Genomic DNA, 72089 nt, shown 5'->3' with positions numbered 1-72089 from the left:
TAGTGTTGTTAGTTGGAAATTACACATGCAGTCGGTGGTAGCCTTGTCTACCATGAAGGCTGAATATATAGCCATGGCTGATGTGATGACCCAAAAATATATATATATATATATATATATATATATATATGATTAAAGTACAATAATAATAAAATAATAAAAATAGTCATTAAGTTAATACAGAAGTGTTTTTCTGTAGGATCCTTGATTCCATATTTGATGCCTAAGAAAGACCTTATCTTAGCGAGTGCTCAGAGACCATTGCGGTTCAGTCGCTCCCTAAAGGTCAGCCTAGTCAAAATGGAATTTCATAGGATAAACAGGATAGACACTGTTTGTACACGTAAATAAGTATATATACATAAAATATTGTTTTGACAGACATAATTTGTAGAAATACATAATAAGATGATAATAATATAGGTATCATATGTGCGGCCCACAAGACTATGTGGGGTCCACATGAGTCCCGGAGCCACAAGACGCTGTTTATATACTTAAATAAGTACATAAAATAATGTTTTAACTGATATAATTTGAAAAAATATATGATAAAATAATAATAATATAGGTATCCTATGCGGGGCCCACAAGACTGTGTGGGGCCCACATGAGTCCCGAAGCCGTATGGAGGTTTACACAAGTCTCAAAGCTATGTAGGATGCATAAAATCGTATAAGAGTTATTCGAGTTACGTAGGATCCATTCGGGTCTCGAAGTTGTGTGGGGCCCACATGAGTTTTCAAAATTTAAATTTAATTCTTGTTCAAAAATAAATTGTAAAATAAATAAATACTAAAAGTAGTTTAAAATTAATAACAATGATAATAATAATGATAACAATGATTGGAAAAAAAAATAAAAAAATAATAAAATAATTAATTAAGTAATTGATTAATTAATTAGGTAAGTAATTAATTAAAAAATTATTTAGTGGGAATGGTGGCAAGCACTCCCACATGGCCTCCATCCCTATCCCATACACAACCCATACCTTGCCCATTCTTTAATTTTTAAAAATTATAATTTCACCCATCTCCCCACACTTTTATAAATTTCATTTTTTCCCCAAAATTTTCCTATAAATAGGAAGCTCTCAACCTTCATTTTTCACAACAATTTTCCAAGGAAGAGAAGAATTAGTGAGTGAAAGAAATTGTGGTAGAGAAAGAATTTTTAAGTAAGTTCTCAATCACCCACTCTTTCCGATCTCATTTCTTAGAGATAGTTACAGTGTTCGTAAGGAAGAAGGTAAGTAAATTTTGATTATGTTAGTCTTTTTTTATTTAAAATTCATACCCGAGTTTATTTTATAAGTAAATTTCAATTATGTTAATTAGTTTCACAAAATTTCCATGAGTTTATTTTTACGCGTATTTAATTATACCAGTTCTATCTTTAATATACTTGCATCTATTTTTAGGTTAAGAAATGTTGTAATCCCCTCAGGTAAATTTTCAGCATTTATTTCTATTCAAAAATAAAATTATATATATTTTTAACACAAAAATTGTGTTTCATGAGTTTATTTCTACGTTACATTTTTTTTTTTTTTGAAAATATGAGTAAAGATGAGATTTTCACGATATTATTTTAAATTGCATAAATTATAATAAGATGATTTTAAAACCCCTTATGGCAACGAAAGTTCAAAGTTACAGATGCTCGGTACCGCAGCTTAAAATTTATACGGATCAGAGTGCATCCACACTGTTTACAGAGTGGTTATTTATGTTAGTGGATTTCTCCTGAGTGCACACCTGGTTTCGGATCAGGACTTAATAAGGAAAATCTCACTTAAAGTTTACGTACGTTGATTTAGTTTGGTCGGCCAACCAGCTAAGTCTAGTCTTCGGACCGCACAACCCAGTCATGGGGGTAAACATGACTTACGGCAAATGGGCCTAAGGGTGATTTTTATATAATATATGTTTATACATATTTAATTACGTGTACAAAGTTAATGATGATTTGAAGGAAAAGTGTAAGTTTACGTAAAAATGATCATTTTGGTGCTTAAATGACGATCTAATGAAAACGTATAAGGAAAAGTATACGTATGTTTATCATTAATTTTTTTTTACAGTTTTAAAGTTAAAAGTTTAATTTAGCAGTTATAGTATATAATTGTAAAAATTTACTGTTGAAATTGATGACAAAAGTTTTATGCAGAAAATTTTAAATTTATATTTATTCTAAAAGCAGTCTTGAAGTTATAGTATTAAATATTGTTTTACGAAATTCTTTAAAAGCTCATTTTGGCCATACACTAATAATAATCTTATTTACTTACTGAGCGTCGTCTCACCCCAATCATATTTTATTTCAGATAACTCTGAAGGACATGTCGGAAATCAGGCTTAGCAAGCATGCGGGTAGGGATTAGAAAAATAAAGATTGATTAGAAATATTAGTATGGTTTCAGATATTTATGTTTGTGTAATTTTTCTTCTTTTGAAATAAATGAGTGTAATATGGATAATTAGCGCTCTGGTTTAATAATAATTGAGTTTATTTTGCTTCTGTTGTAAATGAGTAGTAAAAAGTTAATATCCCAGACCCCTCGGGGTCGGGGTGTTACAGCTGAAGCCTTTAACGAGGCTATATGGATAAAAGGATTGTGTCTAGAATTAGGAATGTATAGTGGTGCCGTCATAGTTTATTGTGACAATCAAAACACCATTCATTTGGCTAAGAATCATGTTTATCATAATAGGTCCAAGCATATAGATGTTAGGCTGCATTTTGTAAGGGATATTATTTCTAGTGGAGAAATAGAAGTAAAGAAAATTCCAAAAGAGGATAATCCTTCTGATATGATAACTAAAGCAGTACCAAAATCCAAGTTTGAACATTGTTCAAACTTGATTAACTTAGGAAGTTGCTAGTGTTTGTTTTCCAGGAACAGTGTAACGCCCCGACCCCCTACGTAGGCCCGGAGTGCTACTAATCCATTTATTTACATGATAATCCACATACTAGTATCATGTACTCGGCGGAAAACATAAATATAATCTCCCAAAAAAATATAATACCAAAATTTACTATTTCTATCTATAATCCATATTAACTATACATCCACCTATAATCACACATATACATGTCTTCAAAACATAATCCCCAAATACTAGTATTCTCAACCATCCATGTGACGACCTGTTTAATTTCCATATTTTTTTCCATAATATAATAAAATCAATATCACAGAACCCAGCAGATCATAATCCACCTAGACTCGTGGGTACCAGGGATACATCAAGACATATAACGGAAGTCTAAGCAGCAGGAAACATACAATGATATACATCTCATTATACCATACATCACAATACCAGAGTTACTACAATCATTGTATTTATATACACACAGTACACAATCCAAAAGATATATTAGGCTCATCCCAAAAAATACATCCGACCCTAACAAAACACTTATCTTTCTAGAAGGGCAGATCAACCGTAGTAGATCAGCGGGGCTTTACCCGCTCTCTTAGGCTCCTGAAATGTTTATAAAATTCGGGGCGAGACACCTCTCAGTAAGGGAAATAAACTAATACTAGTGTGAGATAACATGAGTATTCCGTGTTATACATATATCATATAGAAACATATTTAGTAAACTGTCATGTCATATATGGGAAAACGTATATATCATCATAGCATGCCAGAACATACTGCATTTTCATAATCATATTTCATCTCATAAAATATAATACAAAAATATCCCAGGTAGGTTAGTTGGTTGTTGTCATGTATTACCCCCACATGACTGGATTGTGTGGCCCGAAGGCGGGATCCGACAATGGTTGGCCGACCATTGTCAAGTCAAAAGTACAGTCTATAAGTCTGATAGGTCTGCTAGACCTAGTCCATACACTAGGGGCGCTCACCCACTTCTTAAAAACCACATCGACCATCCAATCTCACACCACTCCATACAGTGGCGTTAACACAACTATCATGATCACGATGACCATGGACACATAGCAACGGCACCGTGCAAGTGTTAGCCTAGACCAAGTCAACTAGGTTATGATATCATATAACATATACTGAAACTGTGATACATGGATATTTCGTATCATTAATTATCAAATCAATCATATCATTTTTCATATATACTTATATCATGAAAATCATCGGCTCGTATGCCAGTATTTCACATTTTACCATAGCTCAGCCCGTACGCCGGCAAATCATATCCATAACACAGCTCGTATGCTGGCAAATCATTTCCATAGCTCGGCCCATATGCCGGCAAATCATACACATAGCACAACTCGTGCACTGAAAAATCATTTCCATAGCTTGGCCCATACGCCGGCAAATCATACACATAGCTCAGCCCGTACGCCGGCAAACATATATAAAAATCTCGGCACGTACACTAGTTTTTCATTATAAAAATCTGTATCATTAACACATTCCCAAAAAACAGTATTTCATAACAATTTCTACTCATGTCACACTAAACAGGTTTTTCATATATTTCACATTCCAACATTTTCAGCAGTATTTTTCAAATATAAATCATATATAAATATATTTATTTTCTTGAAATCAAATGTTGTAACAATATATGTATTTTTCATAAAATTACTAACTTAGTTTATCCCCTTACTTGAGTCCTGAAAAGCCCCGGAGAGAAATACTCCTACAACCACAGGGTTCTCCGCTCAACACCCTGAAAACAACATTCCCCATAACTAAAGTTCAGTATTTCTACGCATACTACACTTTCTACAACTGTCAAATAACCAAATACTAAGTAGGAATCCTTACCTTGGATTTGGGATGGTTTCCAACTCAGCCCCATCGATGATCCACTCCTGGTAGACTTGCAAAGAACTTTCCCAGGAGCGTCGTAGTGGCTTCAAATCGTCGAACCGGAAGAAAATCGACCCGAGATCTTAAAGGAAAGGAGGAGAAACCGAAGGATGAGAGAGAGAGATATTCTGCGCAAAAAATTTCGGCAAAAAATGGATTTTAGGCCTATTTAGACTGTGTCCTTCGTCGACGAGCCACATCATCTCATCGATGAGGTCATGAAGAAGACTCATCAATGAAATCTCTCCTCGTCGACGAAATTCAGAATCCCTCAAACCCTTGCTCGGTATTTTCTCGTCGACGAATTCTGTCCTTGTTGATGAGCTCCTTTTATACCCTCGTCAACGAATCCACTGTGTTCGTCAACGAGGCCTGGAGAATTTCTTGGGGTTATCCCATCCAAAATGCCATGTCATTGATGAACACGAAGCGTTCGTCGACGAAATCAGCTGCCTCCTTCTGTTCCTGTTTCCATTTTATTTTTTATTATTATTTAAATACTATTATTCTTCGGGTCGTTACAATCCATATCTCAAAAACCCTAAAACATAGAACATAAGACATAAATTTATACATCTCAAAATTAATATAAAAATATACCATTTTCTTTTTCTATTTCCCAAAAATGTTATAAAACCTCGAGCTCTCTAAGTTTGATCTCGAGGAAATCCTAAAAAAGATGCATTTATATTCGAGTGAGATACATCTCAGTAAGGGAAGAAATAATATATTAAAACAACGTGTAACTAACATAAGTTTATATAACAACATGATATTTAACATTTGAAAATCGTTAACATAATTTTTGAAATCATTTTCTGAACCTAATCAATCACATGCAAAAGATTTAACCCACGAGATTACCTAAGGACAGGGATGATTACCCGCCCATACAAGTAGCAAGCCTTTGCTCTGATACATTTGGCAACTCGAAGGTCACTACTGAAGCATATCAAGGCACTCACCTTACTCAGTAAGCCCTCGAGTATTAGATTAATCTCGTACTCACACAGTTCAAACAAAGATTTACCAACAAAGGCCCCAAGGATAGGAAAATTTACCTGCCCATCCAAGTATGTTCCTTTGCCCTAGTACGCTATGTAGTTATTGTCACATCTGAAGTTACTAACACACTTGCCTTTCTCAGCAAGCCTTCAGGAGAAGAGTACGCCCCACCCAATCGTAACATGTTCTATAAGCATAGATACTTCTTGTAAAAATTCCAAAAAGAGATATAAAAGATTAGTGGAATGATTTCTAAAAAAAAAATAATAATAATAATAAATAAATAAATAAAAGTAATTAATTAATTAATCGGATTTATAAAAAAATAATTAAAATTTATTTTTATTTTTATTAAAAAAATATATTATTATTAATATTAAATAAATATATTATTATTATTATTATTATTAACCTACCTGAAGCTAGTAGCTTCAGGTAGGATCCAAAAATTTGATGGAGCCCCCCCCCTTTCCTATCTTCTTCTTCTTCTTTCTTTCTTTTCTTTTTTTTATTTATTCTCCTGCAACCTGTAATCTCTCTCTCTCTCTCTCCTCACGTTCTCTCTCCTCAATTTCGTGATGGATTTTTGCCCGATTGAAAATTCGAAGATATCACTAAACTCCATTCACTGCTGCCGTCATTTCTACCGGAGCGGATCAGTGGTAGGAGCGGCATAGGCGTATTCCCTAGGGTAAGTTATTTTCTCCTTTTTCTTTAATTTCTTGCAAAATATAAGCCCAATTGATGAACGGACACCACCATGAGAATTTAGGGATGATTCTCTACAAGTCTAGAGGGACGGAATTCTCGTGGGGGTGTCGGGCCAAAACCCCAAATTTGGGGTACAAGGGTTATTAAGGGGCTTATTTTTAATTAATTAGCATTAATTTAGAAATGCTAAAATATTAAGCATCTGGGATTGAAGTAGGATTTCTGGAATTTAGGGCTAGGGTGAGCGCCGTTGGTGTAATTTTGGGACTTGTAGGCAAAATTTGAAAAATTAAGTGGGGATATTAAATTTGAGGTATATAGAGCCTAGGGAAGTCTAGATGAGTATTATTTTGGAGAAATAGATTAATTACTATGGGAAAAATGAAAATTTCAAGAGTTGAATTTCGGGCGTCAAGGGCGTAGGATTTGGGTCCTAACAAATTTCTCAGTAGCCAGGTAAGGGAATAAACTAAAGCAGTTATTTTCCATGCAAATTATTATTAATTATGAGTAAATTTATTTTCAGAAAAGCATATGCTATATTGTTTATTATGAATGAAATGTGCGATTTGGAAAATACTGCTATGATGATTAAAATATATACGCATGTATGAGATGCCGGAAAATCATGATTTTAGAATATGAAGTATGACTTTTAACAGCGTATGTGTGACATGAATATTATTTTATGTGAAATGTATTATGATGTAAAAGATTTTATGAACAAAGCATGGTTTCAGGTATTATGAAAAGATGAGTTATGTTGTGATGATTTTGACGATTATATAGTATATGATTTATTTTCAGAATATATATATACCTGAAACGATTTTTACGCGAGGCCATGTATTCATGTTATCGGCACGAGACTGTATTTATGTTATCAGCACGAGGTCGTATTTATGTTATCGGCATGAGGCCGTATTTATGCATGATTTTCACACAAGGCCGTAATTACTATATTTTCGGCACGAGGCCGTAATGATGTTATATATATGATCATGTATTATATGTTCTCACAACCAGGATGTTAGTTTAGTTCAGTTTAGGGGCTCGGTACCATAGTTATATGTAGATCAGATATCTACGCTTAGATTAGTGTTAACTATTCCACGAGGGGATGGGAGATGGATAGTCGATGTGGCTTTTAGTAGAGTGTGGACGTCCACCTGGCAGTCCGGACCAGGGCGTGGCGGGCTCATTGTACTTACAGACATATTTGACTCGGCAGTGGTCGGCCAGCCATTGTTGGGTCCCGCCTTCGGGCTGCACAACCCGTCATGGGGGGTAATACATGACACCAGCTAGCTATTCATCTTGGGTTTGTTTTCAGTATTACCAGTATAACAGATGTTTTATGTATGATATGACTTACCAGAATATATGAAAGCATGAGATTAATCCAGTATGATATGATGAACGTTTACGAAATCTAAAATGTACTGTATACGTATAATTGCATTAAATATTCATATTGCCACACAGCTGTATTTAGTTTATTTTCCCTTACTGAGAAGTGTCTCACCCTAAAACTTAATTTTTTCAGGAGCCCTTGAGAGACCGGCAGGTTAGGGCCGCCATTGAGCTAGTGAGATTACCCTGTGAAAAGGGTAAGATTTTGTAGTAGGGTCAGAGTTATTTTGTATTTGACTCTAGAGATATTTTGATGTATATGAGGATGTATAGAAGTACAATTTTATAATGTTATAGAAAGCTTTGGTATTATGTTTTATGATTTGATGTTTGAGATTTTATGTTTACCGCTGCTAGGTTTTTCGCTGTGCTTGACAGGTGTCCCCGCTACCCACGGGTTCAGGTTGACCATTTGATCTATTATGTGACATTTTATATTAAGAAATTGAGGGACGTTACACTTCTAATATCATAATACATTATTCTTGCTGTCATTATTCAACCATTCACCTATGTTTATGTTCATAACTTTAACATTTCATTTCATCTCACTTTAAGTGACTCTTTCCCATTTTACATTGTTCACATTTCACACTTCATTTTTGTTTCATTCATTTCCATTTTCATTTCATTTCATTACATACCCAACATCTTTCAGCTATTTTACGCAACATCTTTCAACTATTTTACCCAGCATCTTTCAGTTGTTTTACCCAACATTTTTCAACTATTTTACCCAATATTTTTCAGCTGTCATACATTTACATGGTTGCATTAACATACATAAGCAGCGTGGTTCATATCATATTTCATTCTTAATATTTTACTTACTTAGTCTGCATCTCATACATTTAACATATATTTGTACAAAATTTATATTTACTCATGTCACACAATTTAGCAATAAAATTCATACATTGCCTGTAAAATAAGTCAACTAATATTTAACGTTTATATACTGAAAATACCTTTCATTTCTTACATAATTATCTTGAAAATATTTTTCACTTTCATCAGTTCATTTTCACATATACGTATCTAATAAACAACCCTAAACTCGAAAAAACATAATTTAAATGGTTGACATTTTAAACCCATGTCGAAACATATACACGTATATATAACACAATTTATTTTTCATTAAATTCATAAAAATTTTGATTTGATATATATTTTTTTCCCTTACCTGGTTTCTTGAATTACGCCAATAAGGACCCTGAAAATACTTGCGATGCTCACCTAGATCTTGAATCAAAAATCCTAATTTCATTAAATCAATCATAAATAAAATACTATTTTAACATTTCCTCAGCCCATAAATTATAAATAAATAATTATATCCTCAAATATAACCAATTTACCTAATTTTCTAAATCTCACTCTCACTTTAAAGTGTAGCCTAAAAAACCCAAATTGGAAATTTACTCAGGCCAAAATGACGACGATCACGACTAGGACCCCGTGGTGGTGTCTAATCGTCGATTTAACCGCAGATTTAAAAAGAAATTAAGGATTTAGAGGAAATATATTTTTCCCCAGTAGTGGTGATTACGCCGCTCCCACGACAAATCCGCTTTAGTTGAAATGTCGGTGGCAGAGTTAGGAACCCAACGGTACCTTCTGTTTCTCGATCGGCCCAATATTCGCCGAAAAATGAGGAAAGAGAGGGATGAAGACGGAGGAGTGAAATGAAAAACTGAGAGAGATGCAAAGAGAGCTTTCTAGGAGAGGCACTGAGAATCCAATTGAAATTGGATTCTAATGGCTTCATAAAGAAGCTTTACCCATATGTATATATATATATATATATATATATTCCAATTAGTTTTTTTTTCTTTGCATACTATTCCTTTTTATTTGTTTATTTAATAAATTAATTTAATAATGTTTAATTAATTTATTAATTAACTAATGCATTAATTTAATAATATTTAACTATTTAATTGATTAATAATTTTAATTAATTAATTTTTAAAATTTTTTTCCCGAGTTATTACATTCTTCCCTTCTTTAAAAAATTTCGTTCTCGAAATTTTTACCAACTAATCAATCATTTCCTCATTTCAGGAATTCATAACTCAACACATCTTACATGTCCCAATATCTATCCAATGAATTCCTACATTATCCACAATGAAATAAAATCATCATATAAACTTCTCGATCATCCATAGTCAAATTAAATCATTATTATCTTAATCATAAACCTATACCTACGCCCCTGACATTATCTGGCTCAGTCAGGATCAACGAGTACACTCGTGCTAGTCCACCTCTACCTAGAAGTATTTGCTAGTTTCTCCCGACACCATAACCTCTGAAATCAACTAGTTAACATCATACCACGCATTTCCATATACTCCAATTTAAATATCAAACACCCAACTTGACCACAAACCATTTAATCACATCACTTGAATTATTCTCCTTTAAAGATTTTTCTCCCCAAATCAACCAACCTAACCTCTGAATTTAGATTCCAAGTTCTAATTTCTCTGCTCGGAAACATTACCATCGATGAATTTACCATGATTTTCTGAAACTAGTTACTTTTTCAGAAAAACATAGAAGACCATCAAGGGATTTTTGCCCCCAAGCTTACAAAACACAACTTAGAATTCCTAACAGTATCTTAATCTACTCATCCTTATCCTTATCGCAACTCAATCCTATACTCTGGTATAAATCATCCCTAACCTAATACTATAATATTTCCATATCCAGGTGATGTGAATCTAATCACACTTCTTGTTGGACATTGCTTTGATACCATTTATAACGCTCTGACCCTCTACGTGGGCCCGGAGTGCTACTAATCCATTCATTTACCTGATAATCCACATACTAATATCATGTACGCGACGAAAAATATAAATATAGTATCCACAAATATAATACTAGAGTTTACTATTCCTATCCATAATCCAAATTAACTATTCACCACCTATAATCACATACATACATGTCTCCAAAACATAATCCCCAAATACTAGTATTCTCAATCATCCATATCTCAAAAAACTAAAACATAGAACATAAAACATAAATTAATACATCTCAAAATTGACATAAAAATATACCTTTTTTTTTTTTTTTTGTATTTCCCAAAAATGCTATAAAACCTCAAGCTCTCTAAGCTCGATCTTGTGAAGGTCTTGAAAAAGATACATTTATATTCGGGTGAGACACATCTCAGTAATGAAAGAAACAATATATTAAAACAGCGTGTGACTAACATGAGGTTTATAAATATCATTTTAATAACATTTGTAAAACGTTATAATAAACACTAAAATCATTTTCTAAACCTAACCAAACACATGCAAAAAATTTAACCCACGAGATTACCTGAGGATAGGGGTGATTACCCGCCCATACAAGTAGCACCCCTTTACTCTGATACTTAGGCAACCCTAGGGTCGTTGCTGAAACATACCAAGACACTCACCTTACTCAGTAAGCCCTTAAGTATTAGATTGATCTCGTACTTACACAGTTCAAACAAAGATTTACCAGCGAAGACCCCAAGGATAAAGAAATCTACCCACCTATACAAGTAGGTTCCCTTTACCCTAGCGCATTATGCAGCTACTGCTACATCTGATACAACTAGTGCACTCGCCTTCCTCAGTAAGCCCTCGAGCGAAGAGTTTGCCCTGCCCAACCGTAACATGTTCTACTAATATAAATACTGATAATATCATAATACATTATTTTATCTATCTTTATTCAACCACTCACATATGTTCATGTTCATAGCTTTAACATTGCATTGCATTTCACTTTAAGTGACTCTTTCCCATTTACATCGTTCACATTTCACATTTTATTCCATTGTCATTTCATTCCATTTTCATTTCATTCATTCGTACTACAACCACTTTTTAGCCTTCATCAGTTAGTCCACATAGAAATGTGCTAGAATCTACTAATACGACTTTCGACTATCATACATTTACATGGTTGCATTAACATACACAAGCAGCATAGTTCATTTTATATTTTATTCTCAATGCATTACTTACTTAACCTACATCCCATACATATAACACACATTTGCATAGAACTTACATTTACTCATACCACACAATTTAACAATAAAATTAATACATATTTCTTATAAAACAAGCCAACCCACATTTACCATTTAAATACTGAAAATATAATTTTCATTTCTTACATAATTTCTCATAAAATACCTTTCACTTTCATCAGTTCATTTTTACATATACATAGCTAAATAAATGGTCTTAAGTTTAGAAAACATAATTTACATGATTGACATTTTTAAACTCATACCAACACATATACATAAGTATAGCATAATTTATTACCTTTAATTTCATAAAACTTGATTTAATATACAATTTCCTCTTACTCAATTTCTTGAACTACACCAACAGGGACCCCGAAAAATACCTGCGATACTCACCCGGACCCCGAATCAAAAATATTAATTCCATTAAATCAATCTTAAATAAAATACTATTTTAACATTTCCTAATCCCATAAATTCTAAATAAATAATTATACCCTCAAATATAACCAATTTACCTAATTTCCCAAATCCCACTCTCGCTTTGTAGTGATGCCTAGAAAACCCCAATTGAAAATTTACCCACATCAAAATGATGACGATCACGACTAGAACCCCATGGTAGTGTCTGATCGTCAATTTAATGACAAATTTAAGGAAAAATTAAGGATTTAGAGGAAATATACCTTTCCCCATAAGTGGTGCTTACACCGCTCCCACAAAAAATTCGCTCCAGTAGAAATGTGGGTGGCGGACTTAGGAACCCAATGTACCTTCCGTTTCCCGATCGGCCAAATATTCGCCAAAAAATGAGGAAAAAGAGGGACGGAAACGGATGAGTGAAATAAGAAACTGAAAGAGATGCAGAGAGAGCTTTTTGGGAAAGGTGCTGATTCTAATGGCTTCCTAAAGAAGCTTTACCTATATGTATGTATATATATATATATACATTTATTCCAATTAGTTTTTTTTTTCTTTTCATACTATTTATTTTTATTTGTTTATTTAATTAATTAATTTAATAATATTTATTTAATTAATTAATACATTAATTTAATAATATTTAGCTAATTAATTAATTAATAATTTTAATTATTTTTTTTTAACAAAAATTTTTCGAGTTATTATCGTAAGTGTGCGACTTGCAAAATGATTGCCTAAGATTTCTACTAGAAGGTTGGGCAATAAAATATATCATTGCATTTTGAATACCTCAATACCTTTTAAATCAAAGAAGTTCTTCAATCTAGTACAATATTTCTTGAATATAGTAAAATATCAGCCACTTTATGTTGCCTTCAAATTAAAATAAATCATATTTCATTTGGATTGTTTTCTTTTAATCAATAGTTAGGAGATATAATTGTTGAGAAATCCTCTTTTGAGTTTGTCTCACATTGGAAAAAGTGAGTAGATGATGGGTGTTTATATACATAGTTGGACCCAAGATCCAATAGACTTAAGCTTTTGGGTCAAGTTAGTGCTCACCTATGTGTATCAATCATACCTATGGACTCTTTCGGTTATGACAAGTGGTATCAAAGCCAACAATTCATAACTCTGGGTGTGAGAGTGTGTGACCGAGACTAAAGAAATATCATCTAAGCTACCAAAATGGATCCAAATAGGGTTAAGACGTGGGAGGTAGGATTGGTTTGGAGATCTCACTTGGAATACAATTCGAGACACGTAATGTGACAACCCAAATAATAATGGGATTTAAACAATAAATAGGAAGGGAAATGGAAACAGTAACAGAAGGAGGAAGTCGACTTCGTCTACGAAAGCGAACTTTTGTAGTATTAATCGAGGGAAATCATCAGGTCCTTGTCGACGAACACAGGGGATTCGTCGACGAGGGTATAAGAGGGCCTCGTCGACGAAGCCAAGTTTCGTCGATGAGAAGAATCCGAGAGAGGGTTTTGGGGGAGTCTGAAGTTCGTCGACGAAGGTGCAGGTTTGTCGAAGAACTTTCTTCAGGACTCGTAGACGAGGTGACGTGTCTCGTCAACAAATCTAACCCTATAAATAGTAGAAATCCGGATTTAAACGTAAAAATTAAGAAATCTCTCACTCTCTCTCTCTCCCTTCGGCTCCTTCCTCTTCTCTCTTCGATTTCGGGTCAGATTTTTACCAATTTGAGGATCTGAAGCCACCACGACGCTCCTAGAGAAGTTCTCTGCATATCTGCCAGAGTGGATCGTTGGTGGAACCCTGTTAAAAATCATCCCTGAGTTGAGGTAAGGTTTTTTATGCCGAATTCGGTCCTGCTGTAGTTATAGGAAATGATATTCGCATGAAAATACTGAAGTTTAGTACTGAGAGTTTTCATTTTCAGGGTATTTATTAGGAAATTCTACGGGTGTGAGACCAGAATTTATAGGGGCTTTTCTCAGTAGCCAAGTAAGGGAATACACTAAAGCAGTTATTTTCCATGCAAATTATTATTATGTATGAGTAAATTTATTTTCAAAAAAGCATGTATTATATCTGTATATTACGAAAGAAATGCACATTTGGGAAAATACTGCTACTATGTTGAAATGAATATATATGTATGAGATGTCAGAAACTATGATTTTAGAATATAATATATGGTTTTATATAGCAAATGTGTGGCATGAATGGAGTATGTTTTGAGAGATTATGAAAGAATACAGTACATTATGATGTTGAAAATAAATGATAAATTGATTATTTTCAGAATGATATATATATATATATATATATATATATATATATATGAAATGATTTTGGGGAGAGGCCGTATTTATGTATAATTTCGGCGCGAGGTCGTATTTATGTATGATTTCGGCACGAGACCATATTTATGAAATGTTCGGCGCGAGGCCGTATTTATGAATTATAGAAAATACTATATTATCATTTATTATATGTTATCAGAATCCGGATGTTAGTTTAGTTTAGTTTCAGGAACACGGTACCATAACTTATAGATCATATATCTATGATCAGATTTGTAAAGACCCGAAAAATTAAAATGATTAAATTAATTAGAAAAATAAATAAATAAAATAACAGATAAGTAAATAAAAGGAATGGCGTGGGAAAAAGAAAAAAAAAATTTAAAATTAAAGAAAATAAATTAAATTAAGATGAATTAAATAATTAAATAATTAGTTATTAAATTAAATATTTTTACATTGGATTAAAAAAAAACTAATTGAAATAAGAGAAATATATATATATACACTTATATAGTAAGTTAATATAATATATAAATAAATAAATAAATATATATATAAAGTGAAAGAAGAAAGAAGAAGAAGAAAGAGTCAGAGCAGACATGCCCCTTCCTCTGAACTTCATTCCTGCAACGCGCTCCACCTCCGTCTCTGTCTCTCTCTCTCTTAATATCTCGACAAGTTTGCGACGGATCGAGAAACGGAATGTGCCATTGGAATCCTGGTTCCGCTGCCGATATTTCTACTGGAGCAGATTTTTCATGGGAACGACTTAGGTACTGCTCCTGGGGAAAGGTAATTTTTCCTCATTTTCTCAATTTCGCTGTTAATATGCGGTTAAATCGACGATCGGACACCACCAGGGGGTCCTAGTCGTCGTCGCCATCATTTTGACGTAGGTAAACTTCCAATTAGGGTTTTCTAGGCCCCACTCCAAAGCGAGAGTGAGATTTGAGAAATTTGGTAATTTGGCTATATTTAAGGGTATTATTATTTATTTAGGAATTATGGCCCTATGAAATATTTAAATAATATTTTATTCAGGAATAATTTATTGGAATTAGGAATTTAATTTCAGGGTCCGGGTGAGTGCCGCAGACATCTTTTCGGGGTCCCTGTTAGCGTAATTCAAGAAACAAGGTAAGGGGAAAATTTATATATTAAACCAGGTTTTTCATGAATTAAAAATGACTATGTGTTATTTATGTATATAAGTTTTTTTTATGTGGGTTTAAAATGCCAGCCATGAAATTTTTGTTTTCTGAGCCTAGGATTGTCGATATAGTTATGTATATGGGAAAGTGAATGAATGAAAGTGAAAAAAATTTTCTGATGAATTAAATAAGAAATGAAATGTATTTTGAGCATATAAATGTTAAATGTGGGTTGGCTTATTTTATGAGAAATATGTATGAAATTTTATTACTAAATTGTGTGGCATGAGAATCTGTACAAATTATATGTTAAATGTATGAGATGCATGCTAAGTAAGTAAAACAACGAGAATAAAATATGATATGGACAATGTTGCCTATGTATATTAAATGCAACCATGTAAAGGTACAACAGATGAAAGCCGGGTTAGTAGATCTAGCTTATTTCTATGTGGACTAACTGTTAGCAGATTCTAGCGCATTTCTATGTGGACTAACTGATGATGGCTAAAGAGCGGCTGTAGTACAAAGGAATGAAATGAAAACGTTATGCAATGAAATGACAATGGAATGACAATGCAATGAAATGAAATATGAAATGTGAATGATACGAATGGGAAAGAGTAACTGAAAGTGAAATACAATGCAATGTTAAGCTATGAATATAAACAGATGTGTATGATTAAATAATGATAGAAAGAATGATGTATTATGATATTAGAAGTATGTATGTACGTAGAACATGTTACGATTGGGCAAGGCGTACCTTTTGCTTGAGGGTTTGCTGAGTAAGGCGAGTACACTAGTAGCTACAGATATGACAATAGGCGCATAACTTACTAGGGCAGAGGGAACCTACTTGTATGGGCAGGTAGATTTCCCTATCCTTAGGGCCTTTGCCGGTAAAATTTGTATGAACTGTGTGAGTACGAGATCAATTTATCACTTGAGGGCTTACTGAGTAAGGTGGGTGCCCTGGTATGCTTTAGTTGTGACCTTTGGGTTGCCAAATGTATCAGAGCATAGGGGTGCTACTTGTATGGGCGGGTAATCATCCTTATCCTTGGGTAATCTTGTGGGTAAACCTTTACATGTGTTTGTTAGGTTCAAAAAATGATTTTCAGTGTTATGTTAAGGATTTGCAAATATTATAAAATGATATGTATAATCTCATGATGGCCACACACTGAGTTTAATATATTGTTTCTTCCCTTACTGAGATATGTCTCACCCGAATATGAATTCATCTTTTTCAGGATTTCTTTGAGATCGAGCTTAGAGAGCTCGAGGTTTTTATAGCATTATTGGGAGATATAAGAAAAATGGTATAAACATTTTAATGATTTTTTTGTAGAATGTAAATATTTAAGTTTTATGTCTTTATGTTTTAAGGCGATTGAGTAAGGAATGATTGTGAAAATAATGAATTGTTTTGGGAGTTATGTAGATTTATGGAAATGCAGGTGATGAATGATTTAATATGGATTATAGTTAGAATTAGTAAACTCTGGTGTTATGTTATGTGAAGATTATGATTATATTTTCCGCTGCATATGTTATGGATTATGATTTATCAGGATATGATCAGGTATAACGCACCGGACCCGGATTTAAGGGTTCGGGGCGTTACAAGATTGGTGCTAACAACCCCACGAGGGGGTGGGAGATGGATAGTTGATGTGGCTTTCCGTAGAGTGTGGACGTCCACCTGACAGTCCGGACCAGGATGTGGCAGGCCCATTGTATTTACAAACATTTTTGACTGGGCAATTAGTAAACTCTGGTGTTAAGTTATGTGAAGATTATGATTATATTTTCCGCTACGTATGTTATGGATTATGATTTATCAGGATATGATTAGGTATAACGCACCGGACCCGGATTTAAGGGTTCGGGGCGTTACAAGATTGGTGCTAACAACCCTACGAGGGGGTGGGAGATGGATAGTCGATGTGGCTTTTGGTAGAGTGTGGACGTCCACTTGACAGTCCGGACCAGGGTGTGGCCGGCCCATTATATTTACAGACATTTTTGACTCGGCAGTGGTCGGCCAGCCATTGTCGGGTCTCCCCTTTGGGCTACACAACCCATCATAGGGGGTAATACATGACATCAACTAACTATTCATCCTGGGTATGTTTTCAGTATTATCAGTTATAATAGATGTTTTATGTACGATATGATTTATTAGCAAATATGAAAGTATATGATTATTCAGTACGATATGATGAACGTTTACAGAAATATGAAATGTACTGTATATGTATAATTGCCTTAAATGTTCATATTGTCACACAACTGTATTTAGTTTATTTTTCCTTACTGAGAAGTGTCTCACCCCTGAACATTAAATGATTTTCAGGAAACCCAGAAAGACCGGCGGAGCGTGATCGTTGTTGAGTTTATCGAGTTACCCCGTTAGGAGGGTAAGTCTTGTACTAGGATCAGGAGATTTATGTTGTATGATCCTAGGTTTATTTTGGCATTTTTTGGAGATTGTATATAAATACAGTATTATGGGATTATAGTAGACTCTGGTATTATCTATATTACGGTTTGAGAATGTGATTTATATTTACTAGTGTATAGGTTTTCGCTGTGAATGATAGGTGTCTCCGTTACCCACAGGTTCGGGTTGACCATTTTATTTATTATGTTTTATTTTTATATTAAGACTTATGAGGTCATTACACGTAAGACCCAATGATAAGACCTACTTGAGCAAAACTGTTGAAGAATTAGTCCCATGAGGGAGAAGATGACTTCCGTTGGGACAAACTCACGAGTGGAAGAAAATATTAAACAAGAAAATCTTATGAATTTGCATGACTACACAATTTCGACAGTCACAGATTACTTCAAAATCATAAGAGTTCTCTTAAACAAAAATACACTTTATATTATTAAATTATTTCAATAAATGCAATTAGCATGCAATACAAACTCAATGCAAATTGTAAGAAAAGTCCATGCTCAAACAACCAACAAATTAATTATATTTAGTCACAAATTGCCATATTGGTCGATACTTTCTAAATCAAATTATTAATTGTGTATACAATCAATTTAACAACTTCATAATTGCACATTACTTTGTATTATTTCTATAATTAGAACATGACATCTTTATTTTCCTAGAATGCTAACAAAAATTTTTAAAAGAATTAAATCCAATTTAGAGACTCCACACCAATATTTTTGTTTTTTCACATGTTAAAATTTTGATTTTTTTCTCATAATGAAAAAATAATTACGTTAAGAATTAAACTAGAAGAAAAAAAATGGCAAATATTAAATGGTTAAAAAACTACAACTAAAATGGTCTCATGAATCATACAAGTGTAAATGTGCACAGTCTAGCAGTGTGCAATCAGTCGGTTTGACAAATTCGACTAATTAACCAAATTTTTTTAGTTAACTATCTATTATAATCGAATCGATCAAATTGCACTCCTTAACTGGACTATACCCAACCAAATCAAATTTTTGGGTTTGACAAATTCGACTAATTAACCAAATTTTTTCAGTTAACTATCTATTATAATCGAATTGACCAAATTGCACTCCTTAACTAGACTATACCCGACCAAATCGAATTTTTGGTTAATTCAGTTAACTGAATTTAACCGAATCAAATTATAATTAATTATGGAAAAAATATGATTGTATAATTTGTATGCTTTCAAAATTTAAATTTATAATTTATATATTATTATTAATTAATTGCATAATTAATTGATTTCATAATTCAAGAATTTTATGGATTAGGAAATTGTGGGAACCCTAAATTATCTAATTTATATTTAATTATTAATTAATTACATAATTCAGTTAAATCGGTTAATCGAAATTCACTCTCTCCATAACCAAACCGAAAATCGAATAACTGAATTTATCAAAATATAAAACCAAATCAAACTAAATTTAAAGTTAACTGAACCGACTGACTGAATTTATTCAATTAATTCAGTTAAAACCGAATTATGCTAAGTCGTAGTGCACAAGGAGTTTGCTATGTGTGAGTTGGGAAAGAAGATCATTTTGTTTCTTGCTTTTGTCTTGCATAAAAAAAACAAACTTTAATTTTTTATATTTGAAATTCCTTTACTTTCAAGCCAAAATCAAAATTTAGAATGTCACCCACAAAACCCACCATGATACATTAAAAATGTAACAAAAATTACTTGAAGAAATTGACCTAAAAGTGTTTCAATACAAGGAACAAATTTCTATAATTTTCTTCAATTTTGATTCCAAACATTATATTGTTGAGAATTCCACTTGTGAGCTTATTCCACATTGAAAAATTTGAGTGGGTAATGGATGATTATATACATGGGTGGGCCCAATACCCAATAGGCTTAAACTTTTGGGTCAAGTTTGTTGTGTCGGGCACCCCACTTGTGTCAAACACCAATACTACAACTATTACTATTGAATATATAAGAAATTAAAGTAATGCAGAAACTAATAATAAAACAGTAAAAAGAATAAGACAAGAAATTTATGAGGTTTGGTATAGAATTACTTACGTCCTTGGGCACCGATGATCAATCCACTACTTCTTGACAAAGTAAAACTTTGAGGTGTATTTTACAAATGAAGAGTTGAGCTCTTTATATAGTTTCAACCTCAAGTTCAAAAAACATTTCTCCCAAATGTGGGACAAATAATATAAAAAATTCACAATAGCATTTTATACTAATGTGGAACTATTCTACCAATGTGGGACAAAAAACAAAAAATCTCCACCTTGACGATAAATTCAACAAATTTTTTAGTCAACGACATTTTCTGGAGTTCCACATCATCGGCGCCTTCCAAAAATATTCAGACTTGCAAGATATTGATCAAGTCCAAACAATGTTTGAACTTGATTGTTGTCATAATCTTGGTTTAACATATCTGCGGGATTTTCAGTTGTAGCAATCTCCTAAAAAGGTATCTTGCCTCCATCAATAATATCCCGCATAAAATGAAATCGAATGTCGATGTGTTTCGTTCGTGCATGGTAGACTTGGTTCTTTGCCAAATGAATAGCACTCTGGCTATCACATAGCATAACAATGTGTTTTGAAACAGCTCCCAAATTTTCAAATAAACCCTGCAACCAAATAGCTTCCTTAACAGCCTTTAAAGCAGCCATGTACTCTGATTCTGTTGTAGACAAGGCAATGATAGACTGTAAGGTAGACGTCCAACTCACTGAGTCATTAGCAAATGCAAAAACATATCCAATAGTTAATCAACGTTTATCCAAATCATCTGTAAAATCAGAATCCACATATCCAACAACACGTTGATCAATAGTATTATTTTTCTCAAATACTATACCAACATTAATCGTATTCATAATATATTTCAAAATCCATTTCACAGCTTGCCAATGTCCTTTGCCCGGATCATGCATATACTTGCTCACCATACTAACAACTTGTGAAATATCAGGTCTAATACAAATCATTGCATACATTAGACTACCAACAACACTTGCATAAGGAACCTGTGACATATACTTATGTTCCTCATCTGATTTAGGAGATAAAGCCGCACTAAGTTTGAAATGAGGAGCAAGAGGAGTGCTTACTGGTTTTGACTGCTTAGAAATGCCAAAACTCTGTACTACCTTCTTCAAATACTGTTTCTGAGATAAACTATATCTTCCTCTCATTCTGTCTCTGCGAATCTCCTTGCCAAGTATCTTCTTTGCTTTACCAAGATCTTTCATCTCAAACTCTTGATTTAACTGACTTTTCAACTTATTGATTTCTTCCCTATTCTTTGAAGCTATCAACATATCATCAACATACAAGAGTAAATACATAAAAGATCCATTTTGTAGTATGTGAAAATAAACACAATGATTATGTTTATTTCTGATGTACTTCTAACCCATCATAAACTGATGAAATCATTTGTACCACTATCTTGGAGACTGTTTTAAACCATACAACGATTTACCCAGTTTACATACCCAATTTTCTTTTCCAGTAACCTGAAATCCATCTGGCTGAGTCATATTTCCTCTTCCAAATCACCATGTAAAAATGCAGTTTTTACATCGAGCTGAACTAGTTCAAGATCAAATTGTGCTACCAAAGCCAACAAAATTCTAATGGAATCATGCTTAACAACTAGAGAAAATACCTCATTATAATCAATGTCTTCCTTCTGTGCGTAGCCCTTTGCTACCAATCTAACTTTGAAGCCAACATTATTTGTGTAACGACCCGAAGAATAATGTTATTTAAATAATTAAAAGGGAGGGAAATGGAAACAGGAACAGAGGAGGTAGCAGACTTCATCGACGAATGTTTTGCATTCGTCGATAACATTGCATTTTGGATATAATAACCCTAGAAATTTTCCAAGCACTCATCGACGAACACGGGGGTTTTGTCGACGAGGGTTCTTCAGGATCTCGTCGACGAGGTCTCGTCTTGTCGATGAGAAGAAATCGAGAGAGGATTATTGGGAAGTCTGAAATTCGTCAACGAACTTTCTATAGGACTCGTCGACAAGGTGACGTGACTTATCAACGAATCCTATAGTATAAATAGCCCTAAACTGATTTTAATGGCAAAAAATTGATAAAAATCTCTCGTCTCTCTCTCCTAAATGGTTCTTCCTCCATTTCTCTTCGATTTCGGCCCCTTTAGTCGCCAGATCGACGATCTGAGGCCACCACGATGCTCCTTGCGGAGTTCTCTTCAAGTCTGTTAGGGTGGATTGTCGGTGGGATCAAGTCGAATTTCTCCCTAGAATCAAGGTAAGGCTTTTTAGCCAATTTTTGACCTTTTGGAAGTTGTAGGAAATGATGTAGGCCAAGAAATATTGATATTTTGTTCTACCAAATGTGGTTTTCAGGGTGTGGAATAGGAAGCCCTGTGGGTGTAGGACCAGTATACGATAGGGGCTTTTCGACAGTTAGGTAAGGGAAACATGCTATGTTAAGAAAACCTAGTATGATTTCAGTATGAAGTTTATGTTTTTATCAGATTATTATTTAGAGTAGAAATTTATGCAATTTATTATTGAGATTAAAGTGTTTTAAATTATTGTGTGGCATGAGAGTATGAATACAGTATAGAAACATGTTTATACAGTATTATCAGGAATATGTTTTACAGGATATACAAACAGTGAAATGCGTTTACAATATCTTTCAAAATACCATGATTTTACAGTTTTATAGCATCATAACAGGTAGATTTATAGTTTATCTCAAAAAGATACAGTTATTACAGAATCATTGTAAAATAGTTAGTTGTATATAGAAGCGAATTATATAGTATTAGACCCTAATGGATCATACAGTAGAGCACGGTACCGTAGCTATAGATATACAGATATTCAGTTTAGAGTGCAACCACTTAACTCAGATAGTAAGTGGTATGAGGTCGATCGTGCCTAGTTGTGGACAAACTCCTTATCAGATATGGGTTGAGGAGGGTCGATCTGACTGAGGAGTAGAGTGGTTTATCCTGGTAGGCCAACCAAGATTGATCCAGCCTTCGGGCTGCACAATCCTGTCATAAGGGGTTAAATCATGACATACAACCATCCAGGGAAATATTCTCAGATATTATAGTATTATCAGATTTTTTGAAATAGTTGTTGTAATGACTCAAAGAATAATAGTATTTAAATAATGATTAAGAGGGTGGAAAATGGAAACAAGAAGAGAAGGAGGCAGTAGGCCACATCGACGAATGCAAAGCGTTCATCGTTGAAATTGTAATTGGGCTCGTCGACGAGGTGACATGTCTCGTCGATGAGGAAATGATAAGAGAGGTTTTGGGTAGTCTGAATTTCGTCGACAAGGAGTGGGTTTCGTCGATGAAATTATTAAAGGACTCGTCGACGAGATAAAGTGGCTCGTCGATGAGATGACGTGGTTCGTTGACGAATCCAGCCCTATAAATAGTGGAAAACTCGGATTTTTGATGGAAATTTAGCACAGAAACTCTCTTTTTCTCTCCCTTCGGTTTCCTCCCCTTCTCTCTTCAATTTCGGGCCGAATTTCCACCGGTTCGACGATCTGAAGCTACCACGACGCTCCTGGAGAAGTTCTCTCCATTTTTAACGGAGCGAATCATTGGTGGGAGCAAGTTGAAATTCATCCCAGAATCAAGGTAAGGCTTTTTATGTCAAATTTGGTCTTACCATAGTTGTAGGAAATGATATTTATGAAAAAATACTGATGTTTAATTCTGGGGGTTGTCATTTTTAGGGCATTGATCAAGAAACCCTACGGGTGTTAGACCGAGATTTTTAGGGGCTTTCTTAGTAGTCAGGTAAGGGAATAAACTAAAGTAGTTATTTTTCCACACGTATTATTATTATTATTATTATTATTATCAGCAAAGAAATTTTTAGGGAATATGCATGATATTTGAATATTATTGAGAAAATGTATGTTATTGAGAAAATACTGCTATTATACGGAAAATGAGATTTTAGAATGAAATGTACGAAATTATTCAATTTTGTGTGGCATGAATGTTTTTTTTATGAAAAGTAATGATATGACAAATTTTACGAATTAAGCATACTTTCAGGAATTATGAAAAGATACAGTATATTATGATGATTTTGACAAGTACATGATAATTGATTATTTTCAACATGATATGTATGAAATATTCAGCGTGAGGTCGTATATATAAAATGATTTCGGCACGAGGCCGTATTTATGAAATGTTCAGCGCGAGGCCATATATATGAAATGATTTTGGCGCGAGGCTGTATTTATGAAATGTTCGGCGCGAGGTCATATTTATGAAATGATTTCGGCGCGAGGTAGTATTTATGAAATTATGAAAAATGTTATAATATCATGTATTATATGTTATCAGAACCCGGATGTTAGTTTAGTTCAGTTGTAGGAGCTCGGTACCGTAACTATATAGATCAGATATCTATGTTCAGACTTGTACTAACCACCCCACGAGGGGGTAGGAGATGGATAGTCGATGTGACTTTCAGTGTAGAGTTGTAGACGTCCACCTGGCAGTGGGCCCATCGTACTTACAGACATTTTTGAGTCGACAGTGGTCAGCTATCCATTGTCGAGTCCCGCCTTCGGGCTGCACAACCCTTCATGAGGGGTAATACATGACATCAACTAACTATTGATCCTGGGTAAGTTTTCAGTATTATCAGTTATAACAGATGTTTTATGAACGATATGATTTATTAGCAAATATGAAAGTATATGATTATTCGGTACAATATGATGAATGTTTACAAATATATGAAATGTACTATATTTGTATAATTGCATTAAATGTTCATGTTGCCACACAGCTGTATTTAGTTTGTTTTCCTTTACTGAGAAGTGTCTCACCCTCGAACTTAATTAATTTTTCAGGAGACACTAAGAGACCGGCGGGTCGTGGCCGCCGTTGAGTTTATTAAGTTACCCAGCTAGGAGGGTAAAATTTTTCACTAGGATTGGGATTATTTTGTTATGAGATCCTAGTTATATTTGGAATGTTATGGGAGATTGAAGGTATATGTATGATATTTTGGTGTAAGTAGACTCTGGTATTATGATTTATGGTTGGATGGTTGTAATTTTATACTTACTACTGCTTAGATTTCCACTGTGAATGATAGGTGTCCCCGTTACCCACGAGTTCGGGTTGACCGTTTTATTTATTATGTTTCATTTTTATATTAAAATAAACAGGACGTTATAGTAGTATTATTATGAAAAGTAATTTCATACAGTTTGACATGTTAAATTATGTAGTTAAAGGTTTTATAATATGTTATGTAGTATTAGCATTTTCAGTTTTAGTTATTTGTACTACTCTTAACTCAGATTAATTTTTACAGATCTACATCTCAGTAGCCACACACTAGTGATAGCATGTTTCGTCTTACTGAGCTTTGACTGATCCTAGTGTTGAATTATTTTTTAGGTGAGCCAGTTGGGTGAGTGGAGCAGGCTCACAGATAGAGGAGTTGTTAGTCTGCCCTTTTTGAGGGTGAGTGTTTTGGGGTTCAATTTTGTTAACCCTGGTATTAGTATGAGCAGTTCTTGACGGTACAGTATAATATGTAATATTTGTGGAATATTTAGATACTCTAGTATTGTATATATATATAAGGTTGTGTTTCATGTTACTTGCTTTCCGTTGTGTAGGAAATTGTTTTAATTTAAAATAGTAGAGAATTTATCTTTATAAGGAGGTTGTTACAATTTGCATCTAGAAATCCTTCTTTCTTTACATAAACTCATTTGCAACGAATTGCTTTCTTACTTTTGGGCAGCTGGACTAGCTCCCAAGTCTGATTTTGATGAAAAGACTGCATTTCTTCATCCATTGCTCTTTTCCACTTGTCTGATTTAGAGTTCCTCATTGCTTATTTGAAAGTGTAAGGAACATTATCATCCACAACTAGAAGTGTGTAGGCCACCATATCAGTATATTGAGCAGGTTTTCGAATTTCTCGTCTTGGCCTTTGAGAAACAATTGATTCATGTTGCTGTGAAGATTCTCGAATTGAAATCTCCTCTTCTTGTACACTATTCCCACCGTAACTGGAGAGTTACCTAATGTAGTCTCATTTCTCACTGGGTTTCCCAAAATTATCTTAACCTCCACCTGTTGTTAAGTACCACTGCTCTTCTCTTCAACTCGTGACTCCTTGCGTATTGTTTTCTTCATCATCGCAAGTTCATCAAACGTCACATCCCTACTTAAAATCAATTTTTTTCATCTCTAGACACCAAAGACGGTATCCTTTGACTCTTGCACTTATCCCCAAGAATATTACTTTCTTGGCTCTTTGATCAACTTAGATTTTTTAACATGATAATAAGTCATAGTACCAAATACATGTAAAGAATCATAATCACTAGCAGGCTTTCCAGACCATACCTCTTAGGGTGTTTTCCCTCCTATTGCAGATGATGATAGATGATTGATGAGATGACACGCATATTTAACAGCCTTAGCCTAAAACCTTTTGTCTAACCTAGCATTAGACAACATACATCGAACTTTCTCCAGCAAAGTCCGATTCATGCACTCTGCCACCCCATTCCGTTGTGGTGTATTTCGAATTGTGAAGTATCGAGTGATACCTTCATCCTGACAAACCTTCATAAACGGGTCACTCGTGTATTCACCACCATTATCTGATTTGAGCCGTTTAATCTTTTTGCCAGTTTGAGTTTCAATTAACTTTCTCCACTTAAGGAAAATATCACACACTTCATTTTTATGCTTCATAGAATACACCCAAACTCTTCTGGAAAAATCATCAACAAAAGTGATAAAATAATGCATACCACCCAACGAAGCCGTTTTTGTGGGCCCCAATACATCTGTATGGATGTAGTCTAAAATACCTTCAATTTGATGGAATGTTGTGCCAAATTTCACTTTAGTTTGTTTTTTCATAATGCAATGCTCACAAAATTCAAGTTTGCACACCTTTGCACCCTTTAACAAACCTCGCTTAACTAATTGTTGTAAAGATTTTTCTCCTGCATGTGCTAATCGCATATGCCACAACCTGGTTGTATCTGAACCTGCATCTTTCTTAGAAACAACAGCTGCTGAGCCAATAACTGCACTACTTTTTAAATAATACAAGTTAATTTTCCTTATTCCTTTCATCGCGAACAGCGCACCTACTTTAATCTTTAAGGTTCCATCTTTCAAAGTGATAGTGAACCCTTTAGATTCTAAGGCACCCAATGAAATCAGATTCTTCTTTAGGTTTGGAACATACCTAACATCAGTCAAGGTCTTAATAATTTCATCTTGACATTTCAACTGTATTGATCATATTCCAGTTGTTTTACAAGTATTATCATTTCCCATAAAAACAACTCCACCATCTAATTCTTCAAAATTAGAAAACCATTCCCTATTGGGACACATGTGATAGGAACAACCAGAATCCAAAATCCACTCGGTAAAATAATGTGATGAAGATGTTCCAACAAGAGAAAAATATGACTCACTTTCATCATCATTGGCTATATTGGCATTAGAATGTGCTTTGCCCTTATTCTTCTGCTGTAATTTAGGGCAATCTTGTAATGACCCGAAGAGTAATGGTATTTAAATAATAAAAGAAAGGGGAATGGAAACTGGAAACAAAAGGAGGAAGTCGACTTGCGTTCGTCGACGACATTGCATTTTGGAAAAGAAAAATCTCGAGGAATTCTCAGCTCCTCGTCGACGAATACAGGGGACTCATCGACGAAGGTATTAGAGAATTCATCGACGAATATAGGGGACTCGTCGACGAAGAAATACTGAGAGGGGATTTGAGCTGATTGAATTTCGTCGACGAAGACTGAATTTCGTCGACGAGATTATTGAAAAATTCGTCGACGAATGACGTGGCTCGTCAACAAATTCTCCTGTTTTATAAATATAAAAATCCGAATTTTGACTTTCTAAAGAAGCTAAGTTTTCCCTCTCTCTCTCTCCTCTTTGGTTTTCTCTCTTTCTCTTTTCGATTTTAGGTCGGATTTGCGCCGGATCGAAGGTTTGAAGCTACCACGACGCTCCTGGGGAAGTTCTCTCCAAATCTACCGGAGCGGATCGTGGGAGAAAGCAAGTTGGGAATCATCCCAGAGTTGAGGTAAGACTTTTTAAGCCAAATTTGGCCTCAGAGTAGTTATAAGAAATGGTGTGCACATGAAAATACAGAAGTTTAATACTAGGAGTTTTCACTTTTAGGGTATTGGTCTGGAAATCCTAGGGAGTTAGACTAGATAATTTTGGGGGCTTTCTCAGTAGCCAGGTAAGGGGATAAACTAAGTTAGTTCTTTTTGAGAAAATATATGTATATATATATATATAGCATTTGATTCCTAGAAAATAAATATATTTATATATGATATATGATTTATATTTGGGAAATATTGTTGAATATGATCGTACGTTGAATATGGAATACTTGTTTAGTGTGGCATGAGTAGAATTGGCTATGAAATATTGTTTTTCTGGAAATATGATTACGATACGGATTTTTATAATGGAAAAATCGGCGTACGGGCCGAGATTTTTATGATGTGATTTACCGGCGTACGGGCCGTGCTATGATGTGATTTGCCAGCGTACGGGCTGTGCTATGTTTGTCGGCGTACGGGCGATGCTATGATGGGATTTGCCAGCGTACGAGCTGTGCTATGATTTGCCGGTGTGCGGACCAAGCTATGATAAAATGTGTAATACCGGCATATAGGTCGATGATTTTCATGTTACACGTATATATACAAAATGATATGATTGATGTGAAAATAAATGATATAAGATATCTATGTATCACAGTTTTAGTATATGTTATATGATATCAGAACCTAATTGGCTTGGTCTAAGCTAGCACCTGCACGGTACCGTTGCTATGTGTCCCTGGTCTTTGTGATCATAATATTTGTGTTAACGTCGCTATACGTAGTGGTGTGAGATTTGATGGTCGATGTGGCTTTTAAGAAGAGTGTGTGATCGCCTCTGGTGTACGGACCAGGTCAGGCAGGCCCATTGGACTTACAGACTGTATGTTTGACTTGGCAGTGGTCGGCCAACCATTGTCAGGTCTCGCCTTCGGGCCACACAACCCAGTCATGTGGGGGTAATACATGACAACAACCAGCTAACCTACTAGGATTGTTTTTTTGTTATTATTACTATATGAGATGAGATATGTTTATGAAAATGCAATATGTTCTGCCATGATTTGATATGTATATGTTTTCCCAAATTTGACAAAACAGTTAATATGTTATGTATGGAATATGTACAACACAGAATACTCATGTTGCCACACACTAGTATTAGTTTATTTCCCTTACTGAAAGGTGTCTCACCCCAAAATTTCATAAACTTTTCAAGAGCCTTAGATAGGAGAGTAGGAAAGCCCCGCTGAATTAGAGCTGTGGTTTGCCCTTTTTGAAGGGTAAGTTTTTGTAGGAACAATTAGATTTTGTGGGAAAAGTTCCTATATCTCATTTTGGGTTATATATGGACATACAGTGGTATAGTGACTCTGGTATTTGCATTAATGTGATAGATGTTTTGTATTTACAATATTGTGGTTGTATGTTTCCTGCTGCTTAGGCTTCCGTTTGTGTTATGATGTATCCCTGGTACCCACGAGTTCAAGTGGATTATGACCTGTTGAGCCGAGGTATGAGATATGTGATGATGTATTTTATTTAAAAAAAAAGTGGAGATTAAGTAAGTTGCCACAAATCTTTCTTCCAATGCTCTCTCACACGACAAAAGGCGCATTCATCTTTAGCATGACTCCCACGAGATTTACTCCTCTTATAAGATTTACTCTTCCTTCCAGGCATACGACTCTGAGAACGTCCTTTTATTGTTAGTGCTTATGCTGTTTTCTTATGGACCCTCTGATCCTTCTTTCTGCATTCAGTACTAATTAATGCAGTACAAATAGCATCATAAGTAACTTTATCTTTCCCATACAATAAAGTGGTGGTCAAATGTTCATACTCATTAGGGAGAGAATTTAGTAACAATATGACTTTATCCTCATCTTTCACCTTTTCATCCAAATTTAAAAAATCGGCCAAAGTTTTATTGAAAGCATTTATGTGGTCATTAATCGAAATACCTGGTTGATACTGGAAGCGAAACAATTTCTTTTTCAAATAGAGCCGATTTTCCAGACTCTTGGTCATAAATGTATCTTCCAATGTCTTCCATAATTTCTTTACAGATGTCTCCCTCATAACATAATATTTTTGATTTTTGGAGAGACACAGACGAATCGTACCACATGCCTGACGATTGATCTTTTCCCAAACTATGTCGCCCATATCTACTGGTTTATCATCCAAAGCAATATCTAGTCCTTGCTGATACAAGATGTTCATCACCTCACATTGCCACATACCAAAATTATTGGTACCATCAAATTTCTCCATCTCAAACCGAGTATTAGCTATCGTCTTCGAAGATGATGTCGAAGCCGGAGGGGTTGGAGTTCGTGTGGACAAAGTTTCTTCTACTGCTACACTAGTTTCTGTCATCTTCTATGTATTCAATAGCAACCAACAAAGCAAAAGGCCTATGATGAATAGTACGTACCAACTGTGTCTACTCTGTTTTATCCTATGAAATTCCACTTTGACCAGGCCGACCTCCAGGGAGCGACTGAGCCGCAATGATTTCTGAACACTCGCTTAGACAAAATCTTTCTTAGACATCAAACGTGGAATCAAGGACCCTAACAAAGGAACACCTCCGTATCAACACTATTTAACCTAACTCTGATACCAATTGTTGTACCGGGCACCCCACTTGTGCCAAACACCAATACTACAACTATTGCTATTGAATATATAAGAAATTAAAGTAATGCAGAAACTAATAATAAAACAGTAAAAAGAACAAGACAAGAAATTTACGAGGTTCGGTATAGAATTACCTGCGTCCTTGGGCGCCGATGATCAATCCACTACTTCTTGATAAAGTACAACTTTGAGGTGTATTTTACAAATGAAGAGTTAAACTCTTTATATAGTTTCAACCTCAAGTTCAAAAAACACTTCTTTTAAATGTGGGGCAAATAATATAAAAAATTCACAACAACAGTTTATACTAATGTGCAACTATTCTACCAATGTGGGACAAAAAATAACAAAGTTGGTATTCACCCATGTGTACCAAGCCCACCCATGGGCTCCTATGGTCATAATAAGTGGTATCAGAGCCGACGGTTCGTAACTCTAGGTGAGTGACATTATAAAAATCGAGACGTGAAACTAATTCTCCTGACGTGCTAACAGTTGGAGGATCAAGTGTGTGATCGAGGCCAATAAGGATCATTTAGGCCTAGCATGGATCTGAATAGGGTCAAGACATGGGAGGTAGGATTGGTTCGGAGGCACGTGAAATGTAATCTGAGGCACGTAAGGCGCCAGTGGTAAGACCTACTTGAGCAATTATTGGGGAATTGAGCTTACTATTGTTAGGCTCAAGATCCAATAGACTCAATCTATTGGGTCAAGTTGGTGTTCACTCATGTGCATCGGACCCACCCATGGGCTCCTCCGGTCATAATATATATATATATATATATATATATATATATATATATATATATCACATACAATCAAAAGTACACTTTCATGTTTAAAACAATCCCATAAATCCTTGAAATAGAAAAAGCTTTAAATGAAACATAATTCAAATAAAAAATTCGTTAACATTTAATTAATTGGTAATTTGAATTATGTTCGCTCTTGAGATATTAATAAGATTGTTGTTTCGTACATAAATTATTAGGGTTTTAGGCATTTCTGCTATGCATGATCAGATATTGAAGTTCCTCTCACCACAAATATGTTTAAAGAAATACATTAGTTAAGGCCTTGATGATTTGTAAATGTTGATTGCGTTAATTCCTTTCTTAAAGAAAAAAAAAAAATTTTTTTACCTAAAAATTGACCTAACTTTTTATCAGGGATGAATTGGGCTTGACTCCTTATATAACTCATCTTGAGCCATTAGAATAGTTTAACAAGTTGAATTCTAGTTTCACAAAGCCTAGTTGAGTTTTATTAGGTCTTGTTCTACTATACATTTGATGTAAAATGTATATAATTATATTTTTAATATTATATATTTTTATACATTAACTGAATATCATTTAGTAATAAAATCAAGGTTAATCAAGTTAAATTGAATTAAACAATTTTAAAATCGATCAAGTTTTGGTATCCAACTATGCTAACTCGAATACGCTTCTACCTTTTATAAAGAGTTTTACTCCAACTATACTATCCCTACATTTAGAAGTTCAAAATTTAAACCTTCAATTTGAATTTGTGTGGATTCGTGTAAAATACAATTTAAAATTATGTTGAGTTATATCCGAATACATACAAATTCAATTTAAAATTCGAAATCTATGTTCTCAAACACAACTTAATTATAAGTGTATTTATTTTACATTAAGTTATAATAAGATTGAATAGGTTTGGGATGATAACGATCATTTATTTAATCCTATGTTTAGTATGCCAATCATAGGAGATATGATATGACATAGCTAGACTTTTTTTAGGTCCATTTGAAGACTATTAAATATACGCCACACGATAGGAGGCAGCTCATCTCCTTTATAGTCTCAAATAACCGTTTTCAAGGCCAAGAAGCAAGGTGGATGAGGATAGCCAAGTCTATCTATATCTTAATAAAAAATTTTCACTAACAAACACCTAATTACGGAGCATTTGATCCAATGATTCCTAATGTTCACACATTTAACTAATATTTTATAGTCGATAATCTCATTTTTTAGGAAATGATACATATTTCGATAGAACTTTTCAGTATTAACATTAGTGTTTTATTTTAAAATGTGGGTATTCAAATTCTCAATTTGGAGGAATCACAATAAAATTATGAAGTGACTAAAAAAAACACTGAATGGTACGCTTGGGAGCATAAGTTTCAGGCCTTGAATTTGGATTTGAGTGAATTTGGACAAATTTTAATATAATTTTATATTACATTTTATCTAAATGAGATACAAATCCAAATCCAAATCCAAAATCTCTCAAAATATGAGATAATTATACTTTAAAATTTCAAAAAATACCTCGAATTCGTTATAACCTATTTCAATTCCAAGTTAAAGCCCTCTCTTTGTCACATTTTCCTCTATACTTACATATAAATTTTTAAAATAATGTGAAGATTTTGGGATAGAAGTTGGTGCTAATTCATATCAATTTTGAATAATATGAAATACATAGTCAAATAACATGAATTAGCTTCCAATTATTTTGTGATTTATAGTCTCATATCAATTATAATTTTTGACATTGTGTTTTTAGCAAGTTGGGTAATTTTAATTTTTGATATTTTATTTTATTCGTTAACATATGTTATAAAATATTACATACAAATACTTTTTTTTTCTAACAAATTATCATGTATCCAATTTAAGAATATTTTACAAATAAAAAATTATTTCATTGTTCACATGCTCAATAAACTATGACTGTAACTCAAAATTGAATCTTATCATGTCTAAAATTTTATATCTCGACTATTACGATTTTTGAAAATCACAAAGTCAAAGGATAATGATAATCTCGAACCAAATGTCTCTCGACATTCTTTTACACATAAATAATTATATACATAGAAAAAATTTAATACTAATGTGAAAACCTACCCAAAAAAAAAAAAAAATGAAAAAAAAAAAGTAATAGCGCGTTTGTCTCCAATTTCAGGTGGCGCGTGGGGAAAAACCCCGAGTCCAAACGCTGCGCAATTCCCAGGCACGAGGCACGCACGGGCTCTCTCTTCCTAGGAAGAATTCCTAACCCACGCCGCTCCCCACATCTCTGATCTCTCTTCCCCCCTTCCCTCTTCCCCAACCCTCTCCCTCTCCCTCTCCCTCTCCTCTACCTCTCCCTCTCTCCCTCTCCCTCTCCCTCTCCTCTCATGCTCATTGGAAACATTATCGGATCCTCAGCTAAGCTCTTCGAGGGCCACTGCGAGGGTTCCATTGTTAAATGCTCTTTCTCTCCGTTTCTCTTCTTTTCATGTCTTCCATCGACGTCCCTCTTTCTTCTGTTCTCCCTCCAACTAGGCTGCAAACCCTAGTTTTTGATTCCTTCTGCATACGTCTTCCTTCGTTCCTTAATCCCCATAAGTTTACTTACAATTTAAACCTATTGTGTTCTGAAGTTCAATTGCCCGCCCAGCATGAGTGATCCTACGGTGAGCTTTTTCTGTACTTGATTATTTCTCCTTGCGTTAAAGGTTGGTGATTTGTTTATGTTTTGGGAGATTGATTACTGTACTGGTGGGTTATTGCTATTGGGGTTTTAGTGAGAAAGACATGGATAGTTGCGTTTTGTGTTTCTGTTTATGCTTAAACGAGAAAAATGGGCTTTCTACATCCTAGTTAAATCCTTTGTATTGTAGAGTTCAATAATGCCCCCCAACATGAGGGATTCCAAGATGAGGTTTGATTATTACTTTTTTCCCCTTGTACTAAAAATTGGTAATTTGTTTATGTGTTGAGACTTGAGAGTTTGATTATTTAGCTGCTGGGTTATTTGTAAAACAATGTGTTACTGAGAAAACATTGCGGGATTTTTGCTTCTGACCCTGGTTTTGTTTATGTTTGGGCGAGTAATGAGGTGGGCCTTTGGCTTCTGTTCTTAAAAGAAAACCAAAAGAACTGATATAGTGGGTAAAGGGGGCTAAATGAAAGAATAATCCTTCTATTAATATGTTTATAGGGTTCTAACTGAGTCCAAATTTCTGAAAGATGCAAGAATAAACAAAAATATCATTTGACAGTTTTTGATTCATCGAAGATTACCAATATGGATGGCCCTAACATTTGTTTGCATGCACCTGTATAAAAGGGAATTTGGTGATAGCTATACCTTTAAAGGTTAACTCCACAAAAAAAAAAAAAATGGAGGATTTCATTTTTTTTATTGTTTAAGTTCACCAATGAATTGCAGAAAACTGCAAAATTCACTCAATCTAGAAGCTAGATTTTATAAATTCTGATTTATTTGATGATTTATTTGAGGCAGAAGGGGTCAATATAAGTCTTGAATATTTAATTATTTAAGTATTTGCTGTATGATGAGTCTTTTGTGGTTCTTAAGTTGTTTTTTTGACATCAAGTTCCTTAGTTGATTCTGCAGCATTCATAATCATGCTACCTTCTGTATCTTAGTTAATGTAAATGAAGAATTTTCAAGAGTGATATTTTGGTATATTTATCAAATTAAGTCTTTATTGCTATGATACTGTTAAATACTGTTAACAAGTACGAAGTAGCAACTGCTGGTGACACTATGCACGCAAAAAGAGAGACTCCTACTCCCCCATCTGTGGGTCTTTCTCAAACCCACAACCTGATCTGCACTCTCTCTCTGGGGCACAATTGTTGTTCTTTTACACAGAAGATGAACCTATCGTAGAGAATATTAGAATAGCTCAGAAATGTTTGGGCTGTACATTGCTTGGAGTTTGCTCTGCATCACTGATTATGATAGTTGGTGTAGAAGGTTGGTTCAGTGCCAAGGATGATATGACAATGTTATTACACTAGGCTGGTTTCAGTACATCGTTCAGCTGTTTGCAATGACGATGTTGACCAGTTCTGTAATTCTAAGTTGCTTTATGGTGTCTGCTGTTAGAGACACTCTCATTGGGTGTATGGGATTTCTTGTCTAATCTTGACTAATTATATTTTTCTGTGTGTAGTTTTATCTACCTTGTGTTTACATAAGCCTGGATTTTTCTAATTTCTATTATGTGCTGCTGTATTGTATTGCTTCTCTCACTACAGAAGGTACTTGTATTTGGTTCATTTACTGAAGATGAAACACGGACATGGCTAATGAAGTCATCCGGAGATGGTGGAAAGCCTGTGGAAAAGAAAGAATTACAGAGTGGTTCTTCGAAATTTGTCACTGGAAGATCTTTCAATGAATTTAGCAATGGCTCAAGCAGACAGTTGGGTTCTACAAAAGGGCAAATACGTTCTCAGCCCTCAAACCTGATTAAGAAGGATGATGAAGTGAAATCCATAAAAGTGGCCAATGGTCCCTTGCCAAAAGCCTCTGGAACTCCCAAAGAAAATGGAACTGTTTGTAGTTCCAGCCATAGCGTTCCTCTTAGTAATGGTGTGAACAATTTGCAAACAGATGCTGTTGATTTAAATTCTCTTTCTCTATCCCATGCAAAAGCTGGTGCTCCAAATCAATTTTCAAGTTTGAATTCTCATGCCATTGAAAGTGAAAACTCAAAGGGCAGAGATGGTATTGTTAATAATTCATCAGTGCCTTTGCCATTCAAAGATGATATCCAGAAAGCTTCTAATGGGCCTCTTACTGCTGTTAGAAACTTACTGCCTCGAGGCTTAATTAACTCAGGGAATTTATGCTTCCTCAATGCAACTCTGCAGGCTCTTTTATCATGTTCTCCATTTGTTCATCTCTTGCAGGAACTAAGGATTCATGACATTCCTAAGGTTTGTTTTTTTGAATATGTTGTTAATCTTGTGTATTATGTGATTTAGTGGATTTGTTGTTACTTTCATTGTAAAAGTTAACACGCTTATCAATCTTGGACTACTTTGATTTTGTTAGGTGGGCTATCCAACACTAACTGCATTTGCTGAGTTCATCTCTGACTTCGACATGCCCAGTGACTCAAGTCTAAAGAAAAAAGACATGTCTGTTGTTGAGACTGGTAGGCCTTTCTGCCCTACCATGTTTGAAGCCGTTCTTAAAAATTTTACCCCAGATGTGCCAAATAGCACATCAGGCAGGCCAAGGTTTGTCCATGTTCCTCATCAACTTTTCCCTCATCTACCTGATATCCTTAGATAACTTTTGCATGGAATAGTTTCAGCCCCAGCCTTCTGCCTTGCCCCTGCATTTTCTAAGCATGGTTGGCTGTCAGTAAAATGGTGCCTTGCTGCTTTTTAAATTAATTTTTTGGTCATTATTTATTTGTCAACATGCATCAAATTTTATTTGACTGGATTTTTGTGTGTCACTATCCAATTAGGAAGACATTATCAAGAAAAATGAAACTTAAATGGCTGTTATTGAAATCCTTTTACTAGTGTACGGTCCTTTCTCTTTTCTGGGTTCAATTGAGTTAGTGAGATTTTTTTGGTTAAACCAAAAGCAAAAAAAAGAAAAACTCTTGTGCATCTAGTCATTTTTATTTTGAAGTAAGAGTTCAAATTGACTCTACTAGCGTGAATAGAGTTTTGGAAAATGATCATTATGTTGGGCCAAGTTCCATTTTAGGAAAACAACTTTACGTTATGAATGACAAACAAAATTTTGTCAAACAAGGAAATTTTGCTACCCCATTAATTGTCATGTGGCAGAAGTTGTTCATGCTATCTTTCTTGAGCCCTTTCTTGGCCTTGAAATTTGTGGCAAGATGATCTTTTGGGTGACAAGTTTCGTATAGTTTGAGGCGTAGAATGGGTTCATGTGAGGTCATGCGAGTCACTTCCCTTAGAAGGTGGTTAACAGTGTTGTAAGCTTGATTGACGCACAAAATTTTATTCAAGTCCTTATGTGGAGAGCACTTAGTTGTTTACTTGGAATCTAAAGTTAAGGTCCTTAAGAGTCTGCTTGGCTTATAATTTTTTGCCTCTAGAAAGCCATTATGATGCTTGTGATTTTGTTTTGGAGGATGTTTTCAACTATTTCCCTGTCCTTGCCAGGCAGGAAGATGCACAGGAGTTTCTAAGTTTTATCATGGATCAGATGCATGATGAATTGCTCAAGCTTCAAGGACAAGTTTCAAGCTTAAAAGGTGGGAAATCATCTCTGATTTCTTCTGCAGAAGATGATGAATGGGAGACAGTTGGCAGAAAGAACAAATCTGCAGTGACTAGAACACAAAGTTTTGTTCCTTCAGAGCTAAGTGCGATCTTTGGAGGACAATTGAAAAGTGTTGTGAAGGCAACAGGTAAACCAATCTCAAATGGACACAATGGAAAGGTGTCTTTTCTCCATCCATTTTGGCTGGAAGTTTTTTTATGTATTTTTATTCTTTGTGTTGGATGGTTATTTATGTATTTGAAATGAAATTTAAAAGTGATTGGCCTTCTCTTGGAAATCAAAGGAAGGAAAAACGGCCTTATGATGTAACCACTACTTCTGTTCTTTATAAATTCCCTTCCTTCCACTTCTACTCACAGATTTAATTTTTCATTTAGATGTCTGTTTTTAAGGAGGTAAAGCTGTATATCATATCCTATCCAAATCCTTGATGGTGGTGCATAGGTTTTTCACTATTCTTATGTTCTCCTTCTCGATTTTATATGAATTGTTTCTTGGGAGTGTACAATTTGAACCCCGTGGTCCCCCTTTTTAAACCCATATTTCACCATTAGAAAAACTGTTGATTGTTCTGAGGAAGCATTGATTAGAAGTTCCAATCTTTGAATATCATTCATGTTCAGTAGAATTCTTTAGTTCCTATTGCTTATATATTTAGCTTTTTTCTTTTTCCTTTTTGGAAGCAGGAAACAAAGCTTCTGCTACCATTCAACCTTTTCTCTTGCTTCACCTTGATATTTTTTCGGAAGCTGTTCATGCTATTGAGGATGCACTTCATTTATTTTCTGTATCAGAAACTCTTGAGGGGTACCGGACAGCAGCAACTGGAAAGGTATTTTACTGTTCTAAATATGGTTAAATACGGTACAGAATACTTAAGTTTGCCCATCACTGAAATTGGAGATTGACTTGAATAAAAAAAGGAATGGCGTATCTTTTTTGGACATGCTAGTTTTCCTAGGACCTAATTAGAATATTTTGTATATTATATGGTATCTTCATATTTAGCGTTTCTACTTTAGTTCTTACTCAGTTCTGTATGCTGGAGGTGATCTGGTATGGGAGCTTTCTTGGTTTGCTATTATTCTTTGCAAGTTTAAAATCAGTTGTTGGTTGTGTAATTTGTGTTGTAAATTTTGAAATTCCAGTCATTATGAGGATGCATATTTTGAACCAGATATGGTGTTTCGTTAGAAGAATGACTGTATGGGTGTAGTGTGTCTATTTGGAATTACCAGATACATAAGTTGATCATCTTCCAGTGGCCATTGTTTATCTGTATAAGCTTTGTACCATTGTTTATCTTTCGTTCAGTGCAGAGGTTTTGTTCATACCAGGTGTAATGTTTTAGTGCAAACTTGATTTGATTGTGGGCAATTTGGATTGTTCTTTGGTGCTGGAAAAACTAATTATTATATTTTTAAAAATAACCAAGAGAATTATTTCTAGAAGTATCAAGGTGTTGCAGCCAATGCACAAGAAAGAATGACAAAGATATTACATCAACAGAATCAATGGCTGCTTGAAAATTGACAAATTGCTTCCCAATAACCAAAAAGAAAAGAAAAAAAAATGTTTTCAATCAGCTTTACTTTATAGCATTGAGAGAAGTATCAACACTTCTAAACGCCCTACAATTTTTTTACATATAAAAATTTGTAATTAGGCATGGTAATGGGACTAAAAATATGTTGTCTTCTTAGATTTTTTGATTGAATAAGAATTTGGTCTCTTTGTTTCTGAAATATGAATGTCTGAACACTGTATCATTTGTTAGTATTCTTCACTTTTGCTGATGATCAAATATCAATATGGTGGTTACTTTCAGGCTGGAGTCGTGACTGCCAGAAAATCTGTAAAGATACAAACACTTTCTAAGATAATGATATTGCATCTAATGCGTTTTGGGTATGGAAGCCAAGGTAGCACCAAATTGCATAAACCTGTGCGTTTTCCTCTTGAATTGGTGTTGGGTCGAGATTTGCTTGTTTCTCGATCTACTGAGGTGATACTCTTTGCATTATTTACATTATTTCTCCTTGCATATTTTGTTTGTGTATTTGTTACTCGCATTTAAGATTTCCTTTGTTATGAATTTTTTGTGCTATCCATTGTTTGCTCATCCAAGATGAGTGGTTGTGCCATCTTAGAAATGAACTTATCATTTGCTATTATATCAATCAATTTGTGTGTGAGGGTGTATGCGCAAGTTTATTTGTTTACTTTTGGGCTTGAAACTAGTGGTTTACAGCCCTTCTTTTGGCTGTTATGGAGAAGTGGTCAATCTTTGCTGGTTTATATATAAGCATTGTATTTGTGTTTGTTGATCTTGGTCCTGATTGTTCGTGGCTGTTCATGACTTGTAAACGGAGATTTTGTATAGCACCTGTTAAAGAAGATAACTTGCTGGTCGAATATCAATTTTATTGGAATTGGTTATGTTGGTTTAAAGCATTATCAGATCCATCTTTAGGGTTAGGGTTGGATTTGTATTATTGCTTGACATAATAAAATGTAGTGCTTTCAGTGGAAGGAGAAAGAGAAGGTGTTTTTTTAGTTGCAGCGACCAGGATACATGAAACTCGTATATATGTTGTAAAAATCAATTTAAATTAATTTCAAATATAGAAAGGCAAAATCGTTAAATGGCATATATGATATCTTATGAGACCTTATCTGTGTTATTATGCCAGCATTTTTCATGGGGTTTGTCATACATTAGGAGGGTTAGTCTTTAACCATCTAAATTTTATTATAACATAAGAAGCTTGCTGTTCTCATCTTGGTTATTTTCTTGTGCCATTAATTTTCTTTCCTTTGATCTTTGTTTTGTGGGAGTTACCATCCACTTAAGATTTATTTTTTCTTATTTGGGCTTTTTATTTGCATCTGGAAGCACCAGTATTTGTATAAAATCATGGTTAGTATCCTTACATCCTTTAAATTATGATAATTGTGGTATCTTCCCATAACATTTTATAAATAGAACAGACCTTCCAAGATTGGCGAGGTTCTGTCTATAAATTTATATCATTTGTTAATTGTCAAAAAGTGACATTATTTATTAATTTTGATTTGAAATATGGCCTTGCATGCAATTGAAATTCAAAAGGACAATTTTGCTCCCACTTATTTTAGAGAAACTCACCAGTTTAAAGAAACTGAAGACCATTTTGGTTGGAACTGTCCTGAATGTAATACTGTCGACAGTTTACTTTCTGTTATTAGAATTGGAGGGGAGTTGGTCAACTCTTTTGCATCGTAGGGAGGTCCGAGTAATTGCTACAAAATTGTCAGTGTAGCTAGGTTCAGTTTCATTTCTATGCTGTTGTAAGTATTTATGATAGTAGATATTGGTCAGAAAGAAAGAAAGACCGATGGAGATCCAAATATTGAAGTCATGTTGCTCTTCGGAAGCCAAGTTGATCCATGTGCAATTTTGAAATGAAACCAACTCATCTCAGGTGTTATTTGGACAAAATTCGAACCGTGCAAGCAAGTTAAATTCGTGACATTGTAGCTCTAGTTAAACAAAAGATGGGATATTGCATGCAAATTTGTTAGGCGAGATCCTGTTCCTCACTGCCTTCTCTTGATTCACAGGGCCGAAAATATGAACTTGTTGCCACAATAACACACCATGGAAGGGAGCCTTCGAAAGGACATTACACTGCAGATGCTCGTTACCCTAATGGCCAGTGGCTACGGTTTGATGATGCATCTGTCACTGCCATTGGCACAGGCAAGGTGTTGCATGACCAGGCATATGTCCTCTTCTACAAACAAGTGTAGAAAGGTGATGGGGCAGTTTTTTGTTTATGATGAATTTACCTGCTGTAAAGAAAAAATTATTGCTCTGGATTGAATTATGGAAATGATGTATTAATTTTCCACTTGTTGGCTATTCAAGTCCCATCTTCAATGATTGTTGGAAATTGACTTTGGAGTCTGATGTGTTTGAGATGGCTGGAATAGCTGGGATTGTAATTATTCTTAAGCTTACTGTTAAAAAAAATGTAACCATCTTTGAGGTATTTTCTGGACGATATAAATGTATCGTAGCTATTTTTTTGAAAACTTAATTTAATGAAGCTTTATTATTTTTAGATAAATTGGTTGATCTTGTGATTGAACGTTAGAAAAATGAGGAAATGTGTTTGAGATGGCTGGAATAGCTGGGATTGTAATTATTCTTAAGCTTACTGTTTAAAAAAATGTAACCATCTTTGAGGTATTTTCTGGACGATATAAATGTATTGTAGCTATTTTTTTTTTCAAAAAAAAATTACTTAATTTAATGAGGCCTTATTATTTTTAGATAAATTGGTTGATCTTGTGATTGAACGTTAGAAAAATCAGGCACATTGTGGCACCCTTTTTAGTTGGGTGGCTGACTCTGGCACCTGTTTGTGTTCACTTTGATTTTTCTTTTCCACCATTATCCCAATATTGCACGGGTTCTTATTTGAGTTTACCATATTGATTTTTTGTTTTTTGTTTTTTCTTTCTGAGCAGTATTTGGAGAGAAGAAACCTCTTTCTCTCTGCTCCTGCTTCTGTAGGTCTGCTTCCAATAATTTCTGCATTGAAGATGAACATTCTCACCGGCCAATTGGAAGCTGCAGTTAAAACTTAGTGCAGTTTGTTCATAAGCCCCCCAACCAAATTTAAGGACTAGTTGTTTGATCATCCTATGCAGCTTGTTCTTTCTGCAGTGGTCCCTCTGAGCCATGCTTTTGCAAGACAGTTTCTGGCTGTGAATATCCCTTGAAAGCCTTGCTTTCGTCGCTTGAGACAAAAGCAGGGTGGTGGTAGACCACTTTATCCTTCATTAAAACATATCAAAAGAGGGATAAAATGCCCATGAAAACATTTTACAATTCAAAAAAGTTGCTATTGCAAAGATCAGCTTCCATTAGAAGTTACAACTTTAAGGGTGGTCGAATTCATGCTGCTTCTCTAAATCGTTTGTTCGTTCCTTCCAAACGAATTAAAGAACGTTGTTTGTGTTTTTTAGGCCTTTTGTGGTCCAACCCGCACAAAGAATTTGGTTTGGGTTCATGTAAAGACACCGTGAAGCTGTTGGTTTCACTGCTTTTGCTGGTTCCACAAGTTGAAAGGGTACTTTATGTGACTCTCAAGACTTTCTTTTTTTAGAATACATTTGGTGACTCGGGACTTGGGGCAGGGCCGGCTCTTGACAATATGGGGCCCTAGGCGAATAATTTATTCAAGGACCCTTAATATTTTGTTTAATTTTTATTTTTATTTAAAATTAATTTTTCTAACTTTTTGAGATGCAAAATTACTAATTAAAGTTTTGTATTCAAAATTTTCAAGTATTGGCTAGTTGTTTGTTATTTAATTTTTTACCAAATAACTTACAACAAAAACAAAATACTCTATCTAAATCTTTAGAATATATAAGCCATTTTCTATCATGTTTCTCTTCATTTGATAATTTTCGAATATAATATATATTTGAAAAATGTCTTGAATTTTCATTTTTTGAAAAAATTAAATCATTATCCCTGATAGGACCTTTTTCAACTAGTAAATTTCGTAATTTGGTACTATATTTTCCTAATATTTTGGATCATAAATATTATCATCATTATTTATTTATTTTTTCTTCTATATTGTTAAAATGTCTTTCAAAAAAAATATCATTAGTGAACATTTCTTGTATATCAATGTTATCTTTATCACTATTATTATTATTATTATTATTATTTTTATCTATCATTATATTAGATTCTAATTCCATCTCTGGAATTGATTGCTCGTTTTTTGGAGGATTTTCATCTTGCTCATTTATATTTTGCTTAAAACTAAAAATAAATTTATCAAGAGCTCCCTTTTCAGATGACACTAATTTTTCTATTTTTTTTTTCTTCGTTTTTCATATCCGGAGTCATTTTTTCTTGTTGACATAATTAAATTTCAAAATTAACACTAACTATAAATTGACAAATTACGCAAACAAATAAAAATAAATTTAATAAATCTATAGAAATAGTAGATTGAAACAATATAACCTGATTATTATTATTATTGCAAATCGATCGGCGAGTAAGACTTTAGAGATATCAGATTCTTGCCGAATACAACGCTATAATCTCAAAGTTTCCAAAATCTAAGAAAAAATAGAAGAAAAAATTTCAGAGTGAAAATAATAGAAAAATAATATACAAACATTGAAATAAAAATTAGAGTTGATGAAAATTACATAGAATCGGAGGCCCGAAAATGATGAACACAATAGTTGGAGCAAAAATCAGAGAGAAACCAAGAGATGAGAGTATGAGAGTGTGAGGGATGAAAAAAAAATTTTAGATAGACTAAGAGAGAGAGATGGGAGTAATAGATAATTTGAAATATAATAAAGTTGTTAGTTGGGAAATATAAGACTTGAAAAAAAAGAATTAAATTGTATTTATTTTATAATTTAAAATATAATTTTATTATTTATTAATTAATTGGGAAGTCAATTATGGGAATAGAGCATAATAAATAATATTAATATTATTTAATTAAAAAAATTTTTGGAACTCAAAAATAATATTATTATATTAAAAAAAATTGAGGGGCCCCAAAAATTTGGAGGCCCTAGGTGCTTGCCTCAATTGCCTAAAGGCAGGGCCGCCCTTGCTTGGGGGAAAATAGTTTCTCATTATTCATTTTTTAATATTTCAAATAATTATAAAAATATCAACTTGCATTTCACTTTTTAAAATTTATTTAGGGAAGCTTGAAAATAATAATTTAGTTAACGTCTTAATTCAAAATTTTGACCTCACTAGCTTTGTTACCAAATTGAAAATTTATTTTTAGGTTGAAGTTGAATTATTTTTAAATCGAGAGATGCTTGAACTCTAAATCTTTTTTGCATTAGTTCTCTAGTTGAATAAGAAGCAAAATACTTTATCCCCCACATAAGCCCTTTGGACTAATGTAGAAGTTATGACCCTTTTGGAGGAAATTATGGAAAATCAGACTCAACTCACACCTACCTCTCGCCTTAATTTCACATAAATATGATTATGTAATACATTTCTATCTTACTGCGATACTTTTAGATGGTAGAATAGACACAAATTATTATTATGCGCAGGACCAATTTGACGTGTCAAATAGACAAAGTAAAAGTTATGCTTAAACTTATACTAAAATAAAAGCCATTATTTTAAAGTATCTACTTGGCCTATCTAGTTAACCGACCATGGTGGTCAAATGTCGTAGCAATTTAGTCTTGTTTTTATTGTTTAAAAATAAGTGTTTACTTTCTCACAAATGAGCATAAGAAATATTTTTTACTTAAAATTATTGGCAGCTTAGTATAGATGACAATTATCTCCACATTTCTAAAATGTAAGAGAGAAGAAAAATATTAATAAAAACAAAAAAATTAATAACATAAATATTATATAATTTGAGAAAACAATCGTTTGGTTCATAGTTAAGCAACTTTGTGTGTGTCATTTTCATGTTTATATTTTTGGTAAAGTCTTCATGTTGTTGTGTGCAGTACCATGTTTTGGGGAGCCATTGTCTTGCTCTGCTCATGCTCATCTTAAGCAAAAACAGGATTCCATTGGAAATATAATTTCATATAATATAATATTTTATTTATAAACTACAGAAAAAGCTGCAAAATATACACAAAAAAAAAAAAAACATTATTATTTCCATTGAATGAATCCCCTAAAACCCTAATTACAATTCATAGACTTTGTATAGTGGAAAAAATGCGCACTGTTCTATCATGTTCCTATGATTTCCTATAATTCTATACCCAAATCATTTTGCTTGTACCCTGCAACTACTTGGCAGGAAGAACTCAAACCCAAATCAAATTCAAGATGATTTCCTATAATTCTATACCCAAATCATTTTGCTTGTACCCTGCAACTACTTGGCAGAAAGAACTCAAACCCAAACCAAATTCAAGATGATTGAGGCTAGCTTTGATTCTTGCCTCTTCTCATCACACCCAAATCACTCAAAAGGCACTATTGGACAAAACCCAACTATAATACCTAGAAGCACTGCAGACACTTAAAAAGGGAAGGAGTGCTTCATCACTCATAAACCCAAAAAGAAGAAGAAGAAGAAGAAGAAGAAGAAGAAGAAGAAGTGGAAGAAATTTTTTCCCTAACACAAGATTGCAGAACTTTTCTCTGTACTCTGTACAGGGTAAGCATCCTTGTCATCCCCCTCTGTAGAGTTCTTTGGAACCCACCACACCCTCAGACTTTTGTCAAGGCTACCACTATAGAGCATGAACCCACCACCAATTCTGCAAGGCAATGCCTGCAGGCACTTCACAGGCCCTTCGTGGCCTCTTACAACCAAAAATTTGCGAAGCCCACCATGAGCCTCCATCTTCCAAATGCTGATGCCCTTATCTGCTGACCCACAGCACAGGAATTCCCCCATTAGGCACATACACAACACAGCCATTTCATGTGCCTTTGTCTCACAGACCAGCTTCCAACCAGCACATTCACAATTCCCCTTCCACCCCATCACAAAACCATCAGACTCGCCAGCATAAACTGTGCTCCCGTCCTCAGAAACCACGACCGAATTCAGTGAAACATCCTTGTGGCCCTCCAAAACCCCCTTCAGCGAGTGCGATGAGCCGCTCCCATCCCTTCCCCAAGCCTTGATCTTCCCATCTGCTGAAGCAGAATACACAATCCCCTTGCTTGCAACTAACCCGTTGATTGCATCATCATGTGCCTTTATTGATTCCAAGCACTTCAAATCCGAAACCCTCCAGACCTTGAGGGTCTTATCCCACGACCCCGAGTAGATCAACCCATTATAGATCGTCAAGCATGATATGCTATCAGCATGTTCGATCCATAACCGCTTGTGATTCCGCCTAGTTTGGACATAATTGCTCTGCTTCATGAACTTCCCCAAGTACTGCTTTGTGGTGGGAAGGGTGTCCACAAGCCTGAACACGTTTTCGGAGCTTCTCGAAACCTTCCAAACCCTTATTCTCCCGTCTTGGTGGGCTGTAAAGACCTTGTTTCCCACTGTTTCGAGGGCTTTAACCGATCCATCGCCCTGCCCGAACTTGGTGAATTGCCTCAGATCAGGCTGTTGCCACACAATGATATCCATGCCTTGTGAAGCACTGAGAATGAACTCCCCACAAAGAGCCAAACAGGAAACCGATCCGATATGGCCCGAAAGAACAGCCAGCGATCGATACGAATAGGAACATGAAATGGGTTTGCTTGGAAACTCATACCTCACATCCTGGATCCCGAACCGGTGCGAGGTTGGAGGACTATCCCCTGCTTCGCTGCTGCTGCTGCTGCTGCTTGCTGCCCCAGAAAGTAACGGGGTTGTTGATGATACCGCAATACCTGAATTAACCATATCCTGAAGATTAAATCTCTGGCAAAGAGGAAATTTTTGGGGGAGCCAGAGAGGATTGTGCAGAGAGAGAGGGAGAAGGAGGAAAAGGAGGGGAGCGGAGCTGGGGGAGGAGAGGGGAGGTGGGGGGACCCGAAGAAAAGGGTTTCTTTTCCTCTCTGGAAGGAAATTTGGATATTTAAATTTGGGAAGAAGTTGTAACGGCTACTTTGAAAAATAGGATAAGGTGCACATTACATGAGAATTTAAAGGAAGTGTTTGGCTACAGTTGGGACCACATTGGCAAGCTGTCCAGCAGTTCCTATTGTCTTTCCAACCGTTGACCAATCATGTTCTTCCATTGTCTGGTAGATCGCCACCCCAAATAAGTGGAATCACTCATTAGACGGCGGCGATCTGATTATTGAGAACAAACATCCACAAATTTCTCTTAATATTTTTGCCATTTTTTTCCAGATCAACAATTTAATTGTTCAATCTTACAAATCTGAAAAACTTAGGATCTAGTTGGTATTATTTTGATTTCAATAAAGAGATTATAAAAACGCTATCAATTTTCTATTTCTGTTTTCGATTTTCTGTTATTTGTAGTAGATTTTTTAATTTTTAAATATTTCAACAACTTGCTAGAAAAAGTTTCGTCCAAAAAATAATTTTTTGGATTAAATTATTTATTTTTAAAACTTTAAAATAAAAATCAAAATAAAATGATTATATAAATTTAAATATAATTAAAATAGAAATATACATAAACTTCAAAAAATAATAATAAAGCCAATTATAAAATATTTTTACTATTTTTCAATTGTCATGCCCAATAAAATTTTTATTCTAAAATAAAATTTAAAAGTTTAGAAATTAATTAAAATAATGGTAATATTTTTTTTATCTTTATTATAATATTTTTTAATATGCATTATTTTGTAATTTAATTATTTTAGTCCTATTTTTATAATATCATTTGATTTAAAGACGAAAAAGAGTATTTTTTAATTAAATTCTAAATTTATTTTTGTTTTATAAATATTAACTACAAAGTTGACAGATTGCTGGTTTTTGATTTTTAATTTCTATTTTTTAATTTTAGGTTTTTGTTTCTAATTTTTAGATTCTGTACTTTTTTATAGTGATGCCAAATGACCACATTGTAGTATAGTATTAGATTCAAAAGTTTGGCGTGTTTCTAACCCTTCTTTTGTTTTTTAGTTTATTATCCTGAGTCCGGTCCAATGTTATCCGAAATTTTTATTTTTTTTATTTTGGTGGGATCTATCTGAAAAAAATAAAATAAAATTATTGGTTCATAACTTAAAAAACTTCAATTAATGTGGAATTTTGTCTATACTATTTTACAAGTTGCACTTCTTCTGCCTGTCACCAATAGAAAATTTTCATTTTTATGATGCATGCATTGCATTTTGATTGGAAGAAGCTACTTGGAAATTGCTTTTATTCTTTTTTTATTTTGGTTAATAGTGATTGGTCGGCCGATAAATGAAGCATTCAAACATGTATTTATCCTTTTTTCTTTGAAAAAAATCTTTTTGACATTTCACTTAAAGAAAAACTTGTGTAAAGGAAGGAAAAAGAAAAGAAAAGCCTTCTTTTAAAAAAAAAAAAAAATTGTTTCCCTAATTCAATCTTGCATTTTTTCTTTTTGGTTAAGGGTGATGATCCAACTTGTAATTTTGACTTTTAAATTCATGATTTTCTACAGTTGGAAAAAAGGGAATATGAGAAAAGAGAAATATAAATATATATATATCTATATATATATATATCTATATATATATATATATACAGTAAGTATGTCATTTTATAAAGGGTAAAAGAAATAATCGCTTTTATGTTTGACAAAAATAACATAAATATTTTTAAAATTTTAAAAAATTTCAAAGACCTCTTTTAGGATTCGTTTGAATTTAAAAAATTTCTTTAAAGAAGGAAATGAAAAAAAGAAGAAGAAGAAGGAAAGCCATTATTCACTCTATTTTTCTTTGTATCAAATACTGTTAAAAATAAAAATGTATTTTAATATGATTAAAAATTGATAAAAATTAAATATTAATAATGTGTAAAATTAAAGTTTTGTTCATTGATTTGGTGGGTATATATATATTTATTTATTTTCTTTTTAGCGTTTCTTTATGACCAAATATAAAAAAAGTGGCTTTCTTTTAATTTTCTTTTCTTTTTCCTCGCATTTTTTAAGTTCCATGGAAACCTTATGGTTTGCAAAAAGACTGCCCTTGAAATTTGGTTTTTGAGACCGTTATTTCCCCTTCATTAGTTTAACTTTAAATCCAGAGAGAGTATTACCATGTGTTTGTGTAACGACCAAAATAAATAAATAAATAAATATATTATTAATTAATTAATTATTATTAATAAAATTAATTAAATTAAGAAATTTGAGGATTGTGGGTATATATATATATATATATATATATATATATATATATATATATATAAAATTATAAAATAAGGGATAAAAGAAAAAAAAGAAAAAGAAAAAAGAAGGCTTAGCGACTCAGCTTCCTGGAACAATCAGAGAGGAGAAGAAAAAAATATTTTCACGCGGCAAAACAGGAAGGGAAGGGGGAAAAAAAGAAAAAGAAGCTCTCTCAATGCTCATGCTCTCCACTCCTTCTTTTTCTACGATTTCGTGTCGGATTCTCGCCCAATTGAAAATCCGAAAATACCACTAGATTCTATTCTCCGCCATCAACTTTTCTACTAAAGTGAATTTATCATAAGAGTAACATATGCATATCTCTTAGGGTAAGGCAAATTCTCATTTTTATATTAAATTTTCTTAAATTTTAAGTCAAATGGGCGATCGGACATCACCACGAAAATTTAGGAATGATTCTTTACAAATCTAGCGGAACAGATTTCTCTTGAGGTCGTTGTAGAAATAGTCCCAAAACTAGGATAAATGAGTTATTTAGAAATTAATTATTATTTAATTATTATAAATTAGGAAAGGTTAAATTAATATTTTATTAAGGTTGAATTGATTGAATTAGGGTTCGGGTGAGCGCTGCGAGTATAATTTTGGAAACCCTGCAAGCGTGGTTCAGGAAATCAGGTAAGGGGAAATAAAATTATGTCAGTATTTTATTAAAGTGAACTGATTATTTACGAGCATATGAAATTTATTATTTATCTATATAATTTTTTTAGAACAGTTTGAGTATTGGAAAATGATGATTTTGTTTAACGTTTATATTTGGAATAATTGCATATGATATTAAATTCGTGTGACATGAGAACAATTTTTCCTAATAAATTGAATATGAATTACTGTAATATTTGGATTTGCATGTAGAAATGTATTGATTTGTTGGACTACCGTGTGGGAATGTATTGATCTGTTGGATACCTGTGTGGTAATGCATTGATGTGTTTGTGTGAACTAACTGGTTTGTTTATTCGTATGCATCTCAATATAACGTTGGCATGAGGAGGTTATATTGCTTAGATATAAATCATGATATGACTTTGACAAGTTGAGGAACTCATCATATTGTCATTTATATGGGGTAGGACATTGATAGGTCGAGGAGCTTGTTCTACTGATGTACGACGGGTAGGTCATGAGGATTGGATACTAGTGAATAGTGGTGTTTGTGTGGGCCACGTGTCGCGAAAGCTGGAGTGGTGCCTGTGTGGACCACGTTATATCCTGTGTAGATAATGACGCTTGTGTGAGCCATGTTATGTATCATGTGTGGATGGTGGTGCCTGTGTGGGCCATGTTATGTACTCTGTGTGTATAGTGGTGCTTGTATGAGCCACGTGTAGATAAGAAGTACGTAGGTGCCCGTGTGAGCCACATACTGATATGTACGCAGTTGCTCTGTGTGAGTCACATATTGAGGACATTGGAAAACGAAATATATGTTGCATGATTCCTGTGTGAATGTGTTATGCATGTGAATTTAATTAAAACATAATAATAATGATATAGTATATTGTGAATGCAAGTGTGTGCATGCGGCGAGGTAAACATACCTTCGGGGGCTTGTTGAGAAAGGTAAGTGCTCTATTAGATAGTTTCTTGGTATCAGTATAAAGAGATGCTACTTGTATGGGTGGGTAGACATCCCGATCCTCGGAAACCTTCGCCTTTAAAATAATAAAAATGTGTATACTGATGGCAAGGTGATTTTCCACCTGAGGGCTTACTAAGTAAGGTGAGTGCTCTGGTAGATAGTTTTTAGTACTAAAGTAGAAGGATGTTACTTGTATGGGCGGGTAATCTTCCCTATCCTCGGGGACTTTCGCCTGCATAAAAATTATGTACTTGTATATATTGGATGTGTGTATGATATTAGATGTCAGTGATGTTATTAATGATACGTTTTCTCAGTTGTTATTGATGTTATATGAGAAGTAGTTTATTTTGATATATAAATATTAAAACTCATTTGTCACACACTGTTATAATTTATTCTACCCTTACTGAGAAGTGTCTCACCCTAGTGGATTAACAACTTTTCAAGTTCTTTTAGAGATTGGGTTTGAAGGTCTAGGCTAAGATTATTTTTGGTGGTTTCTTTTTGAACTATTGTGAGATACTGGTATATATATACAGATATATTTGTACTGGATTATGTTTTAAATACTAGTTGTGAATACGGATATCTGGATGTAGTAGTGTTCGTTTTTGGGTTATTATATAGAATTCTGGTCTTTATTTGAGGTTATTTATTTATGTTCCACTGCGTGCATGTTAATTATGGTATCAGATACAAGTGATTGGAACACATGGCACCCGGCCCCACTTGGCGGGTTCGGGAGTTCACAGTTCGGATGCATGGATTCTAATTCATGATTAGGATTTTTATAGATTTAAAAACTATATGGTATAAGATTATACAAAATTCTATCAAATCCAGACAAATTTTAATACAAATCTCAAAATTTATACGTTAAAAACTATCTTGTACTCTTATCTAAATATGTCGGTTAATTAACAAAAGGACTGTAAATTTCTCAAAAATCAACTATCAAATTCTGGAAAAGTGGGGTGTGATATGTCCTTAAAATTTAAAGAAAAGTCCTGATCTTTTTCAAAAATTTGAAGAATTCAATATTTTTTCTCTTTCATTTCTCTGTTGTTTCCATGGAAGATGTTTTATATTTAAAAAAATAATAATCAATTTTGCCCATTACTATGGTAAAGTAAAATGGGATTAAGATAAGAACTTAACAAAATCTTTGCATGCAAGACTTCCCTTTCCGTCCAAATCCCACCAATTCAATTTTCAGTTTGTTTCATTATATGATTCCATCCAACCCACCAGAAAAAGAAAACCAAGAAATAACTTTCAACCCCCCAATTCCTTTTCTTTCCCAGAAATCCTGCCTGCCAAACACTCTCTTACTGGCTGCCACCCTGACTTGTCTGGTAAAACCTTAAAGTAACTGCCCTGCCGCCTTCAACAACTGAACTTTGGTTTTACTTTTACATCACCACACGGTACACGACAGAGTACTGCATAGTTACCCGGTACTCTGTTCTATCACCACCAAAACTAAAAAGTTAACATGTGTGTGGTAATATTTTTAGTATGCTCTGTTCCAGCTTTTATTAAACTGCATTATTTGGGAAAGTGGTCGGTTACTGACCGTTTGCTTTTGGAATTTAATAATAGAAACAATGAATAAACAAACAAAAGCCCTAGCCACATGCTTGGAATGAAAACACCAGCAGGGAATTTTCAGTATATATATAATTTTGCTTCCAGAGAAGATGCAAATTAGGATAAAAAAAAATATTGGCCTCAAATGTGGAGGGGGCCTGTGAGATTTTTGAAATCTCCCGAGTGGTTTGTAAATTTTTTTTTAAAAAAATTTAGGGAAGGTCTATAGGATATTGAAATCTAAGAGGAGGTTTGTAGGATTTTGTAGATCTCAATGAAGATTTTTATCCTTTTGTCAAATATAAGAGAATGTCAATGCCTTTTGTTCCCTCTCTCCTCCCCTTTTTTTTGGTTAGTTGATAATTCATGACAACTTATTTGTTGTATATTCATATATTTACTTTAATAACAAATTTGACTGTGATAGACCTAAAATTTTCTTCAATTAAGGAACACGTATATACTTGGACAAAAAGAAAAGAAAAACAAAATCATTTTTCCAAAAAATTCTTTATTTGTTGGATGGATGATTGGAACATGCTAAAAACCAAAAAAAAAAGGTTGCTCGCCGCGGTCAAATTGACTCTCGCTTGCACCATTTGTCGTAACATAAAGTAGGGAGCACTTATTTCTCGAGTACAAAGTTATAAAGATATTTCATGGTTGGTCTTACTTTCTTTTGCTGAAGCGGGGCATAATTATATTTTTAAATTTTAATATTTTTATAACTAGTTTTTAGTACTATTTTCCAAAATTCTAGTAGAGACAAATGTCTTAGATGGATATATCTTGAGTTCCCCACTTCATTTCGCAGATTGGCCCCTTAAAACGGTTAGTTTAGAAAAATCTAGTACTGCAAAATTAGTTCAAAATACAAATCATAAATGAATAAAAACGTGAATTTTGATTTTAACTAATGCAAAGTTCACCTATTGAGAGAGTTGTAAATACATATAATTTGCTATTGTTCACATTTTTTTACAATTTCTTCCATAATTTGGACCGTAATTTAACATACCTTTTATATGACATAATTAACTAATGGGGTATAAATATCATTATATCTGATGTTTAAACAAGTTAATTTTATATATTTTTGACATGTTTCAATAAAGATCGGACTTATTATAATCAATCTCTTGTGCTACTTCCATGTTCCGAGGTTCTTGTAAATTAAAACGCGCAAGAGAAAATTAATATTGTATGTTAATCTTTTCACCGTATTCATCATAGAAAATATGATGGCTTGTATGAGCCCCTTTATCAAAAGAAAAAAAAAAAAAGAAAGATCAGATAACTCCTTTCATAACAGTGATGTTGAAGTTAAAAGGTCAAAATGCTGCTGAGAAAACATTTGAATGCAATTTTTTATTCTTAAGTTCTCAATTTTTTTTTGGGTACGTCCGGGTATCCACCTAGCGTCAACGACGTCCGTTTTACGGTCCGTTGCACCGGCCAGTGACTAATCCCACGCCCCGTGGATCCGGCCCCACATCACCACGAGGAGGGTAAACCAGGAGCCCAGGGGCTGAATCGAACCCGGGAGGCTCATTGCTGACCTCGTGAGAGGCACACCCGTAGTTCGCTCAACCACCTGAGCTACGCCCTGGGGCGACTTAAGTTCTCAATTTTGATTGGTAAGTTGGTGGGTTTGGTGTGCTGCTTTAATATTAAACAAGTCAATATGCAAATTCAGAGGGGTCTCAAGTTGTGTAATCAGCAGATTTGGACGATCCAAGATAAGGTCAACACATGAAAAATGAAATAATTAATCTACCATTTCCTGAAATCAGACACCCACATGCTTAATTAATTAAAATAATTAGGGTTCATGCACCCCCTAAACCTGATAAAAATAATTATGAACAATGGTCCATCATTAATGGCAGAAAGACCATTGATTCACCTCAATCTTTGTCGCAAGTGAGTAGTCGAAAAAATGAGTTCATTTTTATAGCATTTTGGAATTCAAATTTAAGACTGAACTTAAAATTGTGTAAATGTAGACAACTTCTAACGTTTATCTAAATTTTTACATTATTTTAGATCCATGAACTCAGTCATATTCTCAAAAATTCACATTCTTTATCAGACAACATGCAATTACCAGCAAAGAAAAAAAAGTTAATAAAGTTAAATTAGGCATCAAAATGATTATGAATGTTTTGTGATTAAAGTCTCAATGGCATCTAGTTTAATCTGAATGAATAATCAAATATACCAATCTTCACCTGCCAAAAGGATTAGGTTGAGTTTTATTATGACATTATATCTGCAAGTTGAGGATGAGACAAGTGATGGGGTGTTTAATTAGATTATCTCAATTATCCATAATAATGATTAGGTATTGCATTGCAAAAGCGAGTTGTTAGATATGGATGAGAGGTTATGTTGTATTAAATTAAAGGAATGTGGTAAAAATTGTCAAGATGAGAACTAGACAACCTTAGAAGCTCGAACATTAAGAGGCGTGCGAGATGATTATGTGGAGATTGACAGTTTTGGAGAAAAAAAAATTTGGATTAAAGACTATCCGAAAGTAAGAATTGGAAGATCCTCGATCAATGCTAATTAGGGATAAGACAATTGGCCAACAAGAAGAAGATCATGGTTATGCATAAGGTTTCAATGATGAGAAAGAGAATTGGAATGTTGATCAAGTAGTGACCAAAAGATTAAAAATACAAAATAGAATTACATGAATAGCACTAAAACTAGCTAAAGAAGGATTAAGGAGATTGAACTGCCCTAAAAAGACTCCAATTTGAACCCATCAAGCCACTTTTACCCACATCCCAGGCCTCAAAATTGATTGGGAGGCATGCTTCGCATCTAGTGATCAATACCGAGTGCACACAGAAAGAATCCGGCCCCTCAAAAATATAAATTAGTAGTGATCAATAAAAGAGACAATTAATGTTTGGTTGCGAACTGTAATTAAAATTTTATTTTTATGATTAAACCATATTAGAAGAAGAAATTACAATTGAGTGTTTAGCCTAGATTTGCACTTTGTAAATATGAACAAACAAAGAAAATAGGGTTATTTTGAAAAGAAACAACACCAACAACTGTGGCCTTGATCAATATCCTCACAATATTTGCCTTTCTATATTCTTTTCCCAATCCATTGGTTGGGTGATCAATACACATGGCTGTTTAGAATGTGACTTGTAAAAGAGATTTTTCTCCACAAGCTCAAAGAGAGTTAATGCTAACAAACATATATTTCTTCCAAGTTTCCTTCACAGGGTTCATCAGATGAAATTTCAAAATACACAACTACACATGATCATGAACTGCTAGAGATACAAGGCGGGCAACTACACTATACATGTACATAAAAACATCTGACTGAAACTACCATGGTTACTGCAGCTCGCTGCATGAAGCAACCGAAGAGACCTTGAAGCTGTTTCAGCGAGGCTGCTGAATGCGTCGAGAGGCATGGTTAGGGCTCATGTATTTTGCTGGCTTCTCAGGATACCTCGCAGGCCCTATCGGAGACTTGAGACTGAGAGCCTTTGGAGTCGTAGATGAATTCAAGTTCATCATCATTGTGGCAGCATCCATTTCCATACCTTCAGTCAGGAAAAAAACAGTATCATAAGAATGGTATTTATTCCTGAATACAGAATGGTGTAAAGGAACAGTGCACTAATTTCAACCCAGTATGATTTGACACCTTTTATTAATAAAGAGGGAATTCATTAAAAGGGCGCCACCAAGGGGGTGCACCAAAGGGTATATGACCGACGCGAATCTTAGGGGAACGACCATGAAAATTATTGAATCATTATATAATGTGAAAAATGCTATGAACAAAGACATTATGACAAATGTGAACCTTCTTGGCACCACGTCATGCTTCCCTTAAAGCTTCAAGTATTAGGAACACTTTACAAAGGAAATTGCTGTAGAAGAAATGGATAATGATGAAGATGCCAATAATTATTGTCATTGTTGGGAGAGAGATATATGGGGGCAGCAATGCAGACTACACTGCAGCACTTGGACTATGACTATTTATCCACTCATCTTGAGAATCAGAATAATTGATTGGCGCCTTAATATGCTATATGTCTAAACACACACTCAACTTAAATTTCGTATTAGAAAAAATCTATTTGCTTCACTGTATAATCAATGTAATACAAGGTAAGGTGTAGGGTCAAGGGTGTACCATAATGATATTTACTTTCTTTATTCTGCACAATAAGGGCTGATTCAGTTTCTTCTTTAGCTTCAGAAGACAAGATTAATTCTTCCAACTGAACTTCCAGGTTGGGGAACTCTTCATCAACTCCAAGATCAAATGTATCTGGCAATAAATTCACAATGTCATCATCATCAGCATTGCCATCAAAAGTCTCTTGCTCTTGATGTTGGCTCATCCAGTAGTCCCGAAACCACATTGAAGTCTGCATCATTTCCCACCATTCAGGTGAGAAATCTTCCACCACACGAAAAGCAGCAGGAATAAAGACAGGGGCATTAGGGTTCAGCGTAGAACTTCCTCCCGACACCAACGCCATCCCTTTTTGTCAATTACCTATCTTACCAGACAGTTGCCCAAAGCTATAAGACAAGCAAACAGTCTAAAAGCAAACAGATAACAGATATTTCATTTCTAACAGTAATTATACATAAAATTAAACTACTATCATCCAGATCAGTAATGCGTAATATCAAGAGAATTAACTACCCCAAACATAGCCAAACAACCAACCATGGTTTTAAATAACGGCCGCGACCGTTATGTAATGGTTTTTTGGGTTACCGATACCGTTACACACTGCAAAATCGGTGGGAAGAAAAATCACGGCCGTAGTAGCTGTTACGGACTGCGACCATTACGTAAAGGCCACTAGGGCCATTATGTAACCGCTACAGGACTGTTACGCCAAAATATTTTATTTTATTTTTTACTTTTTATTCTGACTTTTTCCCTCTTTCATAAATCATTCACAATATACCATGCGGCGAGAGGAAAAAGATTATAATGAGGATGACAATGATACAAAATTTACTATTTCTTTAAATACTCACAACATATGCATTAATTAACAATTTGAAAATGCTAACTTGTTAGGAAAATATTTTATTTTGATAATATTAGTAATGTGATATTTATGTTCTATATGTTTCAAATTCAACCTTCTTTCTTTTCTAGCTATTTTATATTTGGATTATTCGTATGTCTTATCTGTCTAATAAATTAATAGAGTGTATAGTGTATTTTGTTTTATTAATTTATTTAGCACACATAAGAATTTATCACAAATAAGGACAATGAGAAGTATAAATACGCGCACACAAATTTTTCTATCAATGGTGGTTTAAAACAAATGTAAACTTGTTGTCCTTACCAAATAACTTAGTCCAATTAAAGTATCCAAAATACACAACCTCTTTCCAAGAAGAGCTAAAAGTTTAAAACATGCAAATTCGCTAATATGCACAAGTTTGTGCACGCTTCAAAAAAATTCACGGCCGTTACACCCACTTCCCGTTATGTAACATCCGCTGCTCCCGCTTCCCGTTACTATTACGTTACGCTACCCGCTACCGTGATTTAAAACCATGCAACCAACACATAGCATAAACATATTTAAATATTCCAGCTATGATACCATCTGCTATGGTCACGTGATCAAATAAGGATTCCAACTGAATGACTTAGTGACAGTTCCTTTCAATCCAAAATTCATGACAAGCAATCACAAAGCATCCATCAGACAAAAACAACACAAATTATCTTGTAAATAAGTTATATAACTTAAATAGTTGCAGGATATAACTCACAAAAGAACCTTCTTTTCAAGAATGGACCAATTTGCATGGTCAAAATGGAATATATCTAGGCGGGAAGAAACTCAAATGAAAACAGCACAATGCTACAAAGCATGAACTTAAATTTTAATTCTATATGGGAAGGTGAGAGGAAGGATCGCAATTTCATTGATCCAATGGATGCGGTATGCAACTGCCTTTTTGGTTTTGAATGACAGCTAATGGATAAAATATCATTCCATCCTTCCATTTTTTGTTCCTTCCTACCTAATGCAGCCTAAACAAAATATGATTCAACCTCCATTTCATTGTAAGAAGTCTGTATGTCTCTGCTTACCAATATATGTCTTCTATAACAAAACGCCTCAAGCAATATGGGGAAAATCACGCAATCAAAATAGGACACACAAATTTAATGTAGATAGGTCAAGTCTGGCATCAAGCAATTTAATTTAACATTACCAACTCCAACAGCATTCAATTTCGCATCATCATCCAAAGTGACAGACCCTCGATCTAATCATCACATCTTATACGTAGCAATCTAACCCCTATTTGAACATATTTGAAAACAATAAGAAAGACATAAAATTCATGAGTGTTTCAAAAAATCATTGCCACCTCATACCATAAAGTATCACTATCATTGTTTGCAACAGCAATACTCATGGCCTTCTTGCAACTCTTCCAAAGCTTTTGCAGATATTCCTTCATCTTCTTGCAATAGATTGAATGTGAACCCTCCTAGTTACAATAATAGAAATTTTTGACACTACCACTCTAGTTCTGGAGTTTGATCTGAGCATTCCCCCTACTAAAATTCCTCCCATAAGTATTGCCTTTACCACAATCTGAGCTTGCACATAAGCTACACTTTTAGAGTTGCTACTAGATTTTTTAAATTTCTCATTCTCCAAGAGAATGACAGTCAACTCATCTAACTCGTACTTCTCCTTTCCAACCAACAAAATAGTAATCAAATTGCCATAGGAGGTCGGGCGAGGTATCAACAGTCATTTACTCTAATTTCTCCCATAAACCGTTGGGCGATGTCTCATTCAAAACACTTAATTTAACTTTATAAAGCAAGAGCTAATTGTATACTACTTGCCCTCTAATATTTTGAAAAATGGAAAACAATTCTCAGAATTTTGAATTGCTCCAATCCCAAATTATTACTCCAATGGTGAATAATTTAAGAAAGAATGACATGCAACTATTAACAACACAATCAATCAAACTAGTCCAAAAATAAGTCCACACACAGCCAGTAAAGAGACATGAACACTCTTTTAACAAAACAAAAGGAGTTACATACATGATGTACCATAATAATTACAAATTCGTCAAAAAAAAAAAAGGGAAGAAAAAGAGAGAAGAAATTCGCATGACATGATCTTAATGTTTCGTACTACAAGAAAATATTTTCAAAAAATTGAACTTTGGAACAGAAAAAAACAAATTCGTAGTCGTAGATCAATTATCGACGTCGTCGTCATCATCATGAAATTAACATCTCCAAAAAAAAAAAAAAAAACCCAAAAGACAAAACTATGCGTAGCTTATCTACAAAAAAAAAAAGAAAAAAAGGAAAAAAAATCCTACGTCCGGGAGAAGCTGATACATACCGGGAACTATCGCCGTCGAGCAGGAGAAAGCGAAGAGCTCCGATCGGTTTCCAGAAATGGGAATGCTGGAAAAAATAGAGGGAAGGAGGGAGGAAGTAAAAGCGGGGGTCTCCAAGTCCGAAGCTGTTTCGGTTTGGTTTATGAGGCTGAGGCTCGGGTGGACTCCATAGGCCGACCAGATATTTTTGGCTGTGTACGCGGTTTTCTAACCGGCAACCCGGTAAGTCGGTTATTGTACGAATTTTGTACCCCGAAAATAAGGAGGCGGTGCAGTGGGACCCACACGATCAACGGCAAGCGGGGAAGCACTTTTGATCGGACGGGTAGAGAAAGGTCGGTGGTGTTCGAAAATCTGGCAGGTCTCCGGTTAACCTTGGTGCTGAGCTGGAAATCGGCAAAGGGAGTGGACGTTATGGCAAACGCGTAAAAAATTTGACTTTCTTTAGAAAAAAATTGTTTTTTTTTTTTTTCGGGAAACTTCTTTTCGAAAAGTAATTTATATAAGTCGTAATTTATAAAAAAAAAATACGAATAATTAAAAATATAAAATAAAAATGTAGTTTGCAATGGTTCTTGCACTACATGGTTTCTTACAACTTATTATACCAAGAAGCCCAGCTAAGTAAGCTCAAATAATAAGGATAAATTTGTAACTTTGAAGATTTCAATATTACGATTCAATTCCTTCTTAAGATATTATGTCGATTAATAAACACGGATGTATCAATAGGTGAGCGGCTTTCACCTTAGGATTTGTTGTCGCATTATAATGTCTCAATATGACGTGATAGTGGCTGTAGTTCACAAGTTCTAAAAAAATAAAAAATAAAAATTTATTATACTCAAAATCTATCTCAAAAAATTTGAATCAATCACGACTTCGATTACCTATTTAGAATAAATAAAAAACACTTGAAGAACTTGAGATGTATTTTGATGCTTAAGTTAGAGAATTGGAAATGACGATTTGATCAAAACAGTAAATAAGTGAGAAAGAATGAGATCTTTTGTATAGGAATTCAAGATTATTGATTTTCTTATTAATGGATCACATAGGTTACATTTTGGTTATGTCACAATCTAATAATTATTTAATTGGGATAGGAAGATACTGTGTAAAGTATATCTAATGCAACATAAAATATTAAAATAATTGTTACATAATAATAAAATAATTTAATTTATTTTAAAATGATAAATTATACTATAATTTTATGAAGTAAATTGATTGTACTTTATTCTCCCTACTTTAAACTATACAGGTTTGAAATTTGAATTTTAATATATAAGTTTAAATTTTGATTTACATAGCTCATGACCAAATATGTGATGTCTTGATTTTCGTACAAATTTTTTTTCCAATAGTAAATGATTTTATGTTCATTCGTCATAAACAACATTCACAAATCAGTCAAGTCAACAATCATACTACCATTCATACGACCCGACCTGTATTGGGCACTGGGTAAAAAGTCATTTTATTTATAAAATCTAAGAGCGGAAGACAATATATATATATATATATATATATATATATATATATATATATATCAGTCAAAATACAATACTCATAGTATCAACATACATATATACACAATACTATCTCATACCAAAAAACAATACAACTCTAGAGAATCACACTTTCCCTAGTCCAAACTCACTCTGTATATCAGGGTTTCAGCTCTCTACAATCACGGAGCTCTATCCCCCGGTCGATCTCAATTTCCTGAAAAATTTAGATAATTTTGGTAAGACACATTTCAGTAAGAAGGAACAAATTATTTACAGTGTGTGACAAAATGAGTTCAGTTATAACATACTTTACTTTTCAAAACAACATTTCATCTGAGAAAATACGCTGATATTCACATTCTCATAATCATATAGACATACAACACAAGCTTTTATAAGCTTTAAAACCATTACTCAAGTTTATTCATTTCCAACACAAAATTTCCTGCGAAATTCCTAAGAATAGGGAAGATTGTCCGCTTATACAGGTAGCTTCCTTTTACCCTAACACGTTATGCTGTCAGGAATGGCCACATCTAATACCCATCAGGGCACTCACCTTACTCAGTAAGCTCTCAGGCGGAGAGTTTCACTTCGCCTCAATTATTTATTTTATAAAACACACACTCTTTCATTTTTCATAATCATTTCCCATTTTAATTCATTACATGTCTATGTATATATAAATTCACATTTATATACTTTACATAATACATTAGATAACATAATTTCAATTCTCAACACATTCATGATTTCCATACTGAACATACCTCCCCAACGGCATCAGTAGGAACCTCACAACACAATTTTCATATAGAGTATACCTCCCCAACGACATTAGTAGGAACTTCATACACATAATCTCCCTACTGAGCATACCTGCTCCCCAACGACATTAGTAGGAACTTCATACACACAATCTCCTTACTGAGCATACCTCCTCAACGACATCAGTAGGAACTTCACACACACACATAGTTTCCATACTAAGCATACCTCTCCAATGGCATCAGTAGGAACTTCATACACATAAACAGTCTCCATACTGAGCATACCTCCCCAACGTCATCAGTAGGAACTTCACACATATACACAGTCTCCATACTGAGCATACCTCCCTAGCGACATCAGTAGGAACTTCACACACACACACACACAGTCTCCATACTGAACATACCTCCCCAACGGCATCAGTAGGAAAGGAATATCACCTACCCGCAATTATTGTGCAGTGTTGGCATATCATCAATCATATTTCAGTATATCTCAATTCAATTAAATATAAATATTCTCATCATTTTTTGTGCGCGTTTCATTATCTCATAATAATATATATCATATTTCACATATTTCCACATTTCCCAAAATACTCATATTAATAATTCACAAAATCTCATCTTTCAGGCAAAACATTTCTACTCACATATAAATACCATATTTCATTATTTTTCACTAATCACATCAATAATTCTCATTTCAATATTTTTTAAAAAATTATTCATCATTATATTTCACTCCAAAATATCACAATTTAAAATTACTCAAATGCCACACGATTTATCTGATATTTATATCATAATAATTTTCAGACAAAATATCATATGCTTATTTTCACATATTAATTCAAATAGTAATTATAAAAACACTGCTATAATTTATTCCCCTTACATGGCTTATTAAGAGTCTCGTTAACACCCCAACTCTTATGCCCTTGGCGCTCGAAATTCTAACACCCCAACTCTTATGCCCTTGGCGCTCGAAATTCAACTCCTGCAATTTACATTTTCCTCAAATTAATTAATTTATTTCTCCAAAATAATACCCGTCTAACCTTCTTTAGGCTCCATATACCTCAAATTAATATTTAAACTAACATTTAACAGCCCCACTTAATTTTTTGAATTTTGTATGCGGGTCCCAAAATTACACCCACGGCGCTCAACTAAGTCTTAAATTTCAGAAATCCTACTTCAACCATAGATGTTCAACATTTTAACATTTCCAAATTAATCATAATTAATTAAAAATAAGCTCATTAGTAACCCTCGTACCTCAAATTTGGGGTTTTTCCCACGACGATCCCACGAGAATTCCGTCCTTCTAGAGTTGTAGAGAATCGTCCTTAGATTCTCGTGGTGGTGTCCGTTTGTCGATTGAGCTTATAATTTGCAAGAAATTAACGAAAAAAGGGAAATTGACTTACCCCAAGAGATACGTCTACGCCGCTCCTATCACTGATCCGCTTTGGAAGAAATGACGGTAGCGAAGAATGAAGTTCAGCAGTATCTTCCGATTTTTGATCGGGCAAAAATCTGCCACGAAATAGAGAAGAGAGGGAGAGGAGAGAGAAAGAGAGAGGGTTCAGGGGCTACGCATGCCTCTAGATCTTCTTCTTCTTCTTCTTCTTTTTAACTTTTGAAATCTCCTGAAGCTTCTGCTTCAGGGGGGATAATAATAATAATAATAATAATAATAATAATAATAATAATAATAAATTTAATAAATATAAATAATAATATATTTTATTAATAAAAATAAAAATAAATTTTAATTATTTTTTTTATTTCTTTTCTTTTCTTGTAGTATGCCATGCAAAAATGAGATATCAAAAATATATATTTATAAATTCATTAACATTTCAATCAATCATTCAATTATTTTTTCAAAATTTTATTGGTTGGTTTTTTTATAATTTTTAATTTGATCTAAAAAAAATTTGTATTACACATTTTTACTAGATTAGGCTCATTTTATTTACATTAGTTAGATTGAGTGATTATTAAATAATTTTTCCAACTGCACAAAAAACATAAAGAGACATACTATAAGACCTAATTAATTATGATGTAAACATACGTATGATTGTATGTATTTTTAAAGTTGTATCTAAGAAGGAAAATATGCTAATATTAAAATGTTCAAAATTGGAATGATCGTATTATGTCCCAATTGATATTTTTTTTGTGTCTTCATTTTCTTAGTTCCATTCTTTTATTTTATTTTTATGATTACATAGGAACTTCAGTCACCAACGAACCATTTGAACTCTCTGGTGCGGCACCAAACCTACGAATCAGCGTCCTCTGCCCCCAGGTCTCGCTGATCAGGATAAAATCCGAATGCGGACACGACTTCCTTGCATCAGTTGGATGTTCAGCCAACCAAACTCTCGGGACATATCTCCATTACCATCCACGGTCCCTACTACCTCATAGAGCAAACTCTCACTATCCACGGTCCTCGTTGGCTCACAGAGTAAACTCTAACCATTCACAGGTACCGCTGATTCCATGAGTGTATCTACCTGAAATTGAATCCTTAATGTTTTTTCTTACATGCTGATGTCTTTCTATCGTGCCATGCTCGTGAGGTTCTTAGTTTCATTCTTTTTTTTAGGTACGTCCAGGGTGTCCACGTCCATTTTACGGTTTGTGACTAATCTCACGCCCTGTGTTGCAATCAACAAGAGGTTTAATGATTCTTTTAACTTTTTTAACGATCATCATTTTTTGTACTTTAAATCTCAAATTCTTGAATGAGATACTGAATTGTTTCCATATATTATAGACACCAACAAAATATTATATACCCATTTGAATTAATGTCATGACGATGATGTTGCTACGACATCCTTCAAATATGGGCGTTGAGTAGTATGACTCTTTTACGAGAGACTATATATATAATTATTGACGTACGATCTTGTAAAATATTTGTCTGCTCACTCTTAAAAAAAAAATCAAAATATCAAATATTTAGGTGTATGTATATCAAGCTCTCTAAGGGAATAGACCCCATATTTAGGTAGATCCTAGATATAGGATCCATTGATATTGAAGGAAAATTTTATTAATTAGGTATATATTTTTGGATGTATGCTTAATTATATCGAAATGTACATGTCTCAAACCTAAGTATACATACAAGCTAGACCGACACCCATAAATGTGTCGGGTGTAAGGCAATATATCACAAACTATAAAATATTAAAATTAAAAATATGATTATGCTCCTTCTAAAATTATAAAATAGCATAATTATATTAGTAATGTTAATCCAAATCATGTGTAGAAATTATTGTTAAATTAGTCAATGTAAAAATCATTCAAAAATTTTTTTTTATAGACACCATAATGGACCCACTTCAAATTTTGAAAAATTTATTTCTGAAAACTTTTCTGATGTTTTTTTTTTTTATATATTTTCTTTTTATGCGTATTAGAGAAAAATGTCTTGTCCCTATTAGAGAAAAATTCTGGGTTCGACATTTGATTGTGGAGACTAGTTTTTTTCTGTTCAGAGAACACGATGCACACTGAGATATACAGCTTTGCTTTTATTGAAAAAAAAGAAGGAAAAAAGAAAAGGGGAGAGAGGGAGATGGAGAAAATCTTACTGCCGCAGCGAGTGCCGTGGGGGATGAGTAAGCCGCAGAACTGGGCGGCGACGATGGCTTTCTCGACGCTGAGGAAGAGGGTGTAGGGGAAGTTGGTGTATGTGGAGCAGAAGCATGGCGCAGATGTCGGCGGGAGGGCGTGCATGAGGTCGTAGCACTCCCTCGACGGCGCCGCCCAAGACTCAAGCTCTGCACGAACCCGCCACATTTTTCCGTCAGCTTCCCTGAGTCCACGCTCCCCATCGGCCATCGCCAGAAGTTACTCAGTTTTCCAGCAAAATCTGTTTCAATAAATCATTCGACGATGGCTTCAATGCATTGCTCAAACCGTTGACGATTTTATCAAATTGGACGATTTCACCAAATAGTGACCGTTACACCTTTTGCTGAGCTGCCAAAAATACTAGCAGTTGAGCAATCCGTCAGGTCAAGCAATCCTTGAATGGTTTATTGAAACCTTCGATGATTTGCTCAAAACTGAGTAATTTTCTTAATACGCCACTCCCTCCCCCCATATCAACGCTCCGCCACCATCGCCACCGCTGCCGCCACCACTCTCATCGCCGCCGCCGTCTCTCTCTCTCTCTCTCTCTCTCTCATAACTTGTGTGAAGCGTAGTGCAATGTGAAGGGGCGGTGTATAATATAGTATATGTGTGGGGGAAATTAAATTATTAGCTAGCTAGTTTCTATTTTGCATGTAGACGGGAAATGGAAATTTACATAAGTTATGCATGGGGCTTCAAATTCGGGTACTCCAGTTATCTTGGCACCATTTTATACACTATAATGCGACACCAAACCCGAAGAGGTGAAAGTCCCACTTGTCTATTGACGTACTTCTGGTAATTCACCGACATAATGTCTCAAGGGAGAATCAAATTTGCGACCTTGGGGGTCAGTAAAGTCACAAGTCGTCTTTATCACTTGAACTGATCCAGGCGTGTTCGATCATATTTTTACTTTTCAATGCATGAGTATTACCATACTTATGCCAATATGCATTTGGGTACCTTATAATTACTTTTGAATTATAACCTTTTTCTACTTTTTTTATTTTTAACGTCAACGCAGTTTGGGGGTTTGAAGCAAAATAAAGAAAAATCAAAAAATCAAACCAAACCATAAGGTAACATCGTTTTCCGGGTTAATCAATTTTTGATATTTTGTTGGTCTAGAATATTTAATTTTTTTGATAATCAATTTGACCCATTTAATACTTATGGTTCATTGAATCAAATCAATATATTTTGTGTATATAAACACATATATTATATATACTATTATGTACTGTTTTAATTCAAAAACAGTTGTATTGCTGAAAAAGCAATGCTTAAATACATTAAAATTTAGTCGTTAATTATTATGGAAGAAAAATATTAATTTGCATTAATATTTTAAAATATTAAATTAGATCCAATGAATTCGTTTGATTAATTAGTTTAAAAATTAGTTAAACCGAATTTTTGTTGATTGTTTGAATCGGTTAGATTTTGATTTGCATTTTTGGATATGATTCAGTTAACCAATCAACCACGTCCAACCCTAATTTGGAGTATATAATAGTAAATAGTTAGCCCATCTCTCTAATATTCGTTGTACTCTCTAAATTCTAAAACAACTTAATCATAATTTAATTGGGATAAGTATATATTATTTTAAATATCAATTGCAATATAAAATATTAAATAATTTATCATAATATTGATTAATTATTTTTTCAAAGCTTATGGAATCAAATTTTTCACATTTCATTTGATAGGGAACAATTTATCTTTTATTTAAAAATAAGTTTGAATGTGTATGAATTAATAGAAAACAAAGAACAAAATTACATCGAATTTCATATTTTAAACAAAAAAAATTACTTTTTAAACTTCAATGGTAATTATTTAATCACCCCTCATGTGCAGAGTGTTAAATTTTTAAAATTTAAATAATAAAAAAATAATAACCCTTGCTAGATAAAACAACTTAAATATCTATAAAAAGTGCTTAGAATATTCATTGCATAGAAAAATTTAAAATGCTGCAAATTATTCAATTGATTTATGAACAATTCAAGATATTCTTAAACTTCAACACATTAATCCAAAAGCTGAACAGAATAAATATTATTTAATTAATTGACTGTAGAATTTGCAGCTAGCTCGTGTTCGAGTTCGATCCCAACTACGACTTCACGGAACTGTGTAACCTGTAAAACATATTAATTACCAATGATATTAATTACCAATAACTAAGTCAAAGATGTAATTAAGAAAAATGAAATATTACAAATAAATATTTATACATTTATTGATGTACATTTCAATCAATCATTTAATTTTTTTTCAAAAATTTTATTTATAGCGGTTTTGAATCATTTTTAATTTGATCCAAAAAATTTTTGCATACAAAAGTTTGTAACTTTTTTCTACTCTAATTGTGTTTGGAAGAAGTTTTGAATTTGAGAAACTCAAATATAAACTTGTTTGTGCTTTTTCAAAGATCAATTGTGATTTATTCTTATAGTATTTTTATTTCGATAAATATATTTTTAAAAAAATTAAAATAGTCATATATCTATTAGATAATCAATATACAACCCCGGTAAGACTAGAATAGTAAAATGCTTCCACAGAGAGAGAGAGAGAGAGATGAATAGTATCTTACTGCCGCAGCGAGTGCCGTGGGGGACTGGGATGCCGCAGGACTGGACGACGAAGAAGGCTTTCTTGACGCTGATGAAGAGGGTGTAGGGGAAGCGGGAGAAGGTGGAGCAGAAGCATGGCAGAGATGCCGGCGGGAGAGCGTGCATGAGATCACAGCACTCCCTCGACGGCGCCACCATCGGCCCCGTCGACCCCACGAACCCCCTGCACTTTTCCGACAGCTTCCCCGAGTCCACCCTCCCCGTGGGGCATCCCTCCACCACCACTCCCTTCCCCCATATCAATGCTCCCGCCAACATAACCACCGCCACCACCATCACTCTCCTCGCCGCTGCCGTCATTCTCTCTCTCTCTCTCTCTTAATTTGAGTAGTACTGTGGGTGCATGCAGGCCAGGCGTATGTGTGCATATTTATATATGGGGAAAATTAGCTAGAGCTAGTTTACGTTTTGCATGAACATTCACGTACTAGGAAATGAGATTAATTTACTTACGTTAAAATTGAGCTCAGTATTTAATGCATGATCGAGAATTACGATTTGAGATATTTACATGAGGGCGCGTTTTGCTTAATTTAATTATATGATCAGTTTCGGAGCAAGTAAGCATGGGAAAAAGTCAAAAACACTTTTTGTTCAAATCTTATAATTATTACTTTTTAAAGTTAATTATAATATATATATAAAAGACAATTGGATATACAAAACTATATGTGAAATTTAGAAAACGGACGAACCATTATAGGTCTATAGCATGCAATTTTACTTTACATTTTTGTAAGAAACTATTTCTTCGACTCAAACTGTGACAATGTCACATAGTGTCAATGAATCAATTAAGCATTAGACTCCTTTTCTATCATTAATTTTTACGAGGTTGCAAGTCCTAATTAACTTACATATGTTCCCTTAGATTAAGGATTTTAATTAACTTATATAAATGTACAATTTTCCTTTAGTCATGAATCATTGATATTCTTAATGAATTTTATGTTTTTAATCCTAAAAATACATATCCTTAAAGGTAATTTACATTTAAAAAAAGGTAATGATATATGATTATTCACATCGATTTTCTTAAGACTCCACGATAACAACTTTGAATCGCTATATATAAGAAATGTAGGCCCCCTAATCCATTGTTATCTTAGCAGCCTCCAGTAAGGGCTTGGGTGGAGTTCGGGCTTAGATGCATGATTCATAAAGTGTTGGATTCACTTGTCACACAAATTTTTGTTTTGATTTTTGGACACTTTGGTGTCGTATCATCATGTCTAAAGTGGTGCAATGATGATCGAAATCTCCGAATTATCAAAATATATATATATATATATATATATATATGTATATATATATATACATATATATAATTAATGAAATGACCAAGGAAAACTTTTTATTACTATTTCCTTTTGTTTTTGGTGAAATTGGAGGGGAGAGGAATTAGTGCAAAACTTTGAAAGACGAAGATTTGTCATGAGCCCAAACAAACATAAAAAAAATTATTTCTAAATTTTTTACTTTGTTAATTTTAGAAATTCTTTAAGATATAGCAAGAAAGGCTCAAAAGCCAACAATAAATTATCTTACAAGTTCGCATAAATGCATACTATTTACTTAATTTAATTTCCATTATCTTTTAAGCATTGACAAGTAATTATATAGAATTGTATCTATTGAAAATTCAATTTGTAAGTTTATCTCACATTGAAAAATTTGAGTAGATGATGGATGTTTATATACATGGTTGGGCCCAAGACCAAATAGGTTTAAATTTTTGAGTCAAGTTGGTGTTCACCCATGTGTATCAAGCCCCCCATGGGCTCCTCTAGTCCTAACAAGTGGTATCAAAGCCAACGATTCGTAACTCTAAGTGATCAACATCATAAAAGTCGAGACGTGAAGTTAATTCTCCTAACGTGCTAACAGTTGGAGGACTAAGTGTTTGACTAAGGCCAATAAGGATTATCTAAGCTTGGGATGGATTCGAATAGGGTCAAGACGTGGGGGGTAGGATTAGTTCAGAGGCACGTAGAATGCAATCTGAGGCACGTAAGGTGTCAGTGGTAAAACCCACTTGAACAACTGTTGGGAAATTGGGCTTACTCCCATAAGGGAGGCGATTTACGTTCAAGGGGGAGCAGTTGGAACTCACAAGTGAGAGGGAGTTTGTTGAGAATTCCACTTGTGAGGTTGTCCCATATTGGAAAATTTGAGTGGATGATGGGTGCTTATATACATGGTTGGCTCCAAGACCCAATAGGCCTAAACTTTTAGGTCAAGTTGGTGTTCACCCATGTGTATCAAGCCTCCCAATGGCCTCCTTTGGTTCTAACAGTATCCTATATTTAAAAGTTTAGTTAAAAACATTAATTTACTCTGAGTCAAAAAATCAAATCTTCCCCGATTTTTTAAAATCAATTCCAAAAATTTCTCTTCAGGTTAGTGAAAAAAAGCACAAACTTCTCATGAGGTTTTAAGAATTCTAAGGTCTTCTATGAGATTTACTAAAACGTTTAACACCTTTGCTTGTATTTGGCAAAAATAAAAACCTAAAAAAAGTATAAGTGTCTCAAAAATCAAATGTCTAACAAAGTTTGTGAATTTTTGAAAGTCTTAAGGATATTCTTGATCGTATGAATTTTAAAAGCCTCAGGGAAATTCTTGAACATCTTTTTGTTAAATCTCAAGGTAGGTTTGTAAGACTTTTAAAATTTCAGGAGAGGTCCATGTCTACTTTTTTCTCAAATTTCAAAAAGGGTAAGTGGCTCTTTTGTCCTTAAAAATATGAATTTGCATTTAATATATATTTATATATATATATATATATATATATATATATATATATATATATA

General features: G+C 34.0%; 4 protein-coding genes across 6 annotated transcripts; 1 reads left to right on the top strand and 3 right to left on the bottom strand.

Annotated features, from left to right (window-relative positions):
• Nucleotides 1-34176: 34176 nt before the first annotated feature.
• Nucleotides 34177-43350, top strand: LOC131163942 (ubiquitin carboxyl-terminal hydrolase 24). Of its 2 annotated transcripts, XM_058120803.1 has the most exons (8): nucleotides 34211-34590; nucleotides 36188-36871; nucleotides 36990-37177; nucleotides 38090-38337; nucleotides 38897-39042; nucleotides 40039-40215; nucleotides 41814-42006; nucleotides 42726-43350. In XM_058120803.1, exons 1-7 carry the CDS (start codon nucleotides 34576-34578, stop codon nucleotides 42000-42002), a joined length of 1647 nt encoding a protein of 548 aa, XP_057976786.1. In that variant the 5' UTR covers nucleotides 34211-34575; the 3' UTR covers nucleotides 42003-42006; nucleotides 42726-43350. The 2 variants fall into 2 exon arrangements, with proteins under 2 accessions (XP_057976785.1, XP_057976786.1); XM_058120802.1 differs by lacking the exon at nucleotides 42726-43350 and having other exon boundaries at nucleotides 34177-34590; nucleotides 41814-42322.
• A 2532-nt stretch (nucleotides 43351-45882) lies between these two features.
• On the bottom strand, nucleotides 45883-47710 carry LOC131163943 (protein JINGUBANG). The gene has a single exon (XM_058120804.1). It carries the CDS (start codon nucleotides 47603-47605, stop codon nucleotides 46364-46366), a length of 1242 nt encoding a protein of 413 aa, XP_057976787.1. The 5' UTR covers nucleotides 47606-47710; the 3' UTR covers nucleotides 45883-46363.
• An 8751-nt stretch (nucleotides 47711-56461) lies between these two features.
• LOC131163941 (protein EARLY RESPONSIVE TO DEHYDRATION 15-like) lies at nucleotides 56462-60851 on the bottom strand. 2 transcript variants are annotated; one of them, XM_058120799.1, is made up of 3 exons: nucleotides 60675-60851; nucleotides 57437-57805; nucleotides 56462-56834 (listed from the first exon to the last, which is right to left on the bottom strand). In XM_058120799.1, exons 2-3 carry the CDS (start codon nucleotides 57786-57788, stop codon nucleotides 56671-56673), a joined length of 516 nt encoding a protein of 171 aa, XP_057976782.1. In that variant the 5' UTR covers nucleotides 57789-57805; nucleotides 60675-60851; the 3' UTR covers nucleotides 56462-56670. The 2 variants fall into 2 exon arrangements, with proteins under 2 accessions (XP_057976782.1, XP_057976784.1); XM_058120801.1 differs by having other exon boundaries at nucleotides 57437-57809; nucleotides 60675-60824.
• Nucleotides 60852-68761: 7910 nt separating this feature from the next.
• On the bottom strand, nucleotides 68762-69576 carry LOC131163579 (uncharacterized). The gene is made up of 2 exons (XM_058120171.1): nucleotides 69237-69576; nucleotides 68762-68778 (listed from the first exon to the last, which is right to left on the bottom strand). The coding sequence occupies exons 1-2, from the start codon at nucleotides 69574-69576 to the stop codon at nucleotides 68762-68764; spliced, it is 357 nt and encodes a 118-aa protein (XP_057976154.1).
• Nucleotides 69577-72089: the final 2513 nt, after the last annotated feature.

Source organism: Malania oleifera, chromosome 9, assembly GCF_029873635.1.
Source record: "Malania oleifera isolate guangnan ecotype guangnan chromosome 9, ASM2987363v1, whole genome shotgun sequence".
Lineage (NCBI taxonomy): Eukaryota > Viridiplantae > Streptophyta > Magnoliopsida > Santalales > Ximeniaceae > Malania > Malania oleifera.
Note: the sequence above shows the minus strand (reverse complement) of the source record. Positions and strands in the feature narration are given on the sequence as shown.

Bases quoted from the DNA above. Each gene is read 5' to 3' on its own strand.
- LOC131163942 (XM_058120803.1), top strand. The intron at 36,872-36,989 runs GTTTGTTTTTTT...TGATTTTGTTAG, and splicing joins GGATTCATGACATTCCTAAG to GTGGGCTATCCAACACTAAC. The intron at 40,216-41,813 runs GTGATACTCTTT...CTTGATTCACAG, and splicing joins TTGTTTCTCGATCTACTGAG to GGCCGAAAATATGAACTTGT.
- LOC131163943 (XM_058120804.1), bottom strand. From the start codon at position 47,605: ATGGTTAATTCAGGTATTGCGGTATCATCAACAACCCCGTTACTTTCT.
- LOC131163941 (XM_058120799.1), bottom strand. From the start codon at position 57,788: ATGGCGTTGGTGTCGGGAGGAAGTTCTACGCTGAACCCTAATGCCCCT. The intron at 56,835-57,436 runs GTACACCCTTGA...TCCTGACTGAAG, and splicing joins AGAAAGTAAATATCATTATG to GTATGGAAATGGATGCTGCC.
- LOC131163579 (XM_058120171.1), bottom strand. From the start codon at position 69,576: ATGACGGCAGCGGCGAGGAGAGTGATGGTGGTGGCGGTGGTTATGTTG.